General features: G+C 30.8%; 9 protein-coding genes and 1 long non-coding RNA gene across 17 annotated transcripts; 3 read left to right on the forward strand and 7 right to left on the reverse strand.

The window, feature by feature from the left end:
• Positions 1–608: 608 nt before the first annotated feature.
• On the reverse strand, positions 609–7665 carry LOC124832444 (las1-like family protein). Of its 5 annotated transcripts, none has more exons than XM_088094926.1 (10): positions 7556–7665; positions 6006–6262; positions 5840–5931; positions 5639–5710; positions 5430–5536; positions 5209–5264; positions 4256–4430; positions 2883–2966; positions 2023–2310; positions 609–1640 (listed from the first exon to the last, which is right to left on the reverse strand). In XM_088094926.1, the coding sequence occupies exons 2-10, from the start codon at positions 6180–6182 to the stop codon at positions 793–795; spliced, it is 1899 nt and encodes a 632-aa protein (XP_087951052.1). In that variant the 5' UTR covers positions 6183–6262; positions 7556–7665; the 3' UTR covers positions 609–792. The 5 variants fall into 5 exon arrangements, with proteins under 5 accessions (XP_087951052.1, XP_087951047.1, XP_087951058.1 ...); XM_088094921.1 differs by lacking the exon at positions 7556–7665 and adding an exon at positions 7533–7550; XM_088094932.1 differs by lacking the exon at positions 7556–7665 and having other exon boundaries at positions 2038–2310; positions 6006–6384.
• PYD2 (pyrimidine 2) lies at positions 7636–11924 on the reverse strand. The gene is made up of 13 exons (XM_088094941.1): positions 11731–11924; positions 11411–11542; positions 11283–11334; positions 10475–10744; positions 10138–10349; positions 9710–9830; positions 9137–9224; positions 8963–9041; positions 8688–8775; positions 8550–8590; positions 8390–8442; positions 8125–8281; positions 7636–8047 (listed from the first exon to the last, which is right to left on the reverse strand). Exons 1-13 carry the CDS (start codon positions 11815–11817, stop codon positions 7856–7858), a joined length of 1572 nt encoding a protein of 523 aa, XP_087951067.1. The 5' UTR covers positions 11818–11924; the 3' UTR covers positions 7636–7855.
• A 1847-nt stretch (positions 11925–13771) lies between these two features.
• LOC148204641 (uncharacterized) lies at positions 13772–14802 on the reverse strand. The gene is made up of 3 exons (XM_088094945.1): positions 14722–14802; positions 14174–14389; positions 13772–13896 (listed from the first exon to the last, which is right to left on the reverse strand). Exons 1-3 carry the CDS (start codon positions 14734–14736, stop codon positions 13834–13836), a joined length of 294 nt encoding a protein of 97 aa, XP_087951071.1. The 5' UTR covers positions 14737–14802; the 3' UTR covers positions 13772–13833.
• A 3605-nt stretch (positions 14803–18407) lies between these two features.
• Positions 18408–19141, forward strand: LOC124832447 (RNA-binding (RRM/RBD/RNP motifs) family protein). Its single transcript, XM_047306647.2, has one exon. It carries the CDS (start codon positions 18485–18487, stop codon positions 18857–18859), a length of 375 nt encoding a protein of 124 aa, XP_047162603.1. The 5' UTR covers positions 18408–18484; the 3' UTR covers positions 18860–19141.
• A 152-nt stretch (positions 19142–19293) lies between these two features.
• Positions 19294–23750, reverse strand: CPK17 (calcium-dependent protein kinase 17). Of its 2 annotated transcripts, XM_088094958.1 has the most exons (8): positions 22494–23750; positions 22052–22195; positions 21800–21952; positions 21569–21684; positions 21268–21435; positions 21045–21172; positions 20843–20942; positions 19294–20591 (listed from the first exon to the last, which is right to left on the reverse strand). In XM_088094958.1, the coding sequence occupies exons 1-8, from the start codon at positions 23149–23151 to the stop codon at positions 20496–20498; spliced, it is 1563 nt and encodes a 520-aa protein (XP_087951084.1). In that variant the 5' UTR covers positions 23152–23750; the 3' UTR covers positions 19294–20495. The 2 variants fall into 2 exon arrangements, with proteins under 2 accessions (XP_087951084.1, XP_087951077.1); XM_088094951.1 differs by having other exon boundaries at positions 19294–20942.
• On the forward strand, positions 22094–23017 carry LOC124832443 (uncharacterized). Of its 2 annotated transcripts, none has more exons than XR_015780993.1 (4): positions 22094–22268; positions 22351–22470; positions 22616–22797; positions 22877–23017. It is a non-coding gene; the product is annotated as an uncharacterized LOC124832443 (long non-coding RNA). The 2 variants fall into 2 exon arrangements; XR_015780992.1 differs by having other exon boundaries at positions 22094–22263.
• A 2406-nt stretch (positions 23751–26156) lies between the features above and the next one.
• Positions 26157–30094, reverse strand: LOC148204642 (rhodanese-like domain-containing protein / PPIC-type PPIASE domain-containing protein). 2 transcript variants are annotated; one of them, XM_088094980.1, is made up of 8 exons: positions 29820–30091; positions 29505–29630; positions 29297–29388; positions 28481–28581; positions 28166–28276; positions 27710–27818; positions 27205–27255; positions 26157–26411 (listed from the first exon to the last, which is right to left on the reverse strand). In XM_088094980.1, exons 1-8 carry the CDS (start codon positions 30013–30015, stop codon positions 26331–26333), a joined length of 867 nt encoding a protein of 288 aa, XP_087951106.1. In that variant the 5' UTR covers positions 30016–30091; the 3' UTR covers positions 26157–26330. The 2 variants fall into 2 exon arrangements, with proteins under 2 accessions (XP_087951106.1, XP_087951109.1); XM_088094983.1 differs by lacking the exon at positions 26157–26411 and adding an exon at positions 26453–27133 and having other exon boundaries at positions 29820–30094.
• A 1986-nt stretch (positions 30095–32080) lies between these two features.
• LOC124832440 (protein CLT3, chloroplastic) lies at positions 32081–36625 on the reverse strand. The gene is made up of 10 exons (XM_047306640.2): positions 35985–36625; positions 34940–35085; positions 34757–34794; positions 34415–34530; positions 34060–34159; positions 33939–33974; positions 33472–33522; positions 33251–33374; positions 32890–33015; positions 32081–32633 (listed from the first exon to the last, which is right to left on the reverse strand). The coding sequence occupies exons 1-10, from the start codon at positions 36392–36394 to the stop codon at positions 32476–32478; spliced, it is 1305 nt and encodes a 434-aa protein (XP_047162596.2). The 5' UTR covers positions 36395–36625; the 3' UTR covers positions 32081–32475.
• A 3828-nt stretch (positions 36626–40453) lies between these two features.
• On the reverse strand, positions 40454–40877 carry LOC148204643 (uncharacterized). Its single transcript, XM_088115330.1, has one exon. It carries the CDS (start codon positions 40875–40877, stop codon positions 40455–40457), a length of 423 nt encoding a protein of 140 aa, XP_087971456.1. The 3' UTR covers position 40454.
• Positions 40878–43986: 3109 nt separating this feature from the next.
• LOC124847780 (vesicle-associated membrane protein 711) lies at positions 43987–47129 on the forward strand. The gene is made up of 4 exons (XM_047325342.2): positions 43987–44356; positions 44446–44636; positions 45280–45443; positions 46817–47129. Exons 1-4 carry the CDS (start codon positions 44140–44142, stop codon positions 46902–46904), a joined length of 660 nt encoding a protein of 219 aa, XP_047181298.1. The 5' UTR covers positions 43987–44139; the 3' UTR covers positions 46905–47129.
• Positions 47130–51405: the final 4276 nt, after the last annotated feature.

Genomic DNA, 51405 nt, shown 5'->3' on the forward strand with positions numbered 1-51405 from the left:
CATTAATACAAACCCTAACTTTATGAAAGGTAAAATTACATTCATGTGCATCTAATCACGTCCAAATTCACGACATTGTGGGCAAATCAGAAATTAAAATCTACACATTGAGTTCAATATCGGTTATCAAACCTCTGTAATGTAAAAAACAACTTATAATAGTCTTTGGTATTGACGTGTGGGGAAAGGGAAGTTGTAGTACTACAACGCGTTTGAGCTATGTGTGTGAAAACGAGTAGTACAACATTGTACTCTAACACAAGCCCTTAATCTTTTTTGTGAGAAGTACTTCGGTGTAGTACATTCAAACCTAGCAGTACCAGGATAACTTACGGCTATATATTTCATTCAATGAAATTGGATAAACCCATTACATTGAGTTTAAGGTAAAGATGTTTCGCAAATATTCGCAAAAATATATCGAGGTAGAGAGGTTCTGCAGGGTCGTCTTGAGAACACATGAAACATATTCAGAATATTTGGCTCATGTGTTCTCAGGTCGCCCCTGCTGAACTTTTCTCTACCAGGATACAGCATTGGCGTCCAACTGCAACCGATTGAAGATGCACTTAGCAAATATTGAAAACGGAGCAAAGGGAAAAAGCATGTAGACCGAAATTCCTATTGTATGCATGAATGTTGTTCAGGTAATTAAGCTACATGATGATTCTCTTATGTTCATGAAATTGCATATTTCAGGCATACCTTTTAAAATAAAACAAATAAATGAGGATACAAATAACCAACATATCATGAATTCAATCTTGCTAAGAACTAAGCAGTAAATATAAATTAAACTAAAATCTTAATGGAAGAATCAATGACTAGGAGCTCGTCTGTAAGTTTCTTCCAAACTCCGCCTACTATGAGATATCCTTTACCCCCTTGCAGTGGTAATTCATTGTTTAATTCACCAAATTCTTCGGTCTTTCTCATCTTCTTAACAGTTGAATTATCAAGTTGCAGAAGGTCTATTGTGGCATCTCTCTTTGCACCTTGTGGGGTCAATTTCCAATTCTCTTCCTTTTCCCATATTAGATCTTGTTCTTCATTGTCAATAATGTCAACAACGGGAAGACAACCAGATGATACTTGATTCTGTTTTTCATTGTTGATAATGTCAAGAACGGGAAGACGGCCGGATGACCCAACAGCACGGGGCAACATTCCAATAGGACATGGGTTCCATGATTTTGCTAGAGTCCATGTCTGTGATTTTTTAGTGTCACAATCCAACGCTTTTGGGGTTTTATTTTTCGTAACCTGATGCTTAAATAACTCTAGCTGTTTAGCTGCTTCATGTATAGATTCGTCCAATTGGAAAATGTTATTTGAAGTTAATAAAGAGCTTTGATCATCTGCTTGCTCTAAATTCCACAAACTAATGTGAGAGAAACTTTTAACTTTCTCCATCAAGTAGTTGTCATCCATCAGTTCTGTGAGCTGAACTGCTGAATCCATGAGCTGCTTGTTGATTAATTGTGATATTAGAAGACATCTATGAACAAGTCCAAGGAAAACTCCTTTTGGCACATTTGCTGCTGCAGAAGGAACTCTACTGAGAATTCCAACAAGCCATGCAAACAAAGAAGAAAGCCGAAACTCTGTCCTTGATTGTAAAATCTCCATATTTGGGTTATCTACCAAAGTTTTAAAAAAAATGGCACGATTTGAGATCAATATTGAAGAAACTAAGCAAGCTAAAGTCAAGTGCTAAGTAAGAGAACAGACACCCAAAAAAAAATGGACAAAAAAAAATTGACTCAATATCTGACTTCTTGTGGACTTAAGGCGGAAGCTATACCTAAGGGAATCCAATAAAAAAAGCATTTCTATCAGTAGTACATTGCAAAAGCCCTAGAATGTATATGGCATTTAATAAGTAACTGAACATGACATCAAAGAAGAAAAGCACACAGGAAAGATACATCCCAAGTACCCCAAAACAAACAGATATTAAACTTCAACCAGAAACTCTACATAATGAAAAGGGGTGCTTTACAAGGAAAAAATGCAACCAACCTTCGTGCTTTATACCTTCCCGAGTCTCGATCATATCAAGGACTTCCTTAAGAAGATTCAGAAGTAATTCTGGTTCCTTATTGCACAGTTTAAGTATGACAAGCTTCCAATCAGCCAAAACCTTCTCTGTAGTTGGACCAATAGAAACATCGTCTGCCTTCTCTTCCAACTCTGAGGAACTTAAAGCTTTAAAAAGATACTCCAACAACACAGAAACAATCTCTAAAGAAAAGGAGGAATATAATTGAAGAATATATTTCAAGATCTTCTTGATCTGCTTCTTAGATCCTGAAAGCATTGCAATTCACAAGTAATTAGGTCATGGATACCCTGAAACAATAATGAAAACTAAAGTTACTCTACAGCAAATTAGTTCAGTATCACTTATTTATCAGAGTAAGATAAGAATACCCAATATATCATATTATATATTAAGAATCTCATCTATTTGATCGATCAGCTTCAAGGAAATCCAACACTTGAGTTACTTATGAAAGAAAAAAAGATGAGATGGTCAGGAATCCTCCTAAAACAGAACAACCACGATAAAGAAGGAAAGAACACCCACTCAAAAACAGAAAACCAATCTCTTAGCATAATAAACTAAGGAACTCTCAAAAATCAAGATGTGATTTAAACACCAGAAAGAGACCAAGAAAACAACAGTATCCTGTAAAAGAGGTTAAGTAGAAACAAATGGTGTTGCATCCTTTCTTTTCCATTTTTTTTAGTTACATGGTCTTCAGACACAATTTTAAAGTATGTCTTGTCCTATATCCCTCTGCAACCCATTCTCCTTTTACACACACAAAGACAACAAATAAGTTTTATTGGATTAAGAAATTTGAACAATATAATACCTTCAGTTCGTGAAGGTTTACTCTTCCCAATCATAAGAGACAATAGTTTATTTCGCCCAAAAAGCAATTCACCCTGTTTGACCCCTTTAAAAGAGAAAATACACAAGACGTCAGAATTTTCTAGACACAAAAAAATGGCAAGTACATGCTTTAAAACAAAAAATCTACCCCAACAACAGCTGACTATAGACAAAATACTTGCCATGAAATAAATAAAATATTATCACAAGGTGGTAAGCATATGAAGCAAAAAATGAAATGTTTCACTTTAATGTGAGCAAAAATCCATAATTTCCAAAAGAAACTGTATCAAGAAGTAGATGTTTATAGGGTTCCGCAGACAAGCATAATAACCCTACTTCGTACGTTGGACACATCTATACAAGCTAGAACTAAATTGATATAATATAATAGAAAAATGAGGACTTGCTTTTAAAAAGCAACGAGCTTGTAAAAAAGTTATCATAGGAGTTGCTCTTCAAAAGATATTACTGGAGGAAAAATATGTCATGTTACTGTTATTGTTAGTACAAACACTATAGTTAACTTGTACAGCTTCTTATTTTCTTTGTGCAGCTGTCAGTTCTTATAACAGCTAGTAGTAAACTACATCTATAAATATATCTTGTATGCAATCTAAAAACAATACTACACCATGAACTTTACATCCAATAATAAAAATTCCTTGACCTGTGTTACCCTTACCATTATACTACAAAAATTTATTCTTTATATTTAAATTAAGTACGGACCTCAAGTTAAAGCAAGTGAATGGGAAAAAATAAAACAAGCCATGAGTATAAAATTAAATTGGTATACAGGTTTCCACTTTAATCTTTTTCACGCATGGGGAGGGGGTTAGATAAAATTTGGTTATACAATATACAAACAAAAAGTACAATACAATCACAAACTACATGGAAAGTATATCACATTCTGAAAATGAAATAGAAAGCAACAATGACATTATTGTTTCTTTAATTACTCTTACAATATTTATTATTTCTGATGCTAGAGGAATTGGAATATCAGTGACCAAGATGGAAAAACACTAGATTACCAAGAAAAAATAAACTAGATCCAAAAGGTTTATATCATGCATCCTAAACACAGAATACACGATCCACAAAATAATGGAGCAAAGGACTTCCAACCATCAAATTTTTGTATTGGGCTTTCAAAATTAAATCACATACTTTCCCACGTGCACAAGTTTTATCCACTATAATGAAACAGAAAATAGGAAAACAGAAGTTTCAACCTAAATAATACCTCTCATTCCACATAGAATTGAAGATATTTGACTTCAAATAAACAAGTGCAAGACAATGACTAAAGTCAAAATATGATGAAAATGAAAATTGCTTACGGACGTTTTCCCTTTAGCTGTGAAGAACTAGACTGGACACTCCCATTGACTTTCAAGAAGATAGCTAATTCACGAATCTTAGACTTAATTTCTTTCTTGACTTCTGTTATTCCTTCACCTTGAAAAGGAATTGCTTTGCTCTGAGGCTCCCAATAATAAGATTTTAACCAATCAAGTGCCTGAAATTATTACCAAACATTAGATGAGTTTGGAGATAAACATACATGTTAAGAATATGGGAAGAAATTGTCCACACTGAAGTAAGATAAAACTATTCAATCATGGATATATTAAAATTCAATTTTAAAATGTAAAAAAGAAGTGTGCATTATTCTGAAGATGGTGATAACAACAAACCACAAAGTAGATTTCAAATATCACTTTCTGACATGACAACGCCAAGCTGGCACATAGAAAGTGATAGAATAATTAACTAGTGTCTTACTTACAGTCATGTAAAGTCTAAAAGTAGATTTTACCAAGGTCCTGTGACATTATCTGAGTTTAGAGTATAGAGTATAACTTGGATAACAAATGGTTCTGGTTATCATTTGAATTGAATCATCGTAATGCTATATAATTAAACAATAAACAATGTAAAAGAAATGTACAGAGGAGGAAAAAATTAATGTGTGAAAGCAATCAAGCAGTTATTAGAAACAGAAAATAATAACTTAGTCCATTGCAAATATAGCATATATTTCAGTGAATACATGCATGCACTCAGTCTTTTGATACCATTACAAGAGCAACAATACTTTCTTTCATATATTAAAACTATTATAGTACAGTTACACAAAGACATTGAGAAAGAAAATTCAGTCCAGTCCTTTTCTGAATGCCAACAATTTAACCCCAACCATGGACTACACCCACGTGTTAAGAATTTAATTACAAAATAGCCTATAGATTGTTGAGAGACAGATAATCAATCAAACTGAAATGAACTGTACAGACCTTGACAGAAGCACTACGAACAATCTTAAGTGATGGAAGTTCACGGTGTGATCCCTCTGCAATTACAGCAATAAATAAGAAAAAAGGCATGGCCGCCCATAATGAAATGAAAGAAACAATGATGTGAAGTTTTTTGACATTTGACCAGTATGAAGATCATGTCCCATTCTATCAGCAAGACAAAAACAATAATTAACAAGGGCAGGAGGAGACTCGTTCACCATGTCGAATATCAATCAGCATGCGCGGAATACCAATTGCATCAGCTGCCACTGCAATCGATGCCACTTCTTTCTTGCGCGTCTTCTCAACAGCACAATTCACAAGCCTTCAAAAGAAAAACACCATTATACTTAACAAGGAAAAGTTTTCAAAATGTGACTATCAATGGCAAAAAGAAACATAAAAAAGAAAGGCAGAGTAAGCAAACCTCATGATCGCCATGCAATACAGCATAGAAAGCATCTCCTCTGAAAGAGAAGCTTCATTCAATTGATCCTGCCTACAATTAAATCAAACAAAGTTGCTTAAAGTTTAACATATACCTAATGTATTATGCATATATATTATTTTTCTAATTTGAAAAGGAAAATGTTAATAAGAGGTACAAGAGGAGAGGAGTCAAGGTTACCTGAAATAGGAGTCTTTGAGTTGAATTTCGATTATGGAAGCAGTGACTTCGATTAAAACCGGCAAAGAACCTCGACTTCGCCATGTGGATATCTGAAACGCAGAAAAGAAAACGCGGTTAGGTTTACAGTTGCACCGTCTTATGAGAAGGAAATTGAGAAACTTACTCGTTTGAGAGCTGATGAAACAGAGTGAGGAGAATTGGAGAAGAGAGCGCGTTTGACGAAGAGCCACTCGTCCCAATTTAACCAAGGCACTAATCTTCGTGCGCTTGATGAAGACGACGGCGATTCTGCAACCACGTTGGCTACTTGTTCGAACCCTAATAACAATGGCGGATCCATCTCAGGTGGCGGCGAAGTGTTAACGCACCGCTGCTTTTAGTCACACTTCCAGCGCTGCTATTTCCCTCTTCTTTTCAATCCTAATATTCTCCACGGATTACTCACTCCTTGCTATTATGGTTTTTAAAATTTATACGATATATATTCTATCCGCATTGATATGCATCATATAAAGTGTTGTAAAAACACATTTATAAAATAGATAATTTTAATTTTTATGGTCTGTCATATATATTTTTTATTTGTTAACTTTTATCTTTGATTATTTGTTAAATAATATATTATGAATTATTTTAACTTAAATTATTAGTTTTAATTATTTTTGGTGGTGAAATAAATTTTAAAAACAATTAAATTAAAAATTAAAGATAAATAATTATATAATATTACATAATAACAAAATAAATTTTTAATCAGAAAATGTGTTTTAAATAACATTAATATTAACTACTGAATAACTAGGTGTCTTTTAAGAAAATAAAATTAATAATAATATTAGTAGTAAATTGTTTTTATTTGGATAATATAATCTCTTTCAATGGATCTTCCTTCTTAGTCTTTATCCTTTTTTCAGCAAGGATCAAGCTATGTAGTGTTTTGTGATGATCATAAATGCTTTAAAAGTCAATTTAACTCTTCTATGTGAGACATGTCCTATTTATACTATTTTAGCATAGATGTTTTCTGCCTTTCTTGAACTTGGTTAAAATTGAATTGTTGTTGGTTGAGTTTGTTAGTGTCTAATTTGGATTATCAGGATGATTTTCCTTAATCAAATGGTTATTGATTGCTTACGTGTCATGATTAATAGAAAATAATTTATATAAAAGAAAATAAAAATAAAAATAATGATTAGTGAAAAAATGATGTGAAGAATTTATAGTGTGTTATACTGTTGAAACACAAACACACACATAACATCATTATTTTAAGGGTTAAATATGTTTTTGATCCCTTAACTTTTCACTGAAAATTGGAATTAGTTCATCTTCAAAACTTTGGACTAATTTAGTCCCCAAACTTTAGAAATGTGTAAATTTAATCCTTTTAACCAAAATTTGTTAACTTTATTTGATGTTTCAAACACATTTCTCAGTTAACATTGAAGCAAAAATGTGTCAAACCGTATAAACAACTCAAATGCTATCATGAAACGCACTTGAAACATCAAATTAAGTTAACAAAACTTGGTTAAAAGGACTAAATTCACACATTTATAAAGTTTAGGGACTAAATTAGGCCAAAGTTTTAAAAAGAGACTAATTCCAATTTTCACTAAACGTTAAGGGACCAAAAACATATTTAACCCTTATTTTAATTATCAATTAAAAATGTATATTGTAAAGAAACCTGTGCGGTGAAAAAGGTTTTACTTTCAGACCCTCCATTTGCATTCTGATGGCTATGGCTATAACCATTGTCTCCATTTTCTCCAATCGCTATTGACACAGTATCTGCAATTTTAAGTACATTAGTGGAAAAGGTGGCGTGAAATACATTTATTACAACATACATATTTTTCTTTATTTGCACAAAATGCTAAATACTAATCCATTAGGAGAATCTTAAGATTTAAGTACCACATTAAACAACAAAGGATTAGCAACAATCAACATTGTTCTTTCACGCGGTAAAATGTTGGAATTTGACTAGAAAAGGATCTCAGATGCTTTTTAGCTGCTGGCTTTGGCTCGCTTTACTGGGGCTTGAAGGGAATTCAGATAAATGGCATCCTTCTTGTCCAGTCCATCAAACAGATAACTAAAGGGTGGCATTTGGATGTATCTCCCACTACCAGGAGTAACCTTTAGTTCATCATTTTCCCAAACAACTCTTCCTCCTGCAATAGTCACTTCAATTTTTCCCTGCCAAAAGGATTGATGTTGCACTCAGTTCACTAAATTTAATCCTTATATGGTCCTGTTTATAGTTAAACCAGTACCTTTCCTGTCCTTCCCTCGTACACATTTGTGTCCAGTCTAGAGTGGTGGGACTTTGCACTTATCTCAAAGCTTGAATTTGGATTGAGGATGATAATATCTGCATCAGATCCCGGCAGAATAGCTCCTTTCTTTGGATATATGTTGAAGATTCGAGCGCTAAAATGATCATAGAAAAAATATCAGTAATTATTTTAGCTTTTGGCCTCTTTACCAAACTGCTTCCCAAGAACTGGAAGCTAATATGCACTTTGACTGAAAATATACCATTCTGTGCTTGTTAAACGGACATAATCAGAGGGGGTTATTTGGCCAGACTCCTGTGAGATTCATAAGCCATAAGTTCAAGTTAAGAGCTTAACCTCGCCACCATTTTACTCCAACCTAATAAAAAGAGGATGCTAAACAGGCGTAGTTGATGTCTTACCACCATGATGTCCCATACCAAATGCATTCTTTCTTCAATACCTACAGATTTTGGTTGCAATGTATATTAGTAAGGAACCATTTCAAATGAGCATCAATGTATTTAGGCCACAAACATCCAGGACTTTGTTGTGATTACCATTGACACCGTTAGGAATTTTCCGGAAGTCATCAATTCCACGAGCTTTTTGAGTGGAGTTAAAGGCACAATGATCAGTTCCTACCAGCTGCAAATTTGTAAAAGGTAACCTTTGGTCAAAAAGCATCGTAGTAAAAGAGCACATAACTGAGTTCAGGGCATATATAATACATAGATCAGGAATAATGAATATGATAGGATGCATTTTGTAGCCAATACTGTCCTAATTATCTTTAAATGGTTATTGAACCTAAGCCTGAATCATTATGTGAAACCTGCAAAATTCCTGTTGAAAGAGCAGCTTGAAGAGCCTTATCATGTCCTCTTTTCCTAATGGGGGGGCTCATCACGTATCTGAAACGTGAGAATGGATAAGGCTTATGTTCTTAAAATTCAAAGCAATGTAAGAAAGCAGTAAACAAGACATTGAAACAAGTGAAGGCACTTGCTTTGCTGCAATCTCAAAGTCTGGATGCCAAAGCCAAGACTCATCAAGGGCTAACCCAGAGGCAATAGGTTCTCCGATTACCTTTTGTCCTTCAGCACAATAACAAACAGTTGATCTTACTATTGCATAAAACTATGTTATCGGGGAACAGAAAAACTTGAGATGTCATCCAGAGACATAGAAAGATCCTTTTGTTCATCTTCATCGTGACCATTCATCAGAAAACTCTTTTTTCAGAATTGAATGAAGAGACAGAAAGTTCACCTAGGAGAGGATAAGTACTCCTCCAAATCAGAAAAGTACGAAACAAAGAAATAGGGGTAAAAAGGCAGGAAACTATCCAGTCTCTCTATATCAGAAATGGAATTTTACTTAGGAAGCTCGTTTAATGACTACAGAAGATACTTAGAAAAAACTAAACTAGTTATAAATGGTTATCAAGTTAGCCAATTTATCGAAGCTATCAGTTCAAGTTAAATATATTTTCTTTTTGCATTTCTCCCCAAAATAATAATCTACTACTCTCCTAATACATGAATAAAAATTGAGACTAGCAATAAAAGGATTGAAGAACCTGATTTCCGGGCTTTTGCAATTTCTTCCATTGCATCAATGCTCATTACATGAACTACATATAGAGGAGTGTTCACAAAATCTGCTAAACGAATGGCACGACCGGTTGCCTCTCCTTCCACCTATATAAAGTCCAATAGGCGAATGTTCTGTATGATCAATATTGAAATATGGGAAAAAAAACAACAGGTAATCAATATAATTAACTACCAACTAAATGTTGATGAAAACAGATGAGAACGGAAAACAACAAATGCCAAACTACAGTGGTTATCATAAGTATGCCAAATTTGGACACCAGCATGAAAATTGTACATTATAGTTTGGTTGGACAATGAAGAAGATAATGAAACAGGGCATGCCAATATTAGCATTCCATTACACAGTAAATTCATTATTCATCATGAAAAAACAAATCTTAGAATTTACCACTGAAGGCCTTGAAAGAGCATGCCCTTCCGGACCAGTTATTCCAAGCTCTATCATTTTCTCTTGCCCTTCATACACAGCATCTCCATTTTCCGCGTGGACCATGGCTAAGGCACCAAGAGACTTGCATTTTTTAAATCCTTCCAGAAGAAGCTCATCATTGACCATAACAATTCCTTTGTATGCCATGAAAAACTTGAAAGAGTTTATACCTGCAATTATAAAACAAATTCATACTTCCGGGAATAAATTCTTCATCCCTCACCCAAATGGTTACTATTACTACCACCTAATCAACCAAATTATTATAACGAAGCAAGGAATAATAAATCACGACCTTTTTCCTTGACCATGAGCTCCATTTCTCTCGAAACAGTTTCGTCCCATTTGGTAATAACCATATGAAAACCATAATCCATGCAAGACTTCTTTGCCTTTTTTTCATAGTCCTCAAAACCAGCTGTCAAACTCCCATTCAGTGGTATTACGAAGTCAATGTGCATTGTTGTCCCACCAGCCAATGCTGCAGCCTGACCACTGAAGAAGTCGTCAACCGCTGTAGTAAAACCATCATCGATTTCTAGATGGGTATGAGGATCAATGCCCCCTGATCAATTAACAAAAGGAGCATTCATAGAGACTATCATAAATTTTCATGTACCTTTTACACTGTCAACCAATTCATAAATCATCTCACCAATTACTTCTATACTAAAAAAACATCAAACTTATCATACATGGCAATTGGTTGTCATCAACAACTCATGTATATTAATATTATCATATCACTGATTAATGCAATTCCTCCTACAATTGAGCTTTACAACTCTAGACATGTATGGTGATTCAATAACTACTCAACAAAAGACCATTCCAGAGGTCCAATAAATAAAACAATTAAGATGGACTCTAATGACTTAGAATTTGGAGTTAAGAATAAAGGACAAAAAAAGATTTACACTGTCCATGCATTCTAATTTTGATTCTGTTTGGATATAAGCTAGAACAAGTTTTGAGAGCTTCTCTGTTAGAAGAGAATATTATATTTCCAGTAGACAAACTTTGGAAAACGTGTTAGCTTGCATCCAAACATGTCCTTGATCTAACAGTAACAGGAGATGAATTATAGTTGTATAGGTTGAAACCTGGCATGACATATTTGCCGAAGGCATCTATGACAGTGACGTCGTCTCCAACCTGGGAATGGAACCGAATCAATCATTAGAAAACAGCAAATTAAGAAGTGCTACTCCAAGGGAGTTTCATCAAATACCCTGATGTTAGGATTAACTGCAACAATTACACCATCTTCCACGTAAACATCAGCAATCTGTTGGTGATGAGCGTTCACTACCGTGCCTCCTTTGACCAACAACTTGGACGATCCAGTTCCAGCATCACAAAACTGAATCATTCGAAAAAGAAAAACTCGAATTCAGCAAAGAAACTAGTGGAAATGAGAATCTAAGCTCAATTTCTGATTATAGATAGTTGAAACACTTGAAAATCGAAGTTCGAACTCTTCTGTCAACGCAAAAAGAGAAACCGAAAAATGAAAATATGAAAAAAGAAAAGTAAGATATAGAAGTGAACCTGATTGGATTGTGAAAGTGAAGAGGTAATGAAAGTGAAGAAAGTAAAAGAGAAAATGTGAAGGAATTGTGATGTAACGAATCGCATTCTCTGTTCCGACCAGACACTCTCGAGAGAGTCGGAGTTGCTATCTCTGTCAACGAGGAGCCTGTTTGGATAGCTGCTGGAAAATGCAGTTTTGAGCTTCGGAAAACTTCTGTGAAGAAAAGTGATTTTCTTACAATATTAAAAATTAAAAATCATATAAAAACTCATTAAAAATGTTAAAAATTAATTTTAAATATCTTAATAAAAAAACTTAATTCTTTATTTTATTTCACCATTATTACCAGCAAAGTTTATTAGTTAAGTTTGTTTATTCGCGTATATCATTAGAGTTTTAAATTTCTTCAAAATGGATCAATTTGTTAATTTTAACAAAAATAATAATAAAAACATCATTTTAACTCTCTTTTTTCAAAAACTTCATAGCACCATAGAAATTTAACAAATCCAAAATGTTTGCACAATTATGTTTATTTTTCCTTTTATGTTTTTTTGTTGTTTTAGTGTCTTTGGAATTAGGTATTTAACATGTTTTCTTTTTTTTTTTTATTTAACCAAGATCTTTTCTCTTTGATGTTTATCTAAAGAGTCTTAAAGGAGAGGTGTTTTTTTTTTTCACTAGTCTCTGAAGGTTCATAGATTGGTTTTTTTAATCAAATGTTCGTAAATGGTAGGTACAACTACAAATGATATATACTAAAAAATAAGATTTGATAGATATAGATCCGTTTGTTTGGGATTAAACAGATGTTTAAGTATAAAATAATCTAGTGATTATCTTTTAGGTTGTTTTAAAAAATAAAAAATACCTTATTTTAATAGAATTAGTTTTAAATAGCTTTTTATTCTAACTAAAATTTCCATTTTTTATTTTATTATTTTAAAATTTTAACAAACACATAAAAAGTGTTTTGAAAAAACATAATAATTATTTAATGACAAACTTATCATATGGGTTCATGATTCTATCCCATATGGAGTTAAATTTGATTTATTTTATTTAAAAAATACTGATTATTATAATAATAATAATAATAATAATAATTATTATTATTATTATTATTATTATTATTATTATTATCATAATTTAAATAAGTTTTTAATCTTATAATTGGTTTATATTTCAAACTTTGATGTAATTTGGTTTTAAATTTAAAAAATAAATAAAAATAATCTTTCTAACCTAATTGAGTTAAAAAAAATTAACAAAGTTTTAGACATTAATAAGTTTTAATTTCACACAACTACAAACATATTTAATTTTTATTATTATTATTTTGTTTCATGGCTAAATGTAAGAAAAAACAAATTATTTTTAAAGCAAAATATATGTTAATTGGGACATTTTTACTTAAGTACATTTATTAAAATTTTAGAAGTAAAATCACGAATCTACTTATTAGAAATATATTAAAAAATAATTTTATATATGTATATAATTTTAAAACTTTGAATTAAAAACAATGTGAGACTTTGTATTTGTTGAATGACTTTTGGGGACTCATATTATCTAAATATTTTAAATTTTGTAATGATAATATGTTCACTGGAATAATCTAGTGAATAATCCAACAATCTTATCATATATAACTTAATTTTACTTTTCTTCTAATAGTAATTTGTGAATTTGTATTAATATATATAGCTTTGAATCTTAAGTCAAAAATTAATTACCAATTTTATGATGAATATGTATTCAAAAGGAACAATAAAGAAGACTCTTGATGAAATGAGTAAAAGAAATCGAGAATGTTAAATTTTCTTTGCAAATCAACTTCAACAAGAAGGTTTAAGATAGTTTATCTTGACCCAAGTAAGGACTCCTTAATTGCAATAGATAATGTACATTTTTTATTCACGTAGTGTACATTGTTTATTCTTTAAAACTAAAAAGAAAAAAGAAAATGACTTCAATAAAATAATTTACAATAATTAACCCTTACTAAGATTGTGAGAGTTTTAAAATTCATCTCATCTATGTATGTATTGTACAAGTCTACGTATGTTTTGTACAAATCTAGATCCCTAATGTTTAGTATAATGTTGTTGATTTGAACATTATGGAGTGACGATTGTAGGCCTAATACAACAATTTATGTAGGTGATGATCCTTTTCTTTTTCTGCATCGTTGTAATCAACACAAATGAATTAGAAATTGTACTACTTCAATATATATCAAATATGTCAAACGTAAATTGAAAATATAAACACATGAAATCAAGATAATACAAATGTTGAAACAAACTTTCATAGTAACTTGCTAAATTAATCTATTGGATGTATGTCAATTTTGACAATCAATGATTTATATGTAGTGATTTTTATGTATTCAACATGCATATAATTTATGTGACAATCATTGAAATTTGAAGAAACACATACAATTTTATAACTCACCATAAGATCTTCTTGAGCATAAGCATGATGAAAAGGAGCTTGACCATGTTTGGCAATAACAAACTCTCGTTCATTTTCAAGACATTTACATTTGGTTTTTTTATGTTTTTTGTTTTTTTGAGCTTGGGTGAACACCGTTGAATAGTTAGTAGCTCTTTGTGCTTCTTGGTTCCACTCTCCTCCAAAATCAGGCACAGATATTACAACAATATCTTTCTGCATAAAATAATATTGGTCAATACAATTGTTGTTGCTCATTTTGTGACATAGACTCAGGTAAAAAATATTTAAATGACCAATTAAGGATTTCATTTTAGCCATGTTTTCATTCATATTTTGATCAATGTTCATTATCTATTTCATAATGTGATTAACCATTTAACAATTACCATGAACATCTAAATGTCTTACAAGTAGTAAACTCATAAATGAAACATTACAATTTAACTATACACAACTTCACAACTTTTCTTTCTCTATACCACATATTTCAAGCTTAACTTATATCATGATTAAATAATCTCTGTAGATTTTAAGATCAGAACTACCTCATTTAATCCCATGACCGAGTAGAATGGCGAGGGATCCTAAGAACATGGGGCTACCACTATTCTACAAAATGAATTGTTTGTTACTACTACTCTATAAAATATAATTGAAAATCATTCAAATTTTAACTATAAAAAACTATGATAAAACTAGATGATTTGTTACACCAAGACTTAAAATATCAAGTTTAAAAGAAAGGGTTAACAGAATTTGTGTGTTTGTAGATTAATGTGTTGTGAGTAGAGTTAAAGTAGGACAAAAAAATGTGCTTGTCCACTTATATTTTTCTTCTATTATGAGATTTTAAAAATTATAACCTAATATTTTCCAACTTTGATATGATAGTTATTTTGTGTTAAAAAGTTCATCCACACACTTTTTTCAATGAAAATGTGTAAATTGACGAAACTAAAAAGAAATAGTATAATAATATTTTAATTTGTCTTAAAAAAAAGTATGTCAATATTTTTTCTGGTTACATGTTCATTAAATATTTCATATAATAAATTGAGTTATAAGATTTTCTTAGTAATAAAGTTAGAAAGAATGATAGAAAAGATTTTAGGTTCAACTCTTCCATTTACAAAATATCCACAACTAATATTTGTTGATGATAATATATATATATATATATATATATATATATATATATATATATATAAGTAAATGTTTTGAATATATAAATTATCTTATACTTAAAAATTGATAATGAATATTATACCGTTATTTTTATTTATTCATAATTTATTTAAGAAAACAATTGAGTTTAAAATTTACTCCATTTAATTAGCATGTAACTATACGCTTGTTGTGCTAATTTCTTTTAAGAATCATACTATACGTTTGAGTGGCTAATTTTATATAAAAACTAATGTATAATATATATTTCTATAAATCATTTTCCTTTAAAAAAATATCCTAGAGTCACTTTCCAATTCAACCGAATACATTAATGACTTAGACTTTTGAAAAATCTAATTTTTGTGAACCTTACTGTAACTATACATGTATAGCCCACACAAAATTTAAGAATACAATTATTAATGACGGGAGAAATTAAGAGAATTAAAACTAATAAAAATATTTGTAAATAAATGAAATCTCATTAATTTTAAAAAACACAAATTAATTACCATGCTTAAACAAAATATCAGTTGCTTGAAGCATTTTTTTTTTTTGTTATTGAAGAAAGGAAAAAAAAATATTCTCTACTTTCCATTATAAAAAAAATATGCCAAATGAATGGAACCTGTTAATATACCATTGCCCTTGAAGAAATGTATGAGCTAACATTGAAGTTGCTTTAAAGTGTGGTTTTACTAAGCTGTTTAACAGTAAAAAAACTATTTTTTCTTGTGTTAGGATAGAAAAACAATAATAGACAAAAATTAAAACAGTAAAATAAATATAAAATAATAAATTAGTTGAATTTTTAAAAGGGAATTAATTATAAATTATTTAAAAATGATGTAGTATAGTATGATGCATGACTACGTTAATGTGGAAATAAATTTACGAGTTATTGAATCAACTAATCTATCTTTCCTTTTGAATTTATTCTAAACTAGTCTAGAAATTACGAATCAAAATACATATATATCCATGTGTGTTTATTCTTTTTTACAATAATAAACAAATTATTATTATAATTATATAAGTAAATTTAAATAATTTTTATAATTTTTTTATTTTTTAGATAGTATTTTCATTATAATAGTTAATTTAGTCCAACAGACCAAGTCTTTTGTTAATGTTGTTGTAAACTAAATTTGATATCAAATAATTAGAGATAAATGTGGTAATGAATACATATAAAACAATTTGGTTTGGTACTCACTTGTCATTGTTTTGGAAACTTCTTTAAATTGTATTTGTTGTATAATTCAAAAGATTTTTCTAATGTGTTAATATTTTGAGTTTAAATTGTATCTGTCGTATAATCCAAAAGATTTTTATAGTTGTTATGTGTAAGTATTTTGAGTCTATCTTTGCTCTGTACTTTAAATATTGTAACATATAGTTGTTTATGGCTAAAAACTGGAGATGATAAGTATAATCCTACTTATACTAATGATTGTCCTTATGATTTTTTAAGAGTAATTGCATATAATAAATCATGGTGACTATGATGGAGACATAGACATTTATGGTATATATACTTCATAATTGATCTTATTTTCTATAATAATTTTTGCTCCTATAATATGGTTTGTCAATTTTATCACTACTAATCTAGGACCATTATATAAATGTTCAATTTCATCCAAGTTCCTCAAAAGCGTAATTGGTGTCGTGCCCAATCAGTCCATCCTAGACACTCGAGCAAGATCGGTTAGCCAGTCCATTTTGATCATTCACCTAACCCATCAACATAATCATTAAGCTAACCCAGTCATCCTAACTAGCTAGTCTATCTAGTTTATCCTAAACACCCAAGCAAGATCGATTATTCCGTCCATCATGGCCAACTTGGACAACCAAACCATCACGCCATATTAGTCATTCCATTAGCATGTCTGCATCATCATCAAAATAGTACGACCATCTTGGCCAATCACTCCATCCAATTTATCCTAGACGTCTAGGCCAAATCGATTCATCGATCCATCTTACATGCACGAGGTTTTTTTTCTTTAATAATTATTTTTATTTTGTATAAAAAACAATAAAATAGTCAAATTAGTTAGATATTATGAGAATTAGGTTTTTTTTATAATTAGTATTATTAAAGTAATTATTGAGTGTCTCTAATCGAGCTCTCAAGTTATTTTGGTAGGACTTTTTATAGGATGAGTTCTCTAAGCCAACTTCCTACAAATTGATTGTATAATATTTATTATTAAAAAACTATTTAAATTTAAGAAATAGTTATCAAAAGGATAAAATGATAAAATGATAAAATAAATTTTAATTTATAAAATTACTAAATTTAGATTAACATTATTTACAGAGTAAAGTTAAAATTATAATTACTTTAATATAACATAATGATTATTTAAAAAATAAAATTGAAAAAAAAAGCGTAGAAAAAAACCTCTTTACATATAAATATCAATGTTAATATTTATTAAAAAGAAAGCAAAATCATATCCAGAAATACGATTTAGTTTTATCATTAAAAAATTTCATCGTTATCCTTTTCTTAAAATAATAGTAAACTTGAAATAATATTTTTAAGGTTTAATGTCTCAATACGTCCTTATTTTTACTCTGAATTTCAAACAGGTCTCTTTCTTTTTTGGCATCTAAATTGAGTTCTTATTTTTGTAAAATTGAATCAAATAGGAACTTTCCGTCAAATTGAAATGACGCTGTTAAGAAGGGTATGTTGGCAGTGTCAGCCTACCCTTGTCATTTCAATTTGACGGAAATGTCCTATTTGATTCAATTTTACAAAAATAATGACTCAATTGAAATGATGTCGAAAAAAAAAATAACCTATTTAAAATTCTGGATGAAAATAGAAACCTATTAAGATATTAAACATATTTTTAACGAGGGTTTTACTTAGGGTTTCACTTATATTTAGGAAATATACATCGAAATTGTGTTTTCATACAATGAAATCAGTTTTATAGGACTTGCTTTTTTTTTCATCTCACTCAAGTAATTTTAAAAAGATACTAGGGCAATTTTGTTAAAAAAAATGCGGAGTAAATAGGATCTTGTGAAAATAAAGTAAAATACCCAGGTTTAGGTAATCTTTCTTTTTCTTTCTCCTCTGCCTCTCGAAAATTACCCTCACTTTCCCTGCTTGCGGCTATGGCGGCGATCAGTCTCCGGAAAGGCAATACGCGGCTGCCGCCGGAGGTAAACCGCGTTCTGTACGTGCGCAACCTTCCCTTCAACATTACGAGCGAGGAGATGTACGACATCTTCGGCAAATACGGCGCGATTCGCCAGATCCGCATCGGCACCAATAAGGACACGCGCGGAACCGCCTTCGTTGTTTACGAGGACATCTACGACGCTAAAACCGCCGTCGATCACCTCTCCGGCTTCAATGTTGCGAATCGCTACCTTATCGTGCTGTATTATCAGCAAGCGAAGATGAGCAAGAAGTTCGATCAGAAGAAGAAGGAGGATGAGATTGCGCGTATGCAGGAGAAGTACGGCGTCTCCACCAAAGATAAGTAAATAGTTCGTTCTCGCAAAATCCTTGGGATGTTAGTTAGGGTTTTCGAGACTGTGTTGACGGTTTAATGTATTGTTATTGGAGTAAGTATAAGTGACTATTAATGCTTATGATTAAATGAGTGTTACTATTAGAATGAATGAAATGAAACATAAATTCATCGGAAATGCTTCTGGTTGTTAGTTAGGGTTTTCGACAAACGCACTCTGTATGTGCATCTACCGTGTAATTGTGTTGTTGTTCGAGTAATATTGGATGCATAAGTTGCTTTGATGTTCTTTCAAGCGTGATTCAGATGTTGAGTGAATTTCTCGTTGCGGCGTATTGTATTGAGTTGAATTGGCGTTAATTTCCTTTTACTCTTGATTCTCGATGTGCAGCTGAGATCAGCGTTAGTTTTAGGGGTGGAAAGGTTAGGTAATGCTTTATTCTTTCTGTCAACGTAAGAGTTATCAAGGAAGAGGGCATGAAAGGTTTATTTCTTTTGCACTTTGAAAGTTTGAAGTGGGGGAACTCGAAGATTGTTGCTTCCAGCTTTTTGAAGGCCTTTCCTTTTCTCTTTGGTAAATTTAGGTATTTTTTTCTATGTTGTGCTTGCCGTCTGTGTATTGAATTAAATGAAATTTGTTTTTGCAAGTCACTATACGAGGTTCCTTGAGGGTTTCCTTCTGTTTTCCCCATTCTGAATTCATTTGGTTTGAAGTCGGCTTCTGAGGAGCTTTCATGTACCTGTTTTCTCAATCCTTGATTCTGCGCATTATATGTTTGCCAACAATGTTTAAACAACCTCTTCAATCTGATTGCTAATTTTGGTTGAAGCCATTTTTGTTCCTAGAGGAGACTCTTTTTTTTGTGCTGAGTTTTGTAGCAATTATCGGAAACAGATGGGTTTTGAATGGACCAGTTAACCAAATGAAAAGTTTCAAACCTTGGATTCAATCTGGTGATTCTTACTACCTTGTTTTCTCTTGTATCGTATTTATCTCTGATTTATTCTTAAAAGAGTCTTGTCTTCGAAATTATGGGTGTTGCATAAGGATTATGTATGGACTTGAAAATTGCTAAAATTAATGTGGCCATGAATTACTCTATTTTAATTCAAACTCACTGATAATGTAATCGTGCGTTCTGCAAGAGCCATTTTTTATGTTGAACAGACGAGTACTGTTAGTTTCTTTGATATTAAATCTGAATCTGAAAATATAGCGGAATTCAGCATTAATTTCAAGAGTGGAAACCTTATACCGATTCTTTCTGTTTGATTGAAAGGGTATTGAAATGTAGAATCTTAACAATGAATGCATTTGAACCTAGTGTTGAAAAGGAATCTATACATAATTTAAAATCCTTTTTGATTTGATTCCTAAGTGAGAAGCAATACAAGAGAAGCAACCCCGCATATATGTGTGTGTGTGTGTTTACATTTCTCAATGGTTGATTCAAGTTCTTTTCCCCCTCAAATTTTGTTTGTTTACCACCTTAACCCATTCCCCACGTTAAATCCTCAGTCCCAACCAAACAGCGGTCATGCACCACAACTCTCCTTGATATTTCACTCGCTTATCAGCATCTGCACCAACCAATCACACAGGACCTAAAGAGGCCATGATGCCTTTTAAATATTTGTATAATCCCCAACTAATATAAGGTTGAATCACGCCTCTTCTTGGTATTAACTTCTAGGTTTCCTTTGTTCATCATTGCAGCAAATTCATCGTAGTTAATCCGGCCATCCTGCAATGACAATTTTTTCATAAATTTTCTTAATCGTAATTCAGATGTGCTGTATCACAAGAGTATGCTAGTTGTTAACCGCATATGTGATAGAAAGTTAGTTGAATTGGAACTATAGAAGTGCTAATAACATTCTCTTGAATTCACTATTATAGATTGGAATTATTTAGAAATGACATAATTGTGTCTCGGTTTTTATTTAAAGTTATATGTATTAGCATATTGAAGTCGTTGAGTGAAGAAAAACTTACATTATCTGCATCAACTTCTGAAATGATATCCTTGATGTCCCTACCATCGTGCATGTTGAACTCGATAAGAGCCTGTTCTAGTTCTTCAATGGTAATGTACCTAATTATGACAAAACAATGAGATTAGAACGTTTAACACCAATCAATTTCCGAAGGGATGACTGATAAATATTGAAGTCTAGTTGATATTTTTTGTCTTTACCCGCTGTTATCTTTGTCAAAGTATTGGAAGGCAGTATAAAGATGATCTTCTTTGTTCATGCGGTTCATGTGCATTGTTGCTGTGATGAATTCATCGTAATCAATGGTTCCATTGCCATCGGCATCTGCCTGTAGTATGCAGAAGTAAAGAAAATGGTTTGAGTAATGGCATTGGGAAGAACTTGTTTTCTGATGCAATACTTAGAAAAGGAGAGAGAACTTACGGCTTCCATTAATTGCTTGACTTCTTGTTCTGTTAGCTTGGTCCCTTGTTTTGCAAGCCCTTGTTTGAGCTCTTCAATTGTAATGGTGCCGCTGTTGTCAGTGTCCATCCCCTTGAACATCTGCTTCAATCCCATGATTTCTTCCTCTGATAGGCAGCCCGCGATGACCTATATTCGTATTCATATGCGAATCAGTGGAAAATACAGACCAGGTAGTTTTGTTTTTGCCATCTCTAACCAAACCATTGATTGATTTATTAACAAAGAATGGCGAGAAAGCCTAAATAGAATGAATTATTACCCTTAGAGCAACTTTCTTGAATTCGTTCATTGCTCTGAACTGCTTGAGCCTATTCAGTACTGCGTTGTCAAGAGGTTTATCTGGTGCTTCTCCATCCTCCTTGATCCATGGGTGATCTGTTTTTCACATTAGAACTAATCATGTTGAGGCTAAAGTAAAATTAATTTTCAAACCATTAATTCGTCGTTAAGTTCAAGTTTTTCTTAGAAAGTAAGCTAGTGTTACACTTACTCAGAACTTCGTACGCTGTCAGCCTCTGTCTGGGGTCCGAATTCAACATTTTCCTCACGAGATCTTTTGCTGCAGGCGAAATGGATGGCCATGGATCGCTTGTAAAGTCAATATGACCTCGCAGAATTGCCTTGAATATTCCATTTTCGGATTCTGTCAAAATCATGTTTTGGTTTCAGTGTCATGCAGATATACGATCGATTTTATAGTGTTTTCTAGAGGTAGCTTTATGATTGAGTGAAAGAATATAACCTGCCCAAAATGGTGGAACACCAGATAGAAGAATGTATAGCATGACACCAATACTCCAAATGTCAACTTCTGGACCATATTTCCTCTTCAAGACCTCTGGTGCAATGTAATATGCGCTTCCAACAATGTCCTTAAACAATTCTCCTGTCAAAAGGATTCCATTGTTTAGCAGAAATCTTCCCAAACAGAAGTTCTATCAAGACGAGGCACAGGTGATGTGAGTTGTTTATCCACATTTGTTACGCAGGTTTTAAATTACAGTCATGATTATGGTTTTGTCACGATTCTTAATATTACAGATAAATGTGACTGATATATATAATCTCAGAGATCCCAGAAACAATTGTTACAGAGATCCCAGAAATTGAATTGAATGAAAGCTGATAAGAATTGAAAGAGAAGCAGAAGAAGAGAGAAGGGTGAGATGATGATGATTATTTACCTTGCTTGTAAAAAACTGATAAACCGAAATCGGTTGCCTTGAGAGGTGCATTTTCCTCCTTGCTGGAGAGAAGGAAATTTTCAGGCTTAAGATCTCTGTGAATGACTCCCATGGAATGGCAGGTGTGGACAATCTGCACGATGGTTCTCAAGAGGGAAGCTGCTGCACGTTCAGTGTAATGTCCCTTTGCAATGATGCGATCAAAGAGCTCACCCCCGGCACACAACTCCATAACCAAATGAACAGATTGTTTGTCTTCAAAAACACTGACAAGCTCCACAATGTTGGGCTGCCCTGAGAGATGGTGCATGATCTGGACCTCCCTTTTCACATCCTCAATGTCCTCCTTATTAACCAGCTTTCTCTTGGCAATGGTTTTGCAGGCATATTGCTTTCCTGTGCTCTTGTGTGTGCACAAATGTGTGACACCAAACTGGCCTCTCCCCAGCTCTTTCCCCATGCTGTAAGTACTTCTAACATCCTCCATGGGCCTTCCAAGAACAGGCCCAATGGGGGCAGGCTTGGAGTGCTTGGTGGGAGGATGGTTAGGCTTAGATTGTGGAGGGGTGGTTGCCGTTCCCCCTTGGTTGTCGTTTTGTTGGTTGGTTTCTCCCTTGTTTTCAGAATCATTGGTGCCACCTGAGCAACAGTTGCCCATGGTGGAATGGAAGGGAGAACAGGAACAAAAGGGGTGGAGGGAAAGGAAAGGATGTGAGTTGATAGATATAGGTGAAGGTGGTGTGATTTGAGGGCTGAAAAATTATGTTGTATTTGTTTTCTGGAGAGAAGGTGTTAGCATTAGGGAGGGGAAGTGTCTGTTGTTGGAAAAGAGGTAAAAAAAATTGTCTAAAAAAAAGGTATGGGGAAATTTGAAAGGGTGTTAAAAGGGGTGTTGGTGAAGAGAATTAGAGGGAGCAAATTAAGAGTCTTTGGCTTGTCTCTTCCTTTGGAAAAGGCTGACTTTTTTATTCAGACAATGGTGGCCAGCATTTCTCGGAACAGGTAATAATAAAAATGGATTTTGCTGTTTTACATCTGTAATTATAAAAATGCTTTTCCCTTTTCCAAGTCTCAACAAGTCTCCAACAATACAATACAACTCTCATCACATCACTCTTTCTGTTTTTACTTCCATTTTTACATTCTTCAACTCTTTTTACAGATAAATCATCATCTCACACCAATTCTATTAAACTACCATGACATCCCTGTGCACTTCTGGACTTTTTCTTTTAAAAAACTTTTTTAAGAAAACAATATCATTATTATTATATTTGTATAAATAAATTTAAAATGTGTATATTTTATTATTATAATTATATATAATATATAGGTTTGATATAGAAGTTAAAAATTAATATACGGTAATCTTTGTTAAAATATTTTTACATGTAGATTTGTTGCATGTTGAAATGTATAACAATAGTTAAATTGGTGTATGACTATGTATTTAAGAATTGGTTTTTATGATTTTGGATAAATAAATAATTGAAATTAATATTTGTGTGATTAAAAGTTAAAAAATAATATTTAAATTTTTGTATTGTATTAAAAAAATAAAATTTTGATTAAAGAAATTTGATTATTATTTTTTAAGTATTTAAACAGAAGAGTTATATCATAATTGATTTAAAAAAATTAATTAGTTTCTATGTTTCATTTTTTTAATAGATTATTGTGTATTATTTATGTTTATAATAACAATAATAACATTATATATTAATATTTTGAGATGATTATTTATTATGTTTTTAGTAGTGCGTTAACTTTTTTACAACGTGATTGTTACACGTTTTGTTATTGTAATTTACAATTACTTTGGAATTAAATTGTCATTTTGATTAAATTATATAAAGTTTTTAATGTAATTTGTTATGTCTATTCACTATAGTGTATCTTTCATCTACTTTTTTATGTGTAATTTAATAATAACAAATTAATTTGTTAAAATAGGTTATTTTAAAAAAATTGTTACAAAATTACAAATATATATTAATCTATATATATTTGTCAATTTAGCAAAGAAAAATAAACAAAAACTAATCTCCTAATACTTACAAATATGACAAATTTTCAACTTGATTTATTTTCAAATTCAAACATTCTCCTATAAACTTTTAAGTGAGTCGATCCAATTCACTTTGATGATTTAAAAATTTTGTAAGTCAATTCAATTTAACAGATTATCATTTCAGAATTTTTTGTTCTTTTAATTTACTTCATATATTTATTACAATAAAATCATCACTCGAATCATTATTTTATATTTGTACAATTAAAGTATTTATCCTTTTTAATCAAATATTATTATAAATATATTAATTAAAAATTAAAGTTTCAAACTAAATTATTTGAAAAACAGACAAATTAAAGTTCAAACATTTTTTAACAACAATGATCAAGTTATCAACTTTGAAATAATAAATAATTATAATAAAAAACTTATGAAAAAAAAATAAAATAACTAACAAAACCTTTTAAAATAATTATACGCATAACTATATGCATATTTTATTTTATTGTTTCAATTTTACCCTTTTAAGGTAGTTAGTATAGAAGATATAAAAAACTTAATTAAAAAGCATAACCAACCACTCGTTAATACATAAATTTATATTCTATTATTTTTTCATTTATATTTATCAAAGTAGTTTTTGTTTATACTTAACGAGAATATAAATACTATATCCTTCTTAATAGATTAAAAGGCTAACTATTATTGTATCATATCCTCTTTACTTCCTATTTATATTTATCAAAGTTCTTATTTATATTTTTCAAAGTTGATTCCAAGTTCCAATGATTTGACGGAGTCATCTATATATAAGTTTTTCTTATTTTACATTAATTTAAAAAGAACAATTTAAAGAATTATTAGTTTATAAAATTTTATTTTTAACATACACACATCAATTTTAACATTTAGAAAAAAAAGTATTTCATATGCTTTAATAAGATTCTCCAAATAGTCATAAACTCATCTCCTAATCTCGCTTTCATTTGAATTCTCTCTTTAAAACCATCCCAAATTGTTGTTTATTGCTAATCCGTTTCGAATTAATAATCCTTTTATTATCAACTAGTGAAAAACTAGTAAAAATACATGCACCTGTCCATTTTTTATGATAAAAAAATTATTACTATAAAAATAAATTTAAATAATTTTTAAAATTTTATTGTAAATAATGTTTATTTTCTTAGATAATTTATTTATTGTAATAGTTATTTTAGTTTTTTTTTAAAATAGTTAAACTTTTTTACAAAAAGTCAAATTAAAAAACAATTAAAGTAAAAAAAATCACTTAAAAGAATAAAATCAGTAAAATAATAATTTATATTTAAAAGATACTTTAAAAAAGTGTATATCAAAATAGAGAATCTTTTTATATAATAGTATAAAAGTATAGTTTATTATTATAATTAACTATATAATTTTTTTATACAGATTTATTATGTGAACAATGGTTTAAGAATAATCTGTTATGTTTAAACTATCTGAAGTTCAGTTACAGTAGTGTACACAAAAAATAGACAAAATTTGAAAGAAAAATGTTAACCAAAAATAACGCAAAAAGGTTTGAATCAATAACATTTTTTACAGGAGAAAAAAGGTTCTTATCAACCATTTTTTGGCTTTTTGAAAATTTGGTCAGAAAAACTATATTTTCAGATCAGAAAGAAGTTGTATGAATCCATTTTCTGTGAGGAACAGAGAGCCATAGAGTATTGAAATGATTATTCAAATAACAAACTATTCTAAGAATATGTAACCTTGAAAATTGAAAATGAATACATGTCCATAATAAGAGAGAGTTCCAATTCCTAAAGGTAATGTGATCAGTATGTGGGTACTGATGGATCAACCTGAACAGCATAGGCATGGATTCCCCCAGAAACATTGTATACTTTCCTGAAGCCCTGAAAAGTTCACAATCAACAATCCCTTCATATTTTTCTTATTTTTACATTAAATGAAAAAAATTAGAAATCAAACCGAGTGACATCTTAAAAATCATTATCATACAATGTTAACACCTTGCTCACAACATTTGATGCACTCATAACACACTGTGTTAGAAGTCTCACATCGACTAGAATAAGACTGATTTATAGTATATAAATAGATGCAAACTTCACCTTACAAACTTCTTGTTTTGTAGAGTTGAGATAGATTTAAAGTCAACTTCTTAACACAGTGTTTAACACAGTGTTTATTGTTGGTTAAATTTATTAAAAATTACAAAATCATGAGTCAGACTCAAAATTTAGTAACTTTTGGTGAATTTCCCTCCAATAAGTGTATCAGAAAAAAAGTGTAGTTAGTGAATTTCATCCAATGGTACAGTGAGTCTAAATGAGTGTAACAGAAAAAAGTGTATAAAACAATAACTTCATTGCAACTTGTGAAGATGAGAATTAACTCCAAAATGTGTTAAATCTACTTTCAAATTCGAATATAGGTGAGTAAAAGGTACACCAACTAGCATCTCATTTCCTTCACCTTTGATCAAGTTGAAATTTTGTATTGCATCAGTTGTATACAGTCTAAGCAATCTCTATCTAGCAGGCACCAGATGCAGGTTGCATGTTTATAACTCGTACACTATAGAACTAATTTTGTGCATGGATTGGGAGTTACACTGATATCAACAAATAAACAGATGATGAAGCAAAACCAAACATACAAGCATGAAAAATAAAAATATTTTACCTGTGACAGCAACCATTTGGCAACCTGTAATGACCGCATGCCATGATGACACTGCATTCAGAAGAACACAAGTTATCGAACATAATCAACACACACAAAAAAAATGGTAAATCAGATAAGTTAATCCACTAGTGCATTGTAGCAACAAGTTACCTGAACAAACAGTCAATCAAACTACAATACTGAAAAGTAAACTACAAAAGTCTGAAAGAAAGATGAATGAATTCAAACTTAGTGTTTTCTTAAATATCTCCAATGAAAGGCCTCTAAAAATCAAACTTAGACTGCAACAAAAGCAGGAACCTATTCAAAGAATTCCAGTTTCAATTTTTGTATCAACTCACAACCTCCAAACAAATTAAGGAGGAACAGGAGGAGACACAACATGAACATATCTTTCATAAAAGAACAACAATCAAGCCATGTAAAAAAACAGTAATAATTAGGATTAAAGGTCTAGTTTTATGGATACCATCTAATCTTTTGGAAGAAAATCTGCACTTACCATAACGTATATATCCTTTTCAGGGTTAAGTTTTTTAGTTATTTCAGGCCCCCAGCTTCCAAATTGTCGGAGGGGAAGAACAGTAAATCCTGGCAAAGATGCTTTAGCCCTGTGCATGATGAGAATGTCATTTAAATTTAGATAAACTAAACCAGCAACTAGAGTAAACACAAGCAAGAAAGGTAGATGATTCCAGAAACTACAGAACAAAGGAAAAATAAATGCACACAAGTGTAAGGGCCAGTAAATAATATCCATCAAGTAAAAAAAGTGCAGACCTCCTTGTTTCATTATTTGAGATGTCAAAAAGAGTACCAATGTTGAAATGCTATCAAAACTTTCAATTGGAGTTATATATCACTATAGTTTCTCCCTTTTCAAGCTAATTGCCATGTTAATTTATGAACACCCACTAGGCCTCAGTTTTAATTGAAAATGAACAAAATCAAAGCATACACTTCTTCAGGCTCTCGAACGTCAATTAGCTGTGCCTCCTCCAAAAAATTGGGATCTTGAATTTTCCCATGCAGCTCTTGAGGTTGAATGTCTTGAAGAATTGATTCTTCCCTGTCAGTTAGAAAAAAATTACAAGAGATAAAAACATTCGTTGTAACTAATAACAACACCCTCCAAACATTACTCCAGTGAGTGGTGCTGACCAATTGCATCAGACATCGCTAGTGAGCTCTATCAAAATCCAAATCCTTAAGAAAATTCATAGAAATTAAAAACATCTAATCATCCAATTTAGAAGCATAAGCCTGTAAATACCTTTCAGATAAAACCTGCAGCAGGTGCCATCCGAATTTGGTTTTGCACTTTACAACTTTGTTTAAAGGTGCACTGAACGCAGCCTCCTCAAACTCAGGAACCTATCAAATTTTCACCATCAGACACCAAATTGAAATCACACAATTGTACAGTTTAAGTAAAATCAGTGGAAAAAACCATAACCAGATCACTACCCCATCTGCTTCCTTTCCAGAACCATATAGCCAAATCATACTTAATTCATGTTGGAAGTCCCACATCGACTAGAGATAAGGCCAAATTATAATATATAAGTGAGGTGCAAACCTCACCCTAAAAGCCGGTTTTGTGGGGATGAGTTAGGCTTAAAACACCCACTTTCTAATATGGTATCAGAGCCATGGTTAGTGCCTATCCTAGCGAGTTCTAAGTGGACATTCTATTCTTCTATTCCACCCGCTATCGGGCCGTTATCGGACCACCCAATTTCTACTATCACGCACGAGATGTCTATACCTCGACGTGAAGGGGGTGTGTTGGAAGTCCCACATCGACTAGAGATAAGGCCAAATTATAATATATAAGTGAGGTGCAAACCTCACCCTACAAGCCGGTTTTGTGGGGTTGAGTTAGGCTTAAAAAACCCACTTTCTAATAATTCACCCCCTTTATCACCTACCCAGAGAAAGTTTATAGTAATTATATATGTATCCTATCCTTTAAAAGTACACAAGGCAGCGAAGAAATCAACTGCAACCGCTTCCCAACAGAGCACAAAAAGGTTGCAAATTCAGGGAAACCACAAAAATAAGGTTTAATCTAATCTCAAAAGCATACCATTTGACCCTTTTTGACCCATCCAAGCATTCCTCCTTCTTCTTTGGATGGGCAAAGTGAATGTTCCACAGCAAGATCACTCAAATCTTCACCTGAACACACAAACAACACATAAAAAACAAGCTGTAGACGGTTAAACTGGAAACAAACACCTTCCAAAACCTAACATTGGTAGCAGAAAATAACCGAATCCCTCAGTGTCACTAACCTGAAGAGATTTTTTGCAGAAGATCCAACAGAAGCTTCTGGTCATCTTCTTTGACCAACAAATGCTGCACCAATAGTTCCCTTGGCCTACCACCTTCAGCACCACCACTCCCAGTGCCATAAGAGGCTGAAAAATCAGATTTTTTTCATGAAAAAACAGATTTTATCATGAAAAATTATATTTTTGCATGAAAAAATAGATTTTTTTCATAAAAACTTTTTCACCACATAAGAAGAAAATATTGACACGTAACCAAATGCTATCAGAAACAAAATTAAGGGGAAAAACATAATGGGGTTTTCAGAAAATGAGTACCTGCTGCTTTGGGAGGTATGAGGGGCACAAAGGATGAAAGAGGAATTGAAGGTGGGTGGAAACGAAAGGTTCTGGAAAAAGTGGTGTGTGAGAGGGTATGAATGTTGAAGGATGATGAGAAGATTGAGGGAAGATGGTAAGGTTTTGGAGTTGCCACTCCCACTCTCAGCGCACAAATTCCTCTCAAAATTGACATTATAGCTATTGATATTTCCTTTGCAAGACTCACTTCACATGTTACACTTTACCTACACTCACATTCCTATGAACACCACCTAATTTATCAAAAATATATCACTTCTCAAATAAACTTACATATTCACAAGTTATTTATTAAATAAAATTTAATTATTTTCAAGATCACACCACCTAATGTATTAAATTATTAAATAAGTTTTATTTATCGTGTTCATTAAATGTGGTGTAGTTAATACCACCCATATATGTATTTAACACGCAATAATACTGTTTATTATATTTATTAAATACTTTATGTAATTTAGCTAAATCCAGTTTTCCTTCATATTGAGTGTATAATTTTAATAATTTTAAAAATTTAATTGCATATTTGTTTAGTTTCTCAATGTTAAATAATTTTGCCCCATCATTAATATAATATTTAATTACTACCATAAAAATGTATTTATTAAGACTACTCGTGAACACCTTGATATCTACCATACACATAATTCATCTTTTTCTTTGTTCATTGAAGAAAAATGATTTCTTAAGCATTGATAATGATTTGTTGCACTTACAAATTAATTGACGGGAACATTTGAACTTATTGGTCTTCACAATATGCTAATTTAAATAATAAATTTACAAATAGAAAAAACATTTTAAAATATAAAGCAAATTACATAAGTTAGAAGAAGGTCCAAATTTAAAATTAATTCAAGTAATTCGTAGCATTATCTTGCAACTCAATTATTAATCTAATACTAAAATTTGCTACAGAATTAAATTTAACTAGATAAAAACGTGGTAATAAGTTGATTATTTTTTAAAATGTTTTTTTTTTCGGATATTCTTAGAAGGTAGAAAGAAATATTTATGTTTGGAAACAACTATACTTATTCCTTCTTCTATTAATTCAAAGGAAAATGTCTTTTTAACGATTTTTTTTATAACTTTTTCGCAAGGTAACTTGTGATTGGTCCGTTTCAAATAAACGAACTAATAAAATAGTGATACATAATCTATTGTCAAAAAGTTGTTAACATATCATAGTCTTAATCCAAAATAGACACTACGTGAAAGCATAAAAAAAAATAATATCAAAATTTTTTATGTGGAAATCCTTTCAAGAAAAACCACGAAATCTTGTTTAGAAAAATATATCTACTATAAAAGTAGGATTACAATGTTTTTCTAACTCTCTCAATATCTCTCTATGAATCTCAGTCTCTCGGAATGATATACAAAACTCCATCTTTTAGAACTCTCTATTTTTCTCCTTCACCGTGGCTCTCTTTCTCTTCTAAGTGGTTTTCTTCTCCTCCTTTGGTGTGTTCTTGTTGCACTCTTTAGCTTCCAATTTATAATTGTAGAAAGAAGCAAGAGTCCAAAATAAAAGTTATATGTCCACTTAACAAAAAGACTTATTTATTACTCATTTTAGAAAAATAAGACTTAATTAAGACAACTTGAAATTTGAAGATCAAGTTAAGATTTCAGTACAAATATGATAATTATTGGAGAGTTTTAACTTTTTTTTTATATTTATTTTTAACTTTCTCATTTATAAAAAAGCAAACAAATTCATATCTTCAACCTGAAACATTTTGTTTAACTGACGTTTTCTGTTTCTTTTCTTTTCTTTTTTGCTTAATTAATTGTAGTATGTTTCTCAGTTTGCCTCAAAACATCAAAATCCGATTAAAGTTTATATCATAATTACTTATAGTTCTTCGGGAATAATATATTATGGTGATTATGTTTAAAACTATTACTTCTATGTATGTACAAACAACGTTTTACACTAAATTTATCACATGGATGAAGTAATAAAGAAAAGGATTTTCTCATGTTAAACTCACAAATAACAAAAAATTAAAAGAAAAACAAACTAATTTAGGTCATATGCACGATGAATTTACTCTGAAATTAAGCTCCAGTAGTTATTCTTCAAAAGGTACGCTCTTCTACTGAGAAGTTTTAGGAAAAAGAAACGCCAATGCTTTTTACCAAATGGTATATACATACATAATCACTTGTGTTCTTAGTGATCAAGAACATATTGGATTTCTCTTAGCACATCCAAATTGTCCAGCATGAACAAAATGACTTTTATTCTCTATTTACTTTTTTATTAGCTTATACAAAAATTGAACTTAAATTTATGTTAGAGATTTCGTATCAGTTAAAAATAAAATAAAATTATAATACATAAACAGGATAAATCTTAACTTTTTGATAAAATTTATCCCACTTATATAATATTATAATTTAAGGTTATCTTTAACGGAAATAGATCTCCAACAATCTACAGTCTAGAATATTTCTTTCTAAATTGAGCTTAGCTCATAAAAAACGCTTTCCAGCAATTACAAGAACAAGACATTCTTTTTCCTTGTTTTAGCCACCACTGAGAAGTGAACATGAGTTAGTTCCTTCTGCTGTTTTACTGTGTTCAATGACATGTTAACTCATTCTAGGTGGGAGCTGAGAAGGAACCATTTGAAGGGGTCCATGCATAAATGAGTAAGCCAAAAATGAGAATGATGGCCCCTGTCATAAAACCTGCTGGAAGAGAGGAGGCAACACCAAGGTATGGCAATGGCATGGTGAACACATAGATTGATATTGGAACTGCCACAACAAAAAGCCACATTCTATCAATTGGGTATGCTCATAATTTCACATTAGCATGTATTTGTAAATTGAAAAATTGTTGAAATCACAAACACATTTATGATTTCAGTCAATCTCCCATATATAGCTATGTTCTTCTAATTCTTTCTGGGAAATTGAAAATTTTGACTGCGTGTTACATAATAATCATTCAAGACCGTGGATGTGTATTGGTCCAGGTCCATACAATAATTTTATCAAACAGCTTGCATACCTGAAAATGTGGAAGCAAGACAAGATACAACAGCAGAAGAGATTTTGAGGAGATGAAGCAGTGCAATGTTGAAACCAATGTTTACAATAATAAACAACAGAGGCAGCAGAGGAGCACCATCACATCCTGAACCAGAAAAACCTTTCTTTCATCACCATTATCACAAAAATAGCAAGACTAGAAAACAAGGATTTTTAAGTCTGCTCATCAAATTTGAAATTGGGAGTAAAATATTTAGGGATGAGTTTCCATGCAATTTTTCATCATTCATGCTGAAATTTTCACCCTCGTTTTTAAGTGGACATTAAACTGAGCATTAGAAGGTATGAGTATGACAATATGAAAAGGAAATGCAGCTTACCATTTGATAATGTACCAACATTTAGGAAGCAGGCTGCACCATCTTTAAGGTAATTTGGTAGTTGACTGAAGGGGATGCCCCATAATTTTGACAAGAAGGGTAGAAGAAGGCATATGAATAGTGCCTATGTTAAGCATATACCCTTACATTTAGGCATCTATTTTCATTTATATTGCAAATCTAAAAGATGAATATTTCATGAAAGATTGAAGAACACTTACTTGGAAAGCAGATCCGTACGAATTGACAACAAACAAGTCCATGGAACCTCCCTGCTTCAGATAATATTCAATACTGATTAGTGTTCCATCTTAGCTTTAAATGGAACTAGTGTAGCAACATGCACATCAAATCTAATCCATCACATAGAAAACTTGACACCACTTTCAATCTAGTACTTTATAAAATATATAGATTTTCTTTCTTATATGTTGTTCAACTTTTTTATTTATATTTAATGTGATACTTAGACTTATGTTTAAATTCTCAACAACAAATATAATGTGTTTGGATTAATTCTGTCCTGTAAAGATAATGGTGATAAACCAAAAAATAGAAATAAGTGTTTATTTCTTTATCTTTACCATGAAAAAGTAATCAGCATGAAGCTAATTCAAGCACCCTTAAGACCCTTGAAAAGCCATGATTAATGGAAACATAGATTAAAACAATTCACTGCCATACTGACCTTCAGTTTTTGGGTTGAGTCCAAAAAGATTGTCTCCTGCAAAAATATGAAAAGTACAGTGTAACTACAGAGAATTTTTTTAAGTTGAGAAAATGCAGCCAACATTTTAAACAATGATAACCTTAAGCACGGTGCTAGCTGCTTGGAGAAAAAACGAGATTATCATGAGAAGACTCCAAAACATACCACCTTCCTTCAATGAATTCCCTACACCAGCTCCACTACAGTAGTAAACAAAAACAAAGGTATATATAATAAGTAAGAAGCTATAAAAACTAATCATAAATTTCCTAAAGTTTTTGCCACAAACTTAGAGAAGCCTAATAGGTTAATATCATTAAGTCAATGATATTAAGTTGCTTAAAGACTTTCAGAATCAGTTTATTGACTAATGATCATGCATTGCTTTTACCGATACTCATAACATGAGTCACCATGGTCTACGATCCTTGTTAAAGTCACATGTACTTACTGACCTTGCTACAGTAACAACTACACCAATGGATACAAGAAAACATCCAAGTAATTGGTTAACTTTATATCTTCTTCCGAGAAAAATAATTGACAGGAGTATTTGCCACACGAGAAAAGTCTGCAAGAGAATAGCTCCAATTAACTACCAGCTTTGTTTTACAATTTTCTGAACAGCTAAGTAAGTTCTGCATACATGAGCTCAGACTGAAACTGAATTGATAACATAGCCAACTTTATATGCTAAAGTTCAATATATCTCAGATAATTATCTAATTCGTCAGTTCAAATTTATTTCAGCTTCCAATTTGACGTTCCAGATAAAATTAACTGCTGATTCTTTTTACCTGAGATAAAATTGGAATGGATGCTCCAGATAGAATTGCTGGTACAAGAAAGAGCACAACAAATAACCAAATTCAGAATCTGACATATTTATACTATGAATATCAGTGCTGTCACAAAAAAACTCTTTTGAAAAAGAACAGTTGAAAATGTGATTCAGAAGCTGAGAAAGGGTACAAAATTACCTCCTGCAGCCATTCCAGTGGCTGCAGCAAGAGCCTCCAATAGACCAACAACAACAAATGGAGCCTTTGGCGCATCTAACATTTCATCAGTCACCATGCCCGCATGATGTCGAATATACAAAACGCCAAAGTACACTATTACATATCTGAAATAAACAATGTACAATCTCAAACATTCAATGCTTGTTTTGGTCATGTTTCCAAATCAATTCCATCTGAAACAAAATTATATTATTTTTGGTTTAATTGAAATGATCTTACAAATGTAAAGTTATTCAATTATAAACTAACTCATGCAGTAAGAAGTTTAGTTTTTGAAATAAAAGCATACTTACTGAAGTTTTTTTTGTCGAATAATAGTACAAGAGTTATACTTCATAAAGTTAATAACATTTATTTAAAAACTAATTATTTTTTAAATTTTATTCTGAATACTTTCAGAGTTGTTTACCCTTTGAACTACCTAGACCAAAAAATGAGAAATAATATGTGTTGGAATGTTCGATCTATGTTATAAGTGTCTATTTATTGTTACTATGATACAGTTTTTATATTAATTATAAACATAAAAGTATCTCATCATCTATATTTTTTATAATTGTCTTTCATTTTTTTCAATTTTATTCTCTTAATTACTACTCTTTAAATTAATATAATTATTTTTTAATTTTATCATTTTAGTAACTATCTTTTTAAATTAAAATAATTACATAATAATTTAAAATATTTATAAAAAAAATATTTATTCTTTTATCATTTTAATAACTATTTTTTAAAATTTAAATAATTACTCATAATATTATTTATGCAATATTACTTAGAATATTTTTTATTTTTATTTTAAAATTTAGTTTATCTATGACTATATCTATAACTAAATATATATTTTTAATTATTACTTTTAAAATTTAAATAATTTTTTAGATATTTAAAACATGATTCACACATGCTGTCTCTATGTTTATGCTAATAAGTAGAATATGGTTATTAATAATATATTTCTATTAATTTTTTTTCCTTTTTTTTTCTTTTAAAGGTAAAGTACCCGAAAGTGGCAAGTTGAGCAAGGAAGAAAGGATACTGCTTCAACGGAACCAAAGCCAGCTTATACAAAACCCGGTTCCCCACACCCAGCACCACCGTGGTGGCGGCCGCTGCCGCCACTTCAGCCGCCCGCTTACCACTCCCCTCCACCGATTCCCTTCCACCATCTGCCGCCACCTTCCGATCCTCCACCGCATAGGAGCAAGCCCCCACCTTCTCCTCCCTCCCTCCGGAGGCGAATGTCACCCACGCGCCGCCGCATACGTTGGCCCGCGCCGCCACCAACCGCATTGGCCTCCTGACGTAGCAACTGTAACGCAGCTCGCTTATCCCAGCGGGGCGCCGTAACTGAGCCCGACCGACCGATGCGCCGGCGCCGGCGGCGGATAACCGCCGGCATAGTGAAGCCATGATTGTGTCCCAAAACAATTCAGAACTGAGAACTGAATGTAATGAAGCGATCAAAACAGGAAATTTAGTTTTGGTTGGAGAAATTGAGGAATCAATAGAACAACATCATCAGTTTCGGTAGTTACTAACGAATTTGAAGTTGTGTATGCCACAACACGACCTTGTCTTTGATTTAACATTATTGCTACGTCCCATCAAGGTCGGTCTTCCTATAATAGTAACCACAAATACAATTTGTACTTTTACACCTTTATTTAATCTTATTTTTTTTTTCTGTATTTTATATTAAAGATATACTTTTTAGCTATGTAAGTCAGTTTTTTAGTTGATATTTCATAAATGTTAAATATATTGCATTTACGTATCACAGAGAATATCAATATAGATAATGTTGAAGATGCATTTTAAATTTATATGACTTTAGTTTGACTTGATTTTCCAACTAAAATCTTAAAATATATATGTGATTGAATTTTGATAATTTTTTTTACCAAAATAAAACTACTATATAATAAATTTCTTTTATAAAAAATGCTTGTCAAACATGTATGGAGTGTCGTGATGAAGTTGAAGACTTTGTCATATGGTTATTGTATTGTTGTTATTCAGAATTCTATATCCAAAATCTTTGGTGATTTGATACTAATATTAATGCCATGTTCTTTTGGAAATCATTGTTCCTTCTTTTGTATTGTGATGCACTAAGGCAATTATTTAATTTTTTATACTTTCTTTGTTCAGAAGGATTTCAATTTGAAACCAACTTCTTCTTATAAAGTTGGAAAATGCATGAATGAAGTAATATTCTAAAAGAAATCTGGTCTTGTTGAATGATTCCAAAGGAATGGTTATAATCAAATACCATGTTGCAATGACTTTACAAACTTTTACGTTTTTAAAACTATAAATTATTTAAAGAGATAAATAGACAGAATTTTCTTGTGATGGTTTTTCTACGAAGTACCCATATGATCAAATAAGTATATATATTTTTTTTCAATATTAAGTTGGTATGATTGTTAACTTGTGTTAAGCGACTTTATTTAAAAAATAAAAGAAAAATTAAGGGTTAAATATGTTTTTAGTCCCTAAACTATTGGCCGTTTCTGGTTTTCGTCCCTATTTCAAAGTAAGGTACAATTTGGTCCTCATTTTTTTCGAAACGTTCGTTTTAGTCCTCGGAATTTTGGTTTTAGTTCTCATTTGTTGCTAAATGAGGACCAAATTTTTAAACCGTGTTTAGTTTTCGAGGACTAAAACGAACGTTTCGAAAAGAATGAGGACCAAATTGTACCTTACTTTGAAAGAGGGACGAAAACCAGAAATACGAATAGTTTAGGGACTAAAAACATATTTAACCCAAAAATTAATTATCTTTAATTTAACAAGTTTATCAATCATTTATGAGTTAAATATATTTTTTTATCATTAATTTACTATAATTTTATGTTTAAATTAAACCATAAACTATTTTGTTATTGACACTTTATGATGTAAAGCATATTTTTTCAACAAACCACCTCTAAAGTTTTTTTTTTTTTTGTGTCAAATAGAATTTTAAAATGAATGTTATACTATAGTGTGAAATTTTGTTTATCCCAAGAAAAACACTTCATGTGATATTGGTTAGAGAATATGTTTTACATAATTTTTACAAAACTTATGAATAAAATAGTTTACATTGAAAAAAAGTATTTTAAGATTAGTACAACTTTATAAAATTGGACAAAATGATTTTATTTATAGTTAAAACTTTTAACACATTATTCTCATATTTTAAATGTGAAATTATATATTAATGAACGGTGAAACAATAAATAATAGTTTTTTAAAAAATAAACAACATTCAAGTGGACTTACCTAACTAAAAGTAGTTTGATGTGATACTTTTACTATTATAGATTGTATTCATAATCTAAACCAACTAGAGTTTGAAGAATTAGAATTTATATTAGTTTAAAGATAAAACACAAGTTATTTATAATAATTTAAAGACAAAAAAAATATTTATTTCATAATATTTTAATTAAAATAAACAAAAAGAAAAACTATTGTTTTATAAAGTAAAATAACCATCACAAAATCTACTTGTTTCATAAGTTTTCTAACATAGACACCTACAAATTCATGTTTTTTTTATTAAACAAATAACTTTTAAAAATTTGAAAACTTCAGAAACATTTATAGTAAGTTTTGAAAGAATGAGGATTCCGTTTTCTATAGTATAGAACTCTCTCCAAATAAACAATTTAATTATAAAAATATAACAAACTATGAGTAGAGAAACTTAAACTGAACAACTAACATTTTTTACGGGATTAACTCCATAAATTTACATGAACAAAAAACCCTGTCAAAACTAATAATATAAATTATAGAGGAAAAGTGTTCTTAATCCTATTATTATATATTACTCTAATTTGACTTTGCTTTATAGTGTGACTTTTTGATTATATGCAAACACTTTCGCACTTTGTTGACACTTTTTTTTCAAAGGATAATAGAAGACAAAACCATGTTAACTAATTTGTGTAATTGACGTAATAATACATTTATCTCAAATTATGTAAAATTAAATTATAAAATATAAAGTGTATAAAATTTATTATATTAATATGCTATCATATATTTCAGAAAAATGATAATATTCTAAATATTATCAATATCATGTTATACAAAATAATAGTAGCTTCTATAAAGGGTCAGTTTGTTATAAATTTAAAAAGTGATTCTAGTGAATATTTTAGTTTAGGGGAAAAGTTGAAGCAAGTTTGTGTTTGTAATTTATAATCATAAACCAAAAAATGGTTATTTGCATCAGAAAATGCTTGTATGCACTTTATCGAAAAAGGAAAAAGGAAAGCTTTCGGCGCAGATATTATTATTTTTCTTTCTAAAAAATCATATATTACAAGATACTCTACCCAAAACAAACAATATTTTTATTTTGAAAAATTATTATATGTTGCAACTAGTGGTTTTGTAAATTTAAGATAAGTTCAAGAAAAAAATTATCAACTCTAACCAAGTAATAGTAAATCTTTCCAAAAGAGAAATATAAAATAAATTTTGAAATAGAATAATAGATAAATAATTTAATCTATTTTTAATTAATGAAGTTAAGTTGATAATGTTTATTTTTAAATTATCACATGTAGTCTATTTATATTGTTGCATAGTAACAGAGGGATTAGTTGTTTTAATTAGGTTGGTATTAAAAGAAGTTTCATTATATTAAAACTCACTTTCATCGAGGTGATTACATTCGCTCCCCGAAGATGATTGGTTGGCTGAATAAAACCGCTGCAAATGTGAAGAATATAAAATCACTATTGCTATTGCTATTAAAATAGATCATTTCCTTCGTTAATTAATCTTCAATAATTGTATCCATAAATAGAATTGATTTACATAGATATACCATATTTAAAATTAACACTTTTTTAAAAGTTATTTTAAAATAATTTAATCTTTATTTTATATTACTTAAAAAAAATTAAATTTTAAATTTTTATATATTAAATTTTTTTATCTATCATTTCCATCAAATATTTTCAAACTTTCATAAACATTACATTCAAAGCTAATATCCCAAAATCTTTTTTAAAATAAACAAATAAATTGTACATTTAAAATTTTTCCAAATTCATACATTCATTCTCTCCCAAATCTATTTTTATGAGTGTATGTTGAATTAGATAGGACATGAGTGAATTGATTTGAGATGATAAAAAAAAGATGGTGTGATTTAAATGGATTTAAGAATGTGTAAGACTTCCACGAATGCGATAATTTAGAAAATGATTTAATGAATAAAATTAAAAAATTAACATTTTATCTAAATGATAAATATGATATAAATTTAAATGTAAATATTATTATTGATATTATCATTATTAATCCTAGTAGATTGTGATTTTAAATTAATTAGTTTTGTTTAAATATTAAAAAGAATTATTTAAGTTAAAGACTTTGTAGGAGATTGTATAATTGATGGAGATGAAAATGCACGTACTTTATTTATTTAATTATTTCATACAAAAAAACTCTGGTAAAGGTTTCAAGAAGCATCTTTTAGCCAAGTTTTTCGTTTTTCCCAGTTCTCGTTGTCCCAACTATGAAACACACCGTTTCCATCCACCTTCCAGTAGACCTTTTGATGATTTCCTTCTGTGCTAGGATCATACCCATAGAAAGTCACGGAGAACACATCCCAATACATCATAATTACCGAGCGATCGAAGTTGGTAGTTTTCGTAAAGGGTATTCTAGGTTGCAAATAGATTGGGTCTTTTTGGTTGTTGTAAAAGAAAAACACTTGAGGATCATCGGGGGACATACCACTCGCGATGGAAATGAAGAGACTGTTCGTGTCTGTGTCGTTTGAAATGGTTGGAGATGGAAACCTATTCATGTCAGACGAAGAACATTCTGAACTTTTCATTAAACACAACGTCACGAGTATGCTTATGATGTTCTTCATCTTTGCATCTCTACACTATTCTCTCTTCCTTCGATATATTTATAAACCAACCACCATAACTTTATAATTTTATATTCATAATTCATGCACCTGAACTTAAAATACTTTATAAGAATATCATAATGAGATCGGGAAAAAAATTAATAAAGTTGACCGTTATATTAAAAATTAAGACTCAATTTTATTTTTTTATATATTGAGCCGAAATTATATTAATGTCAATCAGACTTATTTTCAATGAGTATATTTTTTAAAAGAGTTTTATTGTATAGAAAATATCTATAATATGACACGAGTTTAATCTATATAATATATTAATATTAATGTTACTTCAAATCCTCAAAATATTAAAGTTATGAATTTCTATTTTATAATATTTAAATTTGTCACTTTTATTAAATATAGACTTAAATTTATGCTTAAATTTTAAAAAATTATTAAAAAATATAAATATAAGCCTATATTCTGTATTGAGTAAAAATTAAAAAAATTAAATTCAATATAATTGAATGATATTATCCCTTCCCATCTTTTTAATATAGTGAAGAAGTTATACAACTATCATTATATAGTATTCAGTTGTATTAAATGCAATTCTAACTCTTTTGTATATTACTCCTTTATTTTTATTAATGGTGTTTTTAAATTTCCTTTTTTTTTCTCTAATATTTATACTGGAACAGGACAAACTAAATGTATGTAAACGTGAATAATAAAATGTTATGTTGAGATTATGAAAGTAAAAGGATAATGGATTACGTATTTATTTAATTTATACAAGTAGAGGTCCAAGTTTAAGAAATAATTCTTAAAAAATAAGAACGCAGCAACTAGTAGTTTTGTAGTTTTAAGATAAGATCAAGAAGAAAATTATTACATGGTGATCACTAATGCAAAAATAAGGTATAACGCTTTCAACGTTTAACCATTCAATAACCGACATTTTTGTAAATAAATGAAATTGTAAAACGTATGTCGAAGCTTCATCCAATTCGACCTTCTATTATGGTAATTATTTAAACTAGCGTATTATTCTCTTTCTTATTTCTTTTAAACCACAAATACTAGGTCAAATCGCATAATATTTGTCACTCATAAGCCAAAAAGTCACTATTTTTAATTATTTTTTTGTTCTTTTAAATAACAAATAATACGTCGAATTTTATAAGGGCGACGTATTATTTGTCCGTCAAAAATCAAAAAATAACCCCTTTTTAATTCTTTTTTTCTTTTTTCTTTTAAACCACATGTATAATACGTCGAATTTTGTAGGAGCTTCGACATATTATTTGTCAACCAAAAGTTTCCTCTTCTTAGTTTGAGCGGGAGATTGAAAATTTATTTACTTTATCTTAGCACGCGAGACCCTCTTCTCTTCTCAAACTTTTCTCGAACAAAGTTTGACAACCATCAGATGTAATATCTTTCTTTCATTTGATACAAATGCATGTTAATTAACTACTTTATGTATAATTTTCGTTTGTTTTGACCGATTATTTTCGTGTTCTTGTCCTTCATAGGCGCATTCTGTTTTCTTTCTCACGGGTGGGAACACTTTATTCCGACGAACCCACCTTTTGAAGGTTAATTTTCGTTTTCATTTTTGTTTTGAAAAACTTATTTGTTGTTGTTTTTTGTTGAACTTGAATTTGTTTGTTGCTCTTGTTGTTTGATTGAACCTGTTTATTGTTTGTTATTGTTGTTGATACTATACTAAGTTCATAGTTTATAAAATACCAAAAACTAAAATTTGTTATTTTTATACTTTTCAGGTATAGTAGAGTTGTAAGAAAGGATTACAATTAATTAAAAAAAATAAAAAAATTGTTTAACGTTGAGCTGGTTGGAAGCCTTCGGCCAGGGTTGCAATTGCAATTTCACTTCTTCTGAGTTTGGTTTATTTTCGTTTTGATTACTCATTTTTTTTATTACATTTTTAAGTTCTTAAACGTATGTTATTCTCTCTATTGGGTGTGGTAGTGTCATAGGAATAAATGCAATTATAGATTCAGTTAGTATCAATTATAATAATTAGTTTTAAATTATAATAGTTAGTATTTATTAGCAAATTGTTGTATATCTATTTTCCCTTTATTTAGGTTAATTGTTAGAGCTAAATTGGTAGAGTTTGTCCCCTTTACTTTTTCTAATTAGGTTATCAATTTTGTAATTTATATCACAATAATTAAATGATGAAATCAATTCATTCAAATACTTTTTTATATAATTAAAAGTAATTATTATAATTGATAAGCAATTGCAAAAATTGATGTTGTAATAGATGTTGTTTGCAAATTACTTTTGAGCATTATAATTTTTTTACTAAATTCATTTTACTTCTAAAAATTATAATTTTTCAATAAATTCATTTTACTAAATTATAAATTTTTTACTTTAAAAAAATTGATTTTAATTATTATTTTTAATTTTTTACTCTTTATAAATATTTTTACAATTAAATATAACATTAACAAATAACATTTTAAATTACTAGGAACATTTTGGTAATCTTTAATTTCTACTAATTAAACAAATTTTTTAAATTTGTCACATCAATCAAATGCTCCACCAATTCTCACAAACTTTACTTCGAAATCCACTCTCAATTATCCACAAATCCACTAAAAAAACAACAAATAAATTACCCTCAAATCCATTCAAATCATCTCTCCCAAATCACTCTAATCCCCGTAGAAACAATAGTTTAATTATTTTTTCTCAATTTCTTTAATTTTAGAAAAACAAAATTTCATATAAAACTAACTTAACCCTTACAAAGCCATTTAAAACACTACTATCATTATGTCGTGTATGCGTCAATCTAAAAACGTTTGTCCAATTTCACTACAAACACAAAATAAGTAAGAGACATTTTAAAACTCTGATAAAGGTTTCAACAACCGTCTTTTTGTCAAGTTTTTCGTTTTTCCCCGTTCTTAAGCTTAAACATTAATCTTTTATCAACAACAATATGATTAAATAAATTTGGAAATATTAAAAAATATCAGGAAAGTAATTTCATTTAATTTTGAATGATAGCTGTAGTAAATAACAGAGGGAAACAAATTAAAACGGCAATTTTAAAATCCAAAGACAATAATTAAATTCCAATCAGAAAGCAGAAGGCAGTGATGATGGTAAAAGCAAAAAGTCAAGAAGAAAGGGACACTTCATGAACAGAAGTGGAAGAAGAGAATAGAAGAGAAGAGGGTTTGGTATTGGTTGTGTTGGCGCTTTTCGATTGATCACCGATCGGAACCGAATGGGGATTCTGTACGCGCTGGTAGGTCGCGGATCGGTGGTGCTGGCGGAGTACAGCGGCACCACCACCAACGCCAGCGCAATCGCGCGGCAGATTCTCGAGAAGATCCCAGGCAGCAACGACACGCACGTTTCCTACTCTCAGGATCGCTACATCTTCCACGTTAAACGCACCGATGGACTCACCGTTCTCTGCATGGCTGACGACACTGCCGGCAGTGCGTTTTCCGATCTGTTCACTACTCCTTCTGTAAAACCCAAATCCATCACCTATTCACTTTTAATGTTTTGAATTCATTCCTTGCAGGGAGACTTCCTTTCGCGTTTCTCGAGGATATTCATCAGAAGTTCGTGCGGACTTACGGGCGAGCCGTTCACTCCGCGCAGCCTTACGGAATGAACGAGGAATTCTCTAGGGTTTTGAATCAGCAGATGGAGTATTACTCCAGCGATCCTAACGCCGATAGGATCAATCGGCTCAAAGGTGAAATGTCTCAGGTGTGGTGGTTTTTCTCTTCGGTTTTTTGAGTAATTGAAAATTTAGAACTGATTGTTTGGCGAGTGTGTGGCTAAACAACCCTGTCAATGGTAATCAGTGAGTTAGTAGCTTGTATGATTACATTTTTGCATCAATTCCGCTTCATTTCATCCTATTTTAGTAATTCAAAATGAGCTTGATATTGGAACATTAAATTTATAATTAATTAAATACATCTAATAATGATTAGTGAGCAGCCTTTCCATTTGATATATGTTCCAAGACAGTGCTGCACTGACGTGCACTTTGACTTTTACATTTTATAGTTTGGTCTATTTTGGATAAGCTTCTATGTAAACACTTATTAGAGAATGAACTGAAATAAAATTTATCGAACTTCTCCTATTAAGTTAAAATCCTGTTATGCTCTATAGCTTTGGGAGAAGTTTTGATAAGAGAGCTTCCGAAAAGTGAAGGTGTGTAAGACTAAAGTTAATTTTAACTTTTTAATTTATGACAGAAGCTGGATTTATTTACCTTTTTATTTTCTTTTCCTTTGTGTATTTGTTGAGAAGTTTTTCTGAGTCGAGCCTTATTTGTTGTTCATTTGGTTGTTTTGCTCTCAATGTGTGTTCTCTTTTTTTCTTTTGGGTTCTTTAACAGGTACGAAATGTCATGATAGAAAATATTGACAAAGTTTTAGATCGAGGTGATCGGTTGGAGTTGCTGGTGGATAAAACTGCTAATATGCAAGGAAATACATTTCGCTTCAGGAAGCAAGCTCGCCGCTTCAGAAGCACCGTGTGGTGGAGAAATGTCAAGCTCACGTATGTTCTCTATCTAAAACTCACTCATGTTAGCTGAACTTGCAACGAAAAAACTGCAGTCTTTTGAATGAATCTGAAACCTCATCTCCATTCTTTTTGTATAATTTCTTGCATGATCACTTGATTTTCCTCAATGCTGAGATTATATATATATATATATATATATATATATATATATATATATATATATATATATATATATATATATATATATATATATATATATATATATATATATATTCAGCAGAATTTCAGAGGACTATGATGGAAATCATCTGGGCTTAAACTTTGGTTGTAACTTGAAGTGTTGGTAAATCTAAATGTACTAAAGTAATTTTCTTGGTAGAAATAATTTCACTTGTAAAAGTATAAAAGAAGAAAAAGTATTAGAGAAAGGAAGAGGTAAAATTGAAAAAGGTTGGAGGGTATGAAATCCTCAACAAAGACCAAAGAGGAGGAAAACCAGAGACAAATGGAAGCTCCTAAAAACTAGTTAAAGTAGGAGAGTTGTGTAGTCTCCTTGCATGTGCAACACTGATACACTTGAAGAAGTGAAAATGATTTTATCTCATAAAATTGTAGAGGTGTGTGTGAGAATACAATCTTGGAGATGTGGGATTTCCTATCAAACCCACAAATTCGCATAAACAGTGCATTGCCACAACATTTTTATGTTCCTTCTTCATATCAAACCTTTCAAAGTGGAATGTATAGAAATTGATCCAGTGAACTAGAAGACACCCATGCCTCACCAAAATTATCTAAATGTTCCTTTTATGTGGCGGACTTCAAAGTTAGATCTAGCTTCTTCGGTGTCTGAAAATCACACTTTCTAATAAAAACACTAGTACCAGTATAAGCCTATGGTTTTTAATTTGAACGTGTTCTAATTATTTCAATGGTTCAAAATTAATTTTATCAAAATCAATTCTAGGCAACTTTATGACAAATGGGCCCTTGGTTGAACACATTTGAGGGGAAGGGCCATGCGAGGGTGTCTAATTTGCAACATATAAGGTTTCCAAGAAACCCAAAAATAGTGTTATCATTAAGGTTCCGTGTTCTCATATGATATAAAATTATAATTGCCAAGCTATATTTGCATGACAAATCCCCCTACATTCGATTGATTTTTATGTTATTGATAGTGCAACATCTTTCTAAATATAATAAAAATTAAAGTTTTTGTGTGTTGAGAGTTCCATAAAGTAAAATTTGAATTCACCTCTACTAGATTTAGGATAATTTCAAATAGTAGGCAACAAACTGCTTCATTTGTAAAACCTCGTCATAACATCATTAATCAATCTTTAACTACAGTCAGAGGATTCTCTGTTTTTCGGTCTTACTGACTAAACAGTTGCATGTTGCAGGGTTGCACTTATTCTCATCCTACTTGTAGTAGTTTATGTTGTGCTGGCTTTTGTTTGCCATGGGCCCGCGCTACCATCTTGCTTTTAGTGAAGGATTGGCAAGTGAATTCTATGTGTGCTTCCTTGTGGTCTTCAACTTGCAGACGTCACTTCTTTTTTATCTGCCTTTGATTTGCAGATTCCATTTCTTCAACTATATTACTGGGTTGTCCACTTTTCTGCTAGTGAATTTCTTGCCATAGATTGAAGTGTTCTTTTCTTTTTCATATAAAGTTTGAGGGGCAGAAAACTTATATCGTTTATTGTATTCTCATACCAGCCCAAAGATTTTAGTTGATGTATAGTGTTGCAGCTTGAGGGTGTCATGAATGTTCTCTTGTTCAAGACGGGTAAGGGTAAGTCTTAAATTCCATTTGTTTTTTCATAGCTCAGTGAACCGGTATTGTTAAACTTCTCGGCCCTTGTTCTCTTTGTCAGCTTAATGTATATTTTTTTAATTTATCCATGTTCTCCTGTTTTTAACCTTCTTGCTAAACCTTAAGATTGCACAAGTTGCTATAAATTAATTTTGAAGAAGAAAAAGGTATGTAAAGGTGGACCATGGAACAACTGCTCCATCTTAGCCATATTTTTGAGCTGTAAGAGACCGTCTCTGACGTTTGTTATATTGACAGCGTGTTTGGATCTGTCTGTCTAGCCAGAAAGCTAATGAGCGCCAGTTGAAGAAAGCAACGGTGTGAAGTAATTCACGCGTCACTTTTTTACCGTTAATGAACAACTATTGTGGCGGTACAAAATACTCATTTTCCTAGCGACTCTTATTACCAAGAAAATATTCTTTTAAAATTCTTATATTTTCTGAAAATTATCTGAAGTGTTTTGTAAGTTATTAAATTATCTATTTGGAAAGATGAAATTGAAGTACATGTTTTGAAATTAATCGTTTCTAATGATTTATTTTGGATAATTTAGTAATAAGTTGTATTGTTTTGAAAAATACAACAAAATCATAAAGCCAATCCAAACCAGATTAGAGAATTCATTTACTTTTATTTATATTTTTTTTACATTAAACTATTGTTAACTAAAAGAAACAAGAAAATAAACAAAGTTATAGAATGAAAATGCACGATTAAATTATTGAACACTCCAAAGCACCCAAATACACTATTGATGAAAGAAGAGTCTTGTCCCAATGAAAAACAAAAGCTTATCAATTAGTCTACCATTAAACCCAAGAATAATGCACTTGTTAATATTACACCATTTAAATTTAAATAATTTACATTTGTTCGTTTCTCGATGACTTTTTCTCTACTTACCAATCCTCCATTAATCGTTGTTATTTAGGTTACACAGATAAGGTCTTTCGTACAAAGATAAATCATCATTTCATTCATCAACATGTTTATACTAGAGTTCTTCATTGTATTTTTCGTTGATACTCTTAATCAACTAGTTGATCTTTCTATCAAATCATTTAGTAATATAAGATGATTGTCTTATTTAACTTAAATAATCTATTCGATGCATAAATAATATATGATTACTTTATTTATTTTATCAGCCTATTGTATTGATATCATTTTAATCATACCCGAGATGCTGACTTAGCAAATAATAAAACATGTATGAAGTAAGTGTTTGTATACATAGAAAGAGGGAAAAGTTATTTTTCATCCTAACATTTTATTTTTGTTTTATTAAAATGGTTCCAAAAAAAAGACAATTCATATTTGACCGTTAGTTAATAAAAGAAAGAAAAAAGACATGGTGTAATTTTTAAAGTTGTTTTGAAAATAATTTAATTAGATATTTTACTATATATGTGTGTGTGTGTGTTAAATTTATAAATTGTGGGGCATGAGTAAAACTCAAACAGAGTTTGGATTCAGATCATTGAAAATTGCAGCAATAAGAGACAAAACATAAAAACTTACAATACTTGTTTTGTAATTTTTGTTGAAGTGAAAGAGGGGACATTTCCACAAACACCCCCCACCCCCACATGTGAATAGGTTTCCTACTGAAGACAACCACAACTTAGCCACTTTCTTTCTTACAGTACTTGTTTTTTTCTCTGTGGTCACATATATATACATTGAATCTTAATCATGCTGGTTCAAAAATCATGAGCAAGTGCTAGGGGATTTTATTTCAATTACTGCTTCCTTTGGAATGAAATTGCCAGTCTCACTATCATACCTCAGTGAGGCATGATCCAGTTGTAACATTGTAATCAACAAGCTAAGTTAGAAGTTGTATTGGTGAAGCTTCAATCACTCAACAAATGGCTCAGACATCACAGTTAACTCATCACCCATGACTCCTATGCCTTGAAAATTTTCAAATGATACTTTTCCTGTGCTCTTACTAGAAGAGTTCATCATTCTGCCAGTGATGGCAAAAGTACTTCTCCACAATCTGTATAAACTGCACTCATAACTTCATGCACCTTAAAAAGGTACATTTGATACTAAAAATCCACTTTCAATATGTATCAATATTACATCAAACACATTGATAAAGCAGTTGATTTTGTACCTCTCATCATGCAGATATAAAACTTCCCTTTTTGCTCCTAGATTTTTTGCCACGTTTACCTCAATTACTGATGTCACAAACACCCCATCACGGACCACATTATGCATCTTCACATGGCATTGTCCTTCCTCTCAATGCATTACAAGACAAGATTATTTTTTCTTCTCCATCCCCACATTAACATACATAGCTCCTTCCTATGTCAAACGGGTTAACCATTGACACCACCACCCCACATAACACCAACCCCACTGCATAATCTTCCCTACTGATTTTCTGATCTTCAGAAATAAGCTGCATTATTAGCATCAAGAGTTAACTAAAGTAATCATACTTTCATTCTTTCTCTTCATTTTTAGTGGCTTTAAAATCCCTTAATCTGTTCTACTGTTCAATGCCACCTTTCATTCATCCACATTCTGGAGCAAAGACCATGCTTCCTCTTCAAACAAGAAACGTGATTGAACTTCTTTGGCCCTCCATTGAAGTACATGTCTCTGCAAGTTCTTACACCGAGGGCATATAACATGTTATTTGTATCAGAAAGTTATGAATACATTTCTGTACTTACATAAGGATAAGATAAATATGTCATAAGGATAAGGTAAATAGTACAAGTTATACGGCAGGATACATACACAACTAGTGGTACTTCTTTGACAATTATAAACTTAACATAAAAGTTCAAAGAGCTCATGTTTTATTGCTATTTAGATACTGGTATTCCCATCTGTCACATTATGTTAGAATCAAGGATTGAAAAATAAAATTGTAAAACACGGTTAGCTAGGAATATCCAAAACTACTATTTTGAAATCTGCATGATGAATCACAGATCAATTCATGTGGAATGGATACTGGTATACACATGACTGAGATACTGTTGGGTCAGTGAGAAACAAGTTTGTTTGTACTTATTTTTCATGCATCAAAAGTAATCAGAACAAAAGCATGTGCAACTGAGAAGACTTAAATTATACGTATAAAGTGGAATGCAATACATAGCAGAAACATAAAATACGGAATGCAGTTCACAGATACACAGTTTATCAATTTTTATATATTACTGTCATCACAAAAACTCTTGTTTTTTTTAAGTGATGAGAAATAAGATACATGGCATTAGTTTTTGGCAACCCCTGAAAGGGAAAGAATAATAAATAATGTGAAGATCAAGCTTAAAGAAGAATGTTCTTTTTGCTTTGTGAGTAATGATATGAAGTTCTTTGATAAGGGTAAGGAGAGGAAGAAGCAAAGAATCTACCATCTCCATGAAAATTCTCATATGCACACTCCATGATGGTTCCAAGCAATGATGGTGAGAAGCAGTTGAAAGTACCAAGGAATGCTAAAATAGGAAACCACAACAAATTTTTGAATCCTTGAGTTTATTTGAAGATAGACATTGCAATGCAAGTATATGAAACTTTGAGTAAACATACAGTACCAAAGAAGGTGATATTTTGACTTTTCATATAAAGTAATTCATCATGCTTGAGATTATGTTTTCTTCCTCTTCCTTTAGAGTTTTCAAACTGAATATTTTTTGTTTTGCCTCAATCATCCTTTTCTTATGAGCTTTCTTTCAAAATGGGTCACATGTGGTGTAAGTTTTAAGTGACATTATTGTTTATTAGACAGTGGTCGTCAGAGGAATCAAAGTATATCTAAAGTTGTATATATATATATATATATATATATATATATATATATATATATATATATATATATATATATATATATATATATATATATATATATATAATCTGGTTAAATAACATTGGACAAACATGATGACCATGTATAGGAACATGTTTTTGGTGACCCTGTTAGGATTTAATCAAAAAAACACTAGTATTGCTTTCTTGGTGTAGGTTGATAGGGCTACTGAAAACAATAATGGCTTAATATACTGAATGTAAAAACTTTAGTGATTAAAAATCAATATTGGATGGAAATTATAAGAAGAGAAAAAACAAGTTAATTGGATCTATTTAGCAATTTGTATGGCTATGGCTAAGTGGTTGACACTGATAAGGTGTAAA

This window comes from Vigna umbellata, chromosome 1 (genome assembly GCF_029865625.1).
Source record: "Vigna umbellata cultivar VRB3 chromosome 1, Vumbellata_1.0, whole genome shotgun sequence".
In the NCBI taxonomy this organism is placed as follows: Eukaryota; Viridiplantae; Streptophyta; class Magnoliopsida; order Fabales; family Fabaceae; genus Vigna; species Vigna umbellata.

Excerpts from the sequence above, each read along its gene's own strand:
- LOC124832444 (XM_088094926.1), bottom strand. The coding sequence starts at position 6,182 with ATGGATCCGCCATTGTTATTAGGGTTCGAACAAGTAGCCAACGTGGTT. Across the intron at positions 5,265-5,429 it reads GCTGATTGATATTCGACATG|AGGGATCACACCGTGAACTT; the intron begins GTGAACGAGTCT and ends CTGTAATTGCAG. Across the intron at positions 2,967-4,255 it reads TTCACAGCTAAAGGGAAAAC|GGGTCAAACAGGGTGAATTG; the intron begins GTCCGTAAGCAA and ends TCTCTTTTAAAG.
- LOC148204642 (XM_088094980.1), bottom strand. The coding sequence starts at position 30,015 with ATGTCAATTTTGAGAGGAATTTGTGCGCTGAGAGTGGGAGTGGCAACT. Across the intron at positions 29,631-29,819 it reads CATACCTCCCAAAGCAGCAG|CCTCTTATGGCACTGGGAGT; the intron begins GTACTCATTTTC and ends CTGATTTTTCAG. Across the intron at positions 29,389-29,504 it reads TCTGCAAAAAATCTCTTCAG|GTGAAGATTTGAGTGATCTT; the intron begins GTTAGTGACACT and ends TTGTGTGTTCAG.
- CPK17 (XM_088094951.1), bottom strand. The coding sequence starts at position 23,151 with ATGGGCAACTGTTGCTCAGGTGGCACCAATGATTCTGAAAACAAGGGA. Across the intron at positions 21,685-21,799 it reads GACAGCGTACGAAGTTCTGA|ATCACCCATGGATCAAGGAG; the intron begins GTAAGTGTAACA and ends TGTGAAAAACAG. Across the intron at positions 21,436-21,568 it reads TCAAGAAAGTTGCTCTAAGG|GTCATCGCGGGCTGCCTATC; the intron begins GTAATAATTCAT and ends ATACGAATATAG.
- LOC148204643 (XM_088115330.1), bottom strand. The coding sequence starts at position 40,877 with ATGAAGAACATCATAAGCATACTCGTGACGTTGTGTTTAATGAAAAGT.
- PYD2 (XM_088094941.1), bottom strand. The coding sequence starts at position 11,817 with ATGCGATTCGTTACATCACAATTCCTTCACATTTTCTCTTTTACTTTC. Across the intron at positions 11,335-11,410 it reads CAGTTAATCCTAACATCAGG|GTTGGAGACGACGTCACTGT; the intron begins GTATTTGATGAA and ends TTCCATTCCCAG. Across the intron at positions 10,745-11,282 it reads CGGCAAATATGTCATGCCAG|GGGGCATTGATCCTCATACC; the intron begins GTTTCAACCTAT and ends TTAATTGATCAG.
- LOC124847780 (XM_047325342.2), top strand. The coding sequence starts at position 44,140 with ATGGGGATTCTGTACGCGCTGGTAGGTCGCGGATCGGTGGTGCTGGCG. Across the intron at positions 44,357-44,445 it reads GGCTGACGACACTGCCGGCA|GGAGACTTCCTTTCGCGTTT; the intron begins GTGCGTTTTCCG and ends CATTCCTTGCAG. Across the intron at positions 44,637-45,279 it reads TCAAAGGTGAAATGTCTCAG|GTACGAAATGTCATGATAGA; the intron begins GTGTGGTGGTTT and ends GTTCTTTAACAG.
- LOC148204641 (XM_088094945.1), bottom strand. Across the intron at positions 13,897-14,173 it reads ATGCTCAAGAAGATCTTATG|AAAAAGAAAAGGATCATCAC; the intron begins GTGAGTTATAAA and ends ACAACGATGCAG.
- LOC124832447 (XM_047306647.2), top strand. The coding sequence starts at position 18,485 with ATGGCGGCGATCAGTCTCCGGAAAGGCAATACGCGGCTGCCGCCGGAG.
- LOC124832440 (XM_047306640.2), bottom strand. The coding sequence starts at position 36,394 with ATGGCTTCACTATGCCGGCGGTTATCCGCCGCCGGCGCCGGCGCATCG. Across the intron at positions 33,975-34,059 it reads CAGCTAGCACCGTGCTTAAG|GAGACAATCTTTTTGGACTC; the intron begins GTTATCATTGTT and ends ATATTTTTGCAG. Across the intron at positions 33,523-33,938 it reads ACTCAACCCAAAAACTGAAG|GGAGGTTCCATGGACTTGTT; the intron begins GTCAGTATGGCA and ends TATCTGAAGCAG.